Below are 71,436 nucleotides of genomic sequence, written 5' to 3' on the forward strand. Positions count from 1 at the left end.
CAATTCAACTTAAAATGATTCGACATAAGCTAATTATCTCGTATGAACTTCAATGAGAGTTCCAGCTGAAAATACATAGTTTAAGATTTGATCATCGGTTTTCTTTATCTAATGATAGTTTAGCATTGTATTGTTTGCAATTTGTATAGTTGAAACTTTTGTAACCTATTAATTTGAGAATTTTATAAAACAAAATCAAAGAAAATCATCAAAAAAATAATTTAGCGTGCTCATAAAGAAACAAGCTAACTCAATTTACTCGTTAAACGGTATTATCATATATATATATATATATAGAGATAGATTGATTTTTCTTATTGTAGTATAATAATGTTTATACTTGTTTTATCTATCTATCTACTTGTCTCTTTCCGTACACATCAACACACTCACTTTTCTACTTTTCTATTATTAAAAAGAGAATATTTTATATTTGGTATAAGGGTTGGCATTTTGACTTGCCCATGAATAGTTATACTAAAGAACGAATTCAATATTCATTTGACCCGTAAAGTAGTGACCCCAATTTCGAAAGGTGTTCAAAGGTTTTGTTGTTCAAATCTCTCTTTTTAGATACATTCAAACTTGGAAATTTTAAAAACAAATATTTGCAAGGAAACTTGTAAACTTAGTATTTTGTTCAAATCTCTCTTACGAAATACAATTTTCTGATATCCAAGTTTATGAAAAACAAAATAAAAAATAATAATAATAATAAACTTAGTAGGGTGGTTAAGGAAATCACGGTTTCAACCCTACATCTTTTTCATTCTTAATCGTGTTCTTATGGATATTGAACAATATGAGAATGTATATATAATACGCATGTTTGGTGCTTTAGCCTTTAAGCATTTGTGTTTCTAAAGCTAGCCAGGAATGTAATGTATGTACTTAGTTGTTGCATATTATATCAATTATATATTTGCACTACGTACTACAAAAACGAGCACAAGTGAACAAAACCAACGACCGGAATATTTAGTGACCAGATTAGCGAAAAAACGATGCGGTTGTAAATTTGTGACAAAAACAAATGTTTTGGATAGTACTTATCATTGTGTAAAGAACATGATTAGGGGATAATTTACCAATTTAGGTCGATCATATCCTATGGGAAAACTCTTTTATAAAGATTATAGATAGAAACACGTACATTGTAACCTTATGTTGAGTTGATTGACAACACGAGTATATAACATCTTTCAGAATATGAAAATATGTTTGAAACGTTATTACATAATTTAATTCTTACATTGTATTAACTTACAATTTCGTTGAGCTTATAAATTAAAAGAATAAAATTTTATTTATAAAAATTTGAAACATATATGTTAATTTAGTAAACCATAGAAATTTTCTAGTAACTACCCGAAAAAATAAGAAAAATAGCTTTAGATCATGTGTAGTCATAAAGCTCCACTACCAGGGGTTATGCGTCACGTGGCGCACAGTCAGAGTTATGGTTTTGTACAAAAACAGGTTATAGTCATAACTCTCCACATCCAGGGGTTATGCGTCACGTGACACCCAGTCACTTTTACACTTTTTGTTTTTTTTTTAATTTTTAATAAGAATAATCAAATAACAATAATATTTTATTAAATAAATATTACAAGAAAATAAAAAAAAACTATCCGTCGTTGTTGTCGTCGTCGTCTTCGCCCTCTTCGTCGTCTTCGCCCTCTTCGTCGTTGTCCTCGTCGTCCTCATCGTCGTTTTCATCGTCTTCGCCATCGTCGTCGTTGTCTTCATCATCGTCTTCATTGTTGCCCTCGTTTTGATCATCGTTTTCACCAGGCAAAGGCCGATACATCCAAAGATGTTGGACCAAATCCTCCTTTAGTGCGTTATGTATCTCTCTTGACCGCACGGAATCCGAGTTTTCGAGTCGTTGCTCCATACTTGCCGGAGTCCGTGGTGGATCCGGGTCCGGTATGAAAGTTGGACATATTGCTCTTCTCTCGTCCTCGATGATCATGTTATGCATTATGATACACGCATACATAGCACATCTCATTCTTTCTAAAGACCACAGACGACAAGGATTTTTAACATAATGTCATCGTTGTTGAAGAACACCAAAACACCTCTCGATATCCTTTCTCGCAGACTCTTGCACTTTCGTAAAATACTGTCTTTTTTCATCCATCGGGTCTCTGAATGTTTTAACAATTATCGCGAACTCTGGATATATTCCATCACCCAAATAGTACCCATGATCGTAGAAGTTATCGTCAGCCCAAAACGAAGCGACGAGAACGGTCCCAGATATGTAACTCTCCATCACAGGAGACTGCTCTAAGACGGTTATGTCATTGTTGGAACCGGGAACACCAAAGAATGCCGACCAAATCCAAAGGTCGTATGAAGCGATCGTTTGAAGGCTGACCGTTGGTCCCTTTTTGTCACCTCATGTGAATTGACCTCGCCATGCAGTTGGACAATTAGCACATTCCCAATGCATGCAATCTACACTTCCTATCATGCCGGGGAAACCATGAACCCTTGTATGTGCCTCGTAAAGACATTGTAGATCGTTAACGTTGGGCTCTCTCATATAATGTGGTCCATATAGTTTAAATATTCCTATATTTTACAAATTTTTTATAAAATAAATAATCACAGTAAACAAGTGATAAACTATTTAAAAAAAAACAAAACGTACCGTAACAAAAATACTCCAAGGTGTCCCGAGTTGTTTTTTCGACCATCTTTAAATACTCGTCGTTGATGTCGGTCGTGTTTCCGTAGGCGAGCACGCGCACGGCTGACGTAACCTTCTGAATAGCCGTGAATCCTAGCGTCACTCGAGCGTCAGGCTTTTGCTTAAAGTAAACTCACGCTCCAAATCATTGGTGATGCGCATAAATAAATTTTTAGACATCCGAAAACGACGCCTAAAGGTCTTCGGGTTCTTGTATCTCGGCTTGTCGCAGAAGTAATCCGCCATCAACCGGTTGTTGGCTTCGGCACGATCTCGTTCGATATATGCTCTGGTTGAAACGGGGGGTGGAGAGCTAATCGCACCCGTAACGGAACTCATACACTGTGTCGCGAGCATAATCGCACTCGTAACCGCCTGTTCCTCCTCCACGTCCTGGGCTTCTTGGTCAGGCCCGAAAAACTGTTTATATATAGATGGAGGATCCATATATAGTGAATTTGGTGTAAAGGAATTATAGAGTTGTAGAGTTGAAAGAGAATTTTTATAAATATGATAAATTTTGATTAGGAATTAGTTGGTTTAATATATAAAGAAATTAATTTTTTTTTATTAATCACCAACGGTAACATTCAACGGTCCATTTTTTTATTTTTGTGCCATCAACCGCGTTTTGTACACAACGTAGCAAAAAAAAATCTTATAACGCGGGGGGGGGGGGGGGTGTACCCCCCTGCGTTTTGATCCTAAACGCTACACAAAACTCACCCACTATGGGTGGTCTTACCAGTAGAATAAAGAATAAGAAATTTCCTTAAGTAAAAGTCAAACATCACCACATTGAGTTTACAATTTACTTGTTCGAGTCGTCGCTAACGTGGGGACTGGGGACTGAGGAATGAGGATGTATATTCCATTGTATAAATGTCCTTGACTAGTTGTATACTTGTATATGCTTTGTTTACGGTTTTATAGTAGTAAAAGAGAAAGTCACAAAACTAATTACCTTCAATCCACGGATCCACCTACATATATAACCTCATCACAAGGAACAGTTAAAAACTATCAATCCCTATTAAGCTACTAGACGAGTGCCCGCGCGATGCAGCGGGTCTTTGAACGCGGACTCTATTAATCACGTAACAATCATGAGTGTTCATGGTTCAGTTTAAAACCTTGAAACCGTATAAACTGGTCATCGGCTTGGTTTCACAGCTGGGTTTTTTACTTTCAGTCGGTTTTTTTTACTTCATTTATCCTTTCAAGTATCATATTTTGACTTAGTTGGAATTGATTATACGGTTATATTAATAATCATTTTAAGCAAATTTTATTATCAAAGCTTAAACTTTTAAACCAAACCAGAGTCATACTGTTAATAACAGTTTGGTTTCAATTTTTAATGGTTTAGTTTTCGTTTAAAAACAATAAAGACCGGCATTGAACACCCCTACGTAACATATTAATTTTTTTAATTGAAAAAATTATAATAATATTATATACAAATTAAAGAGAATAAAATATTCGTTTTTATGGTGCAATGTTTTTACAAAAATATTAGCGTATGAAAAACTTATTGTCATTTAAAAATCGTAGGTGAGATGTTGGTTTAAAGTTGAAACTAAAAACATGATATGGTTAAAGATGAGGGGCCAAACTTGTAAGTTGAGTTAATTGTATTTAAAAGACAAGTTTACCCTTAATTATACTTGTACCTTATGCTTTAAGTGTTGTAAATTACTTAAAAATTGGTGTCTTAATTTGCCCTTGTTTGATGAAATATATATAGTATAGATATATCTTCTAGTGTTAGGAATAATATTATTATATGTTTTTTTTAATAGATAGGTATAAAAATTACTCATGTATTTTTTAATGAAGTTTATGCACTTTTATTTATTTTTCTAGATTTAAAATATATGAATTTAGATATATATAAAAAATGAAAACTAAAAAATTCCTTCATGATTCTCCTTGAATCTCCATCCACCCTTAAAAAATCTTCACACACTTTCTATTAGAAAATAAATAGATTTTCATATATATTAAAGATATGGTATGTTTTAAAGATATTTAGAGAGACCTTATTATTTTTAATTATCTTATCGAGATCTCTTTGTATTTCTTTCCTTTATAATGAGGTTTAGATTTTCAATAATAATCCTGAAATCATTGTATACCATATACATTGGGAGAAAATACTAAGAGATCTCAATTAAAAATAACTAGCTTTTTACTCGATGCGTTGCGTCGGGCAAGTTGATAAATCCGAACGGTGGTAAACACAAGTATTACAGGTCCTGAGTGTTGAGGCGGTAAGTCGACGTGAATACAGTCGGTTTAGGTTACGTGTGTTATTGTACGGAAACCCAAACAAAAAATTTATAAATATTGAGACTGATCAATGGGGTGATGTCCGTTGGTAAAACTCGAGCGTTGTTGATCCCTAATGTTGATGTGGTGAGTCTATGCAAATTCGGTCAGATTTTTTTCACGTCCATTACGAATTTGAAAACTAAAAAAAATTGGCATTCGGTTGGTTTTCGTTATTCGTTATCATACTGGAACTAAAAAAAATGCGATAAGTCTACGCATTAGGTCAGTTTCTATCACGTTCGTCACGGTATCGAAACTAAAATAAAACAAATAAAAAAACATACGAAACTAATTAGAAATATAATTATCTATCTTAGAAAAAGAAAAGCAAAACAAAAATTATATAAAAAACCTTGGCCTAATGAAACTTTGTCAAGTAGACCAATTATATATCAACAACGCCAAATTTTATATATATATTAGTAATAGTAATAACTAATAAGATATCTATAAATATCTTCTATACATATCATTTATATCAAATTTATCTATATATTTATAGGGTTTGGATCAAATATAAATGAAATTAACGTGCTAAACGTGAGAATCAAGTAGAGTAATTATATATACAAGTAAAGTAGAGCAATTATATAATTACTCTATTTGTATATATAATTACTCTACTTGATTCTCACGTATAGCGCGTTAATTTCATTTGTACGTTAACCTTCCCCTATATTTATAATAGGTAAATGCTAGACTATAGAGAGAAACAAAAGTAAGAAGTGTGAGAAAAATTCAGAAGTGTGTGAAAGACTTGTGGTAAAAAAAACCTAAAAGAAAGTTAAAAAAATAATATACAATCATAACTCAAAATCTAAATAAAAAATAAAAAAAGTAAAAAAAAAAAACTAAAATGTTTCTCACGTCTTTCTCATTCAAAAAGAAACCAGAAAAATACACAATGTTGAGAAAAAATACACAATGAAGAAAATAAACAAAAAACACAGTGATAAAAAAACAATAAACCGTAAAATATAGCACAATGTTGAGAAATAATACACAATATAAAGAAAAAAAACAATGTTAAGAAAAAAAGACACACTTAATGACGAAATAAAAAAACACAATGATAAATAAAATACACTATGATCTTTCTCGCAACATTCTTTTTGTGAACGAAGAAGACGGGAGAAACATCCTTGTTTTTTTTTTTGAGTTATTTAAATTTATTATTATTATTATTATTATTATTATTATTATTATATTTAGGAGCTTTTTTTTACCACACATATTTGATATTTCTTAACATTCTTACTTTTTTCTATTTATAGAATAACTTGACCCATCTATAATATATATGAATATCTTATGATACTCCCAACTTTTAATATAACATTCTTTAATTAGTTGATCATTCTTCATAATTCTCCGTAAATGTTCACACACCCGTATACCCTTGCAATAACAAATGCATAATAAAACCATCATCAATGAATGCAATGCTTTTGGTGACTTAAAGGTGAGATGGTTGATAACTTGTGATTGAGAAATGAGAGAGAAATTTTCAATGTAAGTAAGGAATGTAATGGGAAAATTATCATAAAGAGAGAGAGAAAAAACAGAGGAGGTGGATACTATAATCTGTCCAACATCCTTTTATGAATTTTGACTGATTATTATGTATTGGACTAAGAGCATTCTCAACCGGTTCTCCATCCCTATCTCTATAATTACACTAAAAAACACTACATTTCTCTCTCCTGTTCAATTAAATAATATTTTTTATACCTTTATCATTACAGTTTTCTCTCTCCTCTACTCACAACCAATCCAACAAATATTAAAAAATAAATAGGGGAAACAATATTTCCCCAAATGTTTCTCCAAATTTACAAAAAATCACTACATTTCTCTCTACACCCTATAATTTACACTCACAATCACTTACAACCTCACCCTATAATTTGCAAACTCCCCTCACATAATTATAGAGAATGGAATGAGAATGCTCTTAGGTTATATAAATTGGATGTGACTCAATGATAGAGCACTTATTTTACAAGTGAGATGTATGGGGTTCAAACCTCACCATCACTAATTTATATGGGAAATATGAGAGATGACCCTAGTTTGCCAGGGTTCGAGTCCTGATCTCACCCGGTTTTACCGGCTCCTCGTTGCCGTGCCATTTGGCGGGCGTGAGGGTCGGGTTTTATCCGGTGAATCCCTCAATAGGTGGACCGCTAGGGGCTCCGTTCGTCCGGACTGGTGGCCGGCTCGGGCTACCTTTAACCAATGGGGGCCACGTACGGAGTACCCGACGTTACTTAGTTGGTCGTTCAAAAAAAAAGGTTATAGCCATTCAAAAAAATAAAATAAAATTGGATTTAAGGTATTTTACGTCTTTTACGTACACATTTTTATAAGCACTTGTAAAAGGTATTTTATGTAAACACTCTTCACTTTAAGGTTCAAGGTATTTTATTGTAGTTTTGTAATTTTGACCTCATAAATATAATAATCAATTTAAGACATATACTTGTAAACTAAAAAACTAGCTTTTTTCAAATACGAGTGTCAAGTTAAAAGTATATTTATTTGTTTATAGGCTTATTGAATAATTTAAGGTTATTTTTTTTGTTAATAGCCTACAAAGTGTTTATTAGACAGGCTCATTTTAGCTCATAGCTAGTTGATAAGATCATAAATTGTTAAATTTATGAGGGGAACGTTGTGTTTAGTAGGGTAGGGTTTGCTAAGGGGAACGTTGTGTTTAGTAGGGTAGGGTTTGCTATTCAGAAGGGGGTAGCGGCACAGCTTGTTGCCCGTCTATCTGCCGTTAGTCTGTAATTATCTATGCTATTTATAATTTGTGATGTAACTTTTGATTAAAAGAATTAATATTAATATTAATATTAATAAATTGTTAAAAAGAAACCCACGAGACTTTTAAAATAGTTAAATATTTTGACCAAGTAGCAAATCATAACAATCAAATATTCTTTCCTTTGTTGTAAAACCATGGTTTAAAGGGTTTTGAAGCCATTTCATCAAGAATATATGTATGCGAAGTTCTAATTGTGAATCATGATGATTTTGGGTCGGCTAAACTCGAAATATGCCTATTTGTTTAGCTGACTTGTCATCTCGGGCTCTCCATATAAATTAGAAGATGGCTCCGACTTAATTAGTAGATGTATATTAGTATATTCATTTTTCCTTAACATTCTTCTTCTTTATCTTTATAATCTTGTCCCGTTAATGTTGTTGCTTGGTTTCTTCACGGCCTTATGTTTCTTCACCGCTACTTTGACCATTGTGGTATAGACCAAAGCAAGGATAATGGTAAAATTGAGTGCCCAACTTGTAACACCCCACTTTTTCATTAATGTTTCAGAGTGTAAGAGCATTCCCATCCCATCCCCCATAATTATGTGAGATTGGTAAATTATAGGGATGAGTTTTGAATGATTGTGAGTGTAAATTATAGGGTGGAGAGAGAAATGTGGTGATTTTTTGTAAATTTGGGGAAACATTTAGGGAACATTGTTTGCCCCTATTTATTTTTTAATATTTGTTGGATTGGTTGTGAGTATGGGAGAGAGAAAACTGTAATGATAAAAGTATTATTTAATTAAACAGGAAAGAGAAATGTAGTGTTTTGTAGTGTAATTATAGAGATGAGGATGGAGAACGGAATGTGAATGCTCTAAGGCTACTATTAAAATTCTTTCAAACGTGACATGTCTTAAAGTTTTCAACCGAGATTCATTGTACTTCAAAAATGCACACGATTCTTTTATTTTAAACACAATTCGCTTATACAGATTTACATACCAAGCTTACTAACCCCAAAAATTCTAATTAAAAAATGGAAAATATTTATTTTTAATAATCTATTCCTCAAAAAGATATAAATAAATTAAATAAAAAAAACTTTAAAAACACCCACCAAAAACAAACTTTATATTATTTTAATTTCTTTTTCAACCCCTTCGAAACTTTGTTTAGTAAAGTAAACACACCCCCTGGAAACTGCTTGACCCCTTCTATTTAAGGTGTCTCTCATTGCCTTCAAATTGTGCATTGCATTCAGTTTCACAATTCCACAAAATATCAATAAAAAAGTACTCATCTTCATATCTGCAAAGGTACCCTGTTTAGTATTTATTCTATATCTGCATTATTTGATTTAATGCCTACAAGGTGTTTGCTGAAATGCCTTAATGGGCACCGAGTTTACAAACTTCACTTCCAAGATATGATTGTTAGTCCCATTTTTGCAAACAACAACAACAACAATAATAATAATAATAATAAAATCTTGTTTTCTTGAATTTGTTCATGCTGTGTAAATTAGCCTCATTTACTGCTTTATCTGATCACTTAGTTTAACTTCTGTCACAGCTCATTACAATTCATATTGTTTGCTGTTTGTTTGTATTAGGTGTCACTTCTAGCTAGTTTGAATTGAATAATATCAAATGTGTTATGATCAACAAGATCTTGATCAACTATAGTTATAAACTAATGCATATGATTAGCAGGAAAATCAAGTCTTTTGGAGAACTTGCATGGGGTTGTCGCTTTCGTGCCCGTTTGCTGTATACGCCGATTTAGAATCAGCCCTAAAATCCATCAGTTTAGAGGATGATCATGAAGTTAAACAGTTAGGATTATCTTGTAGTTTTAAGATCCAAGAATATAAACCAGCAGCAATGCAGTTAATGGTATCTCAAGAAATGAAGATGGAAGGATCAAGCTTCAAACTTTCTTCAGATAAACACGTTGAAAAGACCGAAATGCCCTCTGAATCCCCAAGATCTGATAATTTGTTGGAAGATCTTGAGCCACCAGGGAGTCCCAAACATGAGGCAGCCGTAAAGTTGCAGAAAGTTTATAAAAGCTTTCGAACGAGAAGAAAGCTAGCAGATTATGCGGTTATAATCGAACAAAGCTGGTACGCGTTTAAATTGTTTTATTCTAATTTAATAAATGAAATCATGTAGGTTGCAGTGTTTCTGATATGTTTGTATTTTAATGTATTTTTTTAGGTGGAAGTTGCTAGATTTTGCAGAACTTAGAAGAAGTTCTATATCATTTTTCGATCTTGATAAACAAGAAACCGCCATTTCACGATGGTCTAGAGCAAGAACAAGGGCTGCAAAGGTAAATTAATAAACTTTATATCAAATTTTGAAAAGGGTATATCAGGTTGGAAAAGGGTTATCAAAGAATGGTAAAGCTCAAAAACTTGCCTTGCAACACTGGCTTGAGGCAGTAAGTTAACCTATCTTCAATTCTTTTATTTTAGAATGTGACTGATATGATTATTAATTACTAATTAAAAATTTAAAACAGATTGATCCAAGACATCGTTACGGACATAATCTTCACTTTTATTATGGAAAATGGTTGCATTCTCAAAGCAAAGAACCCTTCTTTTACTGGTAATAACCTTAACTCATAGCAATATTATAAATTATAATTATAATGCTTATACATAGTTCCCATATTTAATCTAATATTATATTTTATAAAAACTCAGGTTGGATATAGGAGAAGGGAAAGAAGTGAATCTTGTTGAAAAATGTCCAAGATCAAAACTTCAACAACAATGCATCAAATACCTCGGCCCCGTATGTCACTTCTTATCCACAAAGTTTTGATTTTTTTTAACAAACACGAACAACAAATGCTTACCATATTTTTGTTTTTATTTTTTTTATAGATGGAGAGGAAGGAATACGAGGTTATGATAGAGGATGGAAAACTTTTATATAAACAAACCGGGGAGTATGTCGATACGACTGGATCATCAAAGGGTTCTAAGTGGATTTTTGTTTTAAGCACATCAAGAACTTTATATGTTGGAATGAAAAAGAAAGGTTTATTTCAACATTCAAGTTTTTTAGCTGGTGGTGCCACGTTAGCAGCCGGGAGATTCATGTCTGAAAAAGGCGTCTTAAAAGTAATTAATTTTAGCTTAATTAACATATTAATGCTTTTTTTTAGCTTCGTAAAAGTATGCTAATTTTAAAATTTTGTGATTGTTTTTTAGGCAATCTGGCCTCACAGTGGCCATTATCGTCCCACACAAGAAAATTTTCAAGATTTTGTTTCGTTTCTTCAAGAAAACGGTGTGGATACTACTTATGTCAAGGTAAAAACAAATAATTTAAGGTTATTTACTCTTCTTTATTTGATATTATGATAGAATATATGGATCAAGATCATTTCAGAGCTTCCAAATATTTTACCAACTCTTACAACCAATCATTTTTTTATTTTTTTTATTTTATGTATTTTATATTATGTGGGTAGTTTTGTCATTTATTATATATAAATTGGTTATTACACAATTGTAAACTTGTGATTACATACAATAAATAACAAAAATACCTTCAGAGAATATTAATTATATATAACAAATAAACAATGTTGATTAATTTAATTTTGTTTATTGCAATCAGATGGATTCAGATGAAGATGACAATGAATCATTTGGCAAACAAGCCAGTAGCATTCACATAAGAACTCATTCTTCAGAAGAAGACACAAGTGAAAAGGAACACCTTGAAACAGAATATGTGCACGTAGAGGATCACACCTCGAAAATGAATATTATCATGAACAAAATTACTTATTTACCCCAAGAATCACCAAAGAAATCAAGATTGTCAAGATCATCTAGTAGAAAACTAAGCACTCTCAGAATACCAAACAAAGATGACATTTTTATGACCTTAAACACCAAGAATCAAGACGCTGAAGCAAACGACTCGATTGGGTCGCACAAGATTCACGCCACACCAGCGCCTGACATGTCAGAGTCAGACGATGAAGAAACTATTCCTAGGAAATCGATTCTACAAAGAATCGACTCACGTAAAGGAACAAAATCGTTTCAACTGGGGAGACAGCTCTCGTGCAAATGGAGCACGGGAGCTGGGCCCCGCATCGGGTGCTTGAGGGACTACCCTATTGAGCTGCAATCACATGCATTGCAGCAAGAAAATTTGTCTCCAAGAAGTGATCCTTGTAACATTAAGTACGCAAATAAGAGTTCTTTTTCAAGAAACTGCGGCCCCTACAGAACAAGATCTTCCCCGGTCCAAATAAGTGAATTTACAGAGATTTTTTGATTAATTTTTAATCTTTTTTAGGATGAATATGAAATTGACATAGGCATTTTATTCATTCTTTTTGAAAAGTTCATTTTTTTATATCTTGAAACATTATACAGATGTAAAAGAAAATTAAAGATGTTTATATAGTTGAATAATGAATTGCAGAAAGTTCAATTTTTTGTTTGGTTTGACCTTGTAAAACATATTACTTTCCAAGCTGTACTTTATGCACGGATGATTGTACTTCACAGTCCACACTTTGTCATACACATCACTTTAAAGCCCACCAAGAATAAACGCGTATTGAACTACACTTGCAGGATATTCATAAAAGCAGGGAGTTTGACTTTTTATTAGTCAAAGTTTCAAATATCATTGCATTTCTTTGAGTTTACTTGTATTTTATAAGGAATGGAGGTTTCATTTGCTTGTTGAAACCGTGTAAGAAAAGTATTGTGTTTACTAAATATTTTGGATATAGTTTAATTTTCTTTAAAAAATGGATTAAGTCAATAAGTTAAAAATATTGGAGATTTAATCCAAGTCATGTTTAAAGAGTATTCTACATCTTGCACTAAACTTGTATTTTATAATTAAATCCCTAGAAAAGTTAAAACTTTTTCGTAACATCTGATTCTCATACAATTTTTGCTCAAGTTATTATTTAATATAGAGCATTTCTTATAAACTCAGTATCTTTTGTATTCACGTCCGATGTTAAATTCGTCTACTTCCACCAAAGTTTGGGAGTAAATCCTTAATGGTTATCTACTATTCTAAAAGTAATAATGTAATATAGGTGATGTGTCCCTTGATGAAAGTCAATGTATCTAAATTGAAAATAAAACAAAGGTCCATGATAACCAAATATTCTTGGCCCAATGTTTGGTACAGCAATATTATAAAGTTGTTTAATCATAGATATCTGCAAATGGCAGTTGTACTTGTCTGTAGTACCATCTTCAAGGTCCCAGATTTCGTTTGAACAATGGAACATGGTGACTACATGTGATTTAGATGGACAACTTTCATTTTAATATTTTGAAGGGCTTTGCATTAATTGCAACTCCCTTGAATGGATCCTGATGTTTTCACACTATGGATTCAATCAAGAAATTTGATTACTAGTTGCATATACTTGTTTACATTAAAAGAAAATCTCACTTGTTTTATGTTTATCTAGCTAAATTGTCATAACTTCCGAATTCGAATCTTGTATTCATATAGTTTGGTGAATTCTAGATAATATTTACTACATTTGTTAATATTTTAACACCTATATAAAATGAATATAGTTAAATGTATAAATAACTTCTATGTACTATAAAACAAGTTTTATGTCCAACTAAGCTAGCTCAAGAAGACAAGTATGTTACTATACAATTTAAAAAAAAAGGTTTTATCATTTTATGTATAACCTAAGGCTATGTGTAGTGGATGAGCTACAATTAGGGGCGAATTGTGACATGTCCCAGTCAGCAAGGAGTGAAAATTTGTTTTTGGGGTGTAATAGTGTAGGGGCTACAAGTTGGGCCCACAGTTTCTTTTTTTATTATTTTCTTTTTATAATTAAACTAAACAAATAAAAACCAATTTATTTAAATAATTAGATAAAAATGCATTAAAATTAAAAAGAAATACAAAAAACTTAAAAAAACATAACTAATAATGCATTAAAATTACATAACTAAAAATATTAAAAAACATAACTAAATAAAATACTAATATCCATAATATTCACGCATTTTTTCCATTCGTTGTCGTTGCAATAATGCGGTCTCTTCGTGTAACCCGGCATCTTTGAGGGATTTGTATTCTTCACTCATTTTCCGCAATTCCAACATTTGGGCAATCTTTTCGTGTTGTTTGTCGGTTTCTCTCATGGTATCGTTGAGTTCCTCGACACATTTTTTGTGTTTTTTGATGATTTCTTTCATGGTAGCGGCGAGTTCCACGAGTGTCGGTTGGTTCGGGTTGTTTGTAGGATTCATTTTGTTAGATTTTTTGAAGAAGGTTTATGTTTATATAGATGTGAAATGAAGAAGAATGATATGGAATGGAGAAGAAGGTATATGTTTATATAGATATATAATATATTGATTAATTAATTTTTTTTTTTATTTTGTACCGTTGTCAAACGGTCAAAATAATAAAATATTACTATTTTCTCAAGAGTTTAGGCGATAAAAAGAATCCGCCCCCGCCTCAAATCGCCCAAAAATCACCGGGGGAGGGGGGGGGGGGGTGTTTGGCATAAGAAGCTCATATAGAACTTAAGAAAATAATAATAAAAAAAAAGTCAGCACAAAGAAACAAATTAGGCAAAAAGCCAAAAAAGACTAGAGCATAAATAATAAATTAAATTAAATCCTAACATATGGGTTATGTTTTTGTTGGAGGTTAATTAAAAATCACCGGGGGAGGGGGGGGGGGGGGGGGGGGGGGGGGTGTTTGGCATAAGAAGCTCATATAGAACTTAAGAAAATAATAATAAAAAAAAGGTCAGCACAAAGAAACAAATTAGGCAAAAAGCCAAAAAAGACTAGAGCATAAATAATAAATTAAATTAAATCCTAACATATGGGTTATGTTTTTGTTGGAGGTTAATTCCACCAAGCTTTTAATTTATAATAAACTGTGTTTTTAATATTTTTATTAGAACTACTACTATTAAATTTTATAATGAGATGTGTTTTTATGGAAGGAGTTTTTTAACGGAGCTCAAGGTTGGTTATGGAGGTTAGTTTTTCTAATAAATGATTAGTTTTTGTGTAATGGAAGACCAGAAATACAATGCATGTGGCTTCCAACGCCACATGAGATATACGAGTTTTTTTTTTTTGGAGATGAGTTTCTTAATGGAGCTCAAGGTTGGCTATGAAGGTTAGGTTTTCTATTATATGATTAGTTTTTGTGTAACGGAAGATCGGATAATGCATGTGGCTTTCAACGCCTCTATACAATCATGATGTCTCACCATGGCCAAATATTTAGGGCCTGCTCCACCGTCGATCATTCTTTTTAAAACCAAGATTAATGCACCAAGTTAGATTTAAATGCAAAATCTCATAGTTATTTGAACTAATGTGTACGGTTGATCAACAAATACAATACAATCAAATGGTTACATACTTACATATATGATGGTTGTACCTCATGGTTCAAAGAACAGACAACATAAAAACATTAAGGTACTATGATTATAGATTTACAATTTTGTTGTTTAAGATTGTTGGTTTATGTTGTTGAGTTCATGCATGTAGTACCACAATGGTTGTTCAACGATGGAGTGATTGGTTCTTGTAATGTGTAGGAAGAATCTTATCCACTTTAAACTGACCCGATGTATGATATTATGGGTAGTTGATATTTGGTTAGAGAATCTTGTTGTTAAGGTCAACAATTCATAAACATTTTTGTCGAGTCGATCGAGACTAGTTTAGAGAAATACTTAAAAAGTTTCATTAAGTATACGACAATACAGAAAATTGTTAAATTTCATTAGACAAAAAGAAACTTTTATATTTTATTATGTTATATTCTATATGTGTTATAATGAAACTTATTCTTTGAACTAAGACCAACCGTAGTGATGGAGGGGGAAGCGCCCCCTCCTTTAATTTCATTGGTTATCATCTTAAGTGGTCACATTCTTAAAATTTTAGGGCGTTTTGTATAAAGCGATGAGAGAGATTTTGAAACCTAAAACGCCCTATAGCGTCCTAGGAGGCGGTGTTTCCGGCACTTTGGAGGCTTTTTGCACCCTTATGACGTCTCACTACACTTAGTCTAATAACATATGAGATTGATGATGTCACGTCTCTGTCTTTTCTTGTTCTTTTTATTCATAAACAGTTTTTATCTAAGATTATATTATAAAAGAAAGAGGTCAAAAGTTAGGACATCAACCACCGGGCCACCACTCTTCGGTCGACCGCCAATCACGTCATTCGCTTTGTTGGTTGTTGGTGCACACGTACTTAAGCTATATCATCTATTTTGATTATGTTAAAACTTAAAACTTATATAAACATATGGTTCAAATATTATTTAAACATTTTAGGCACATGTCTCTTTCCCTTGCTTAAGATAAGTACCAAATCAAAATACATGGTTTTGTTGTGAATTAAAAATTGATTAAAGAGTCCAAATCAGTTTTTGGACATTTGTTAACACATCAACATTTGAGAAAAAAACAAGATAGTGTTTGACCTATGGTTTTTTTTTTGTCAGGTGGATGACTGTTTTACTTATACTTCGTCTCATATCTCCGTAAAGAAGCATTGAACGACTAATCTTGGAAAAGGACATGAACTTTCAAAGACAGATAATAACATTGACAAGGCGTTGGTACTCATCGGAATACCCACTAGAGTTTGAATAAGAGTTTTTATCAGGTATGAGATGATCAACTCCGACAATGTCAATAACTTCTTTGTATTTCTTGCCAACATTGGGTGATACTTTTAGCATTCATGGTGATGGTGGAAAATTGTTGTACAAGTTGTAACGTGCAAGGCTCAAGTTTCTTTATTGTTAATTGCTTAACACTTTACAAGTAAAATTCTTTCTAAGTATATTTGTTTTAATTAATACCAACTTTCAAGAGCGTGTTTGGACCGTTCTCCTCTAACAAACATATGGTTATCCAATCGAGAGTTTTGTCAAGGTTATGTTGTAGTCAAATTACAAACAATAAACTGAAGAGGTAGGTCCCAGCAGAGCCCAGTTGGACCCACAAGACTCACCTCAAACAGGGACGTCTGCGCAGAAAACAACTGGATCCGCAGGACCAACCATGCTCAGAGACGTGACGTCCTTACGCGCAGTACGCAAGCTGGTCCCGCAGGAAATGCCTCCCAATGGTGAAGGACTCCGCCTGTCCCCGCAGCCCCGGATACAAGCCATTAGGGAAGGCCACCCGCGCAGCAAGGCTACACGCACAAGGCACTTAGCTCTCAATCGTTCAGTGTCACCTGAAGGAATGAGCGAAGCCGGGAACAATCCCGCACAAGGGCGGGAGAGGGAATACTCCCGCCCAAATAAGCCAGTACGTACGATACTGGAAGATCTTCTGTACTGTACCTGACGAGGTATGGGAAAAAGATCTGACTAAAGATACGACAGCTTATGGACAACAGTATGGCGAGCAGCATGCTCCTACACTGTTGGTCACTATTAGCCGCTGCCTACTCACCAACTCGTCATACCACGTGCGTAGCTGACAGTTGGTGGAAAAGGAATAGTATACAGCAGGCCTGGTCGCTATCAGCCGCTGCCTACCCACCAACTACCAGCAGGGCACGTGCGTAGGCTACTGTTGGTGGAACAGGAACACTGTTGCAGCCGGCCATACCTCCTTGGAAACCTACCTTCGGCTATAAATACCACAAATGGTATGATCATATCTTATCACATTATCATCATATCATCTATTATCATCATATTATACCTGATATCTGCTCTAGCAATCTCTTAATATACTTTTATATTTAAAGAGCAATCTAGTCTGATTCTCACGCCGGAGGGTGGTCACAAGGAGGAACCCCCCCCCCCTTCTCAGTGACGAGCTCACGGTGTCTGTTTTGCAGGTTATCAGAAGAACCATCTTCCAAGGGTCTAACCCCTCGTGGGAAACAGCTATCCAACCCCCAGGTTACCAGTAATCTGCCAGGGGTCCGGTTAGTGTTTCTTCATAAACCATCCGTGCATAAAGCTAGAACTACATTTTTCTCCAGTTTTTTCAAACTTCTACAAAGATGGTTAGAGAAATTCCGGTAACCACAACCCCAGCTACTGGGGGGAATACCGGTAACACAGTTTTTACAAACACTACCCCGGTTACCCAAGCCGGGGCAAGTGAAGTAAATTTTATGAACACTACCCCAGTTACTCATGCTGGGGCAAGTGCAGTAAATGATCGCCTACTGGGATCCACTGATACCCAGGTTGAGAAACGAAGACTCCCCCGCCAAACTCTCGATGAAGTCAAGGCATGGGCGGAGGCACGACAAAAGGAATTCCAGGCTGAGTTGAACGAACGCTTGCGTTCTGTACAACAGGCCGACGAATTCGAATACTGGGAGGATGACTCGGAGGAATCCGACTCCGACGCGAACCCTCGCCATAGGGCAAAAGGGAAGCGTAAGGAAATGGAATCCCAACCGAAAAGGCATTTTGGACAAGCCTTCAAACCAAAAAGCACAGGTGGAAGTCCACGAGACTTCTCCAAAACGTTCAGACCAAACGTTGCAAATGCAGGAACGTCCAAATTTGCAAGGGACATTGCGGAAGCAATCGCCCCAAAGAGTGCCAAACAAATGCCTAACATAGGCACATATGATGGTATATCTGATCCAGACGATCATTTGAACAGGTTCATAGCGGGGGCAACCGTCAGCAATTGGACGGAACCCACGTGGTGTTACATGTTCCAAATGACGCTTGTTGGGGCTGCTAGAGCTTGGTTTGATCGTCTGCCGGTCAACCACATCTACGACTGGGCAGACTTCCAGCAGAAGTTTAGCCAACACTTCAGCCAGCAACGGAAGTATACCGAGGAGCAGTGGACAATCCTCAAATGCATACGAGAAGAAGATGAATCTCTGCCAAACTTCATCACTCGCTTCAACTCAAAGAAGCTAAGTTTGGGCAATATCAGCGAAGATCTTGTTCGCGCTGCCTTCATCCAGGGCGCGCATGACCCAGAGCTCATCCGCACCCTAACGGGTAAAGATGGCATGCCATCCACATGGGATGTCATCATGACAGCAGCAAAACGCTATGCGGAAATGGAGAAGCAACTGGGTAGAGATCTCCCACAGAGCACAAACCTCTACACTCAGAAGACGAGAGAAGACAATGTCCTCACCGCCCGACTAAATAAAAAACGGAAGCTAGGCATTTGGCAGTCAAGGGTAAACTTTGACACCTCATCCGGCTTGCAACATCGATTGGGCGGAAGGGATAATGTACAGCCGCACCGGAACTCCAGATGGACGCCACTCACCAAAAGCGTCACTGAGATATTCGCCACTGAAGAGCTCCCGTGGCCAAAGCCTACAATAATCCGACATCGTCACGATGCTGATCGGAGCAAATACTGTGACTTTCACAAGACAAAGGGCCACAACATTGAAGAATGCATAGATGTCAAAGACATGGTCGAAGCATTTGTCAGAGATGGGACGCTCGCGCACCTCGTGGCGCAATAAAGGCTGAGCAGGCGGGTGCGTGTAGAACCCCAGCAGGGGAAAACACGAATAAAAATTCCAGCTTCAATATCGAGACTACATGCTGCGTAAAGAACGAGATCCCGAACCAGGTGCGTATCGGCTCGATGGCGCTCCCATCCCAACAACACGGAAGGGAGCTCATTTACACAGTTTGCATGTAAATCAATTCCAATTTGTAAAGAAAAGGCCAAGAGCCACTTCTAATGGAAATGATTCTCTTTAGAACATCGAAGCTGATGATTTTACATTTACTTTTCTGAACACTGGTAACGGCATTCACATTACGTGAAGTCGTTGCGTGGGAAGGCGGTCCTACCCGCACAAACCCAATAACGTGACAAAACCTTCACGCAGGTCAGTTGAAGGGGAAAAGTTCAGCACCCAAAAATGAAAGTGCCGGTCTATCCGCACGAATCATAATGAGGAAACTGAACAGTAACCTATCAACAACCGCGCGTCGAACGGTTAGACTATGCAACACTGGTGACGGCATTCACATTGCGTGGGAAGGCGGTCCTACCCGCACGAACCCAATAACGTGGCAAACCTTCACGCAGGTCAGTTGAAGGGAAAGAGTTCAATTATCCCATTAAATGAAAGTGCCGGTTTATCCGCATGAATCATTAAAGGAAACTGAACACTAACCTATTGACAACCGCGCGTCGAACGGTTCAAAACAAAATTCTTAAAAAGGATGAGGAAAACCTACACGCAGGTCAGATAAAGGTAAATTTTTGCCATCCTACTAAGTGCAGGTGACGGTTCTACCCGCACAATCACGAAAGAGGAAGCAAAACTTCACACCTATTATCAACCACGTTCAAAGGTTAACTTATCCTCAAAGGATGAGGAAAACCTACACGCAGGTCATATAAGGGTAAAGTTTTGCCATCCTACTAAGTGCAAGTGACGGTTCTACCCGCACAATCACGAAAGAGGAAGCAAAACTTCACACCTATTATCAACCACGTTTAAAGGTTAACTTATCCTCAAAGGATGAGGAAAACCTACACGCAGGTCAGATAAGGGTAAAGTTTTGCCATCCTACTAAGTGCAAGTGACGGTCCTACCCGCACAATCACGAAAGAGGAAGCAAAACTTTAACCAATTATCAACCACGTTCAACAGGTTAACTTATTCTAAATACTTGGAAAATTGCTAATTTAAACTAAGTATGCAAGTCATAAGTTTATAAAGCAAGGAACCCAAAGAAGGAAATAACAATCTTATACGCAAAAAGATTAATATTTCACAAATGAATTATTACAAGAATGGCCGGGTAACTACCCGCCTACGAAAAGAATAAATACATCTGTACAAGACTATCCTAGCAATGGGAAGGGATCTTCAGGATCAAGCTTCAGGGCCGCTTCCACTTGGACCCGCTCCATCAGAGGAACGGGGCGGTTCGAGGAAGGCTTTAAGGATAGCTAACCCATCATCAGCAGCAGCTACTTGGTTCACCTTCTCCACCACTGGATGCGGGAAGGCGGCGTATTGATTTACTGCTTGGTCGTATATGGCTTCAGTATCGACGTTGTACAAAGGGAAGTTGGAAGGCGGGAAGCCTTTCTCAACGAACCCTAGACCAAGCAGGAAGCCGGCCCGTTCCCCATCCTCGTGAGAAGCGTTGAGGGCTGCGCTCATGGCATCATCGTAAGTAGTCTCTGAAAAGACCCGATGCACAACCTACAAAGAAAATATACAAGTGTCAAACACCTTTTCTATGTACAAAGGAAAGCGTGAAGACGCAAAGCTAAACATACCTGAGGCAACGCTTCTCGAAGAAGCCATTCCTTGGCAACCAGAGCTTCTTGGAGGGCGGCTTGAGCTTGGGTACGGGCGCGTTCGGCTTCGCTTTTGTTAAGGTTGGCAAGTAGGACTTCCTTTGCAGCAGCCTCTTCAACGCCCTTAAGCTTCCGCTCGGTGTGATCAAGCACGCCCCTTTGGTCCAGGATCTCCTGGAGTTTCTTGGCATCTTCCATTGCCAAGGCATCATGAGCACGTTGGAGAGCCTCTAATTTGGCCTTGAGCTCCTCGTTCTCCACGCGTAAAGGCTCAGCAACGGCTTCAGCCTTGGTGGCCCTCTCGGTTGCGTTACTCGCAGTCTCCTTAGCCAGCCGAAGCTGTTCGTTAACAGCTTGGGCAGCCTTGGAGCGGGCCTCGAGTCGCGTTTGAACCTCAACCTCGAGGGCCTTGAAGGCCTTCTCCTTCTCCGCAGCAGCTGCGGCCAACTTTTGGTTCTCCTCCCGAAGAGCCCGCGCTTGAGATACGTCTTTGGCGCGAGCTGCTTTTAACTTGTCGTTTTCACGACAAAGCAGCTCGACGCGTGGCTGCATCCGGGCCTGGAGAACCCGAAGCTCATTGGTTAGCCTACCCTCCTGGTAGCTAGCCATGGCTTCCCCCAACGCACCATGGGGAGCAGCGTGGCGAGCCCATTCCACGCACTCCACAGGGGTACGAAGGGTTGTTCCTCGGCGTATGTTCCATCGCGGAACATACACTTCATTGGAATCCGACACTGCAAAAAACAAAAAAACAGTTAGGAAAAGATGATATAAAATATATATATATATATATATATATATATATAAGGGCCAAATGAACCCTACGCACCTGTAGGGTCTATAACAGGCCGATAGCCGCCGAACCCATCACCTGAACCCAAAGGAAATCCATCCAAAAGATCAGGCAGATGGGAAGGTGGCAAAGATTGGCGAGTACTCCCATGCGTACCTGATGGGCCGGCCGTCGGTGCCGGTGGCGGGGGCATGGTGGCAGCCGCCGCAGTCGCTGCCGCAGAATCCGCAGCAATCGTAACCGCCGGCTCGGTGAAAGATGCTGTAAAAATCGCACTTACCACCGGCGGTGACGTCATCTCGGCTGGAAAAGTCGGCTCAGACTGAGCAACTGAACCAGCGGGAGCAGGCGCAGGCGCCTGGGTCGACGCCTCAGGAAGGCTGACCAAGCCTACCGTCATCGGCGGAGAGGTACTCGAATGCGCTAAACCCGGGAATGCGTCAACATCCACGCCTGCACAAGAAGATAAGTGTTAAAACAATAAATTTATGAAGTATGTTAAATCTACAAAAACAAGGATATTTGTACTTACGGGTTTTCTTGAGCCTGAACGTACGGACAGGCGGGGACAAACCCGATGGAGCCGGTCTCTTGATGCCGGTCACCGTCGTCGTCGTTGGTTCTCCGGAGGTAACAGTCGTAGCCTCCGGAGCAGTGGTCTTCTCACCACCGGGGTGCCCCGCCACCTCTTCACTATCTGACTCGGTGTCAGATAGGAGCACCGGATCAGCTGTGGAGGCCACCTTCTCCTTCCCTTTCCCGCCGGCAGCCTTCCTCTTCCGCACCAGCGGAGGACCATCTGCGGATTCCTCAGAAGAAGACAGGATGTAAGGAATTCCAGCAGCGGGTACAGCATTGAGGGGTTGAGGATAAAATATCGCCTTACCTGGCCGCCGTTGGCTCAGGATCTCGTGGCCCAGCGGATAAACCTCCACGAACCGACCCGCCGTTTGCTCCAGGATGGGCAACTCGTTCTCGTCTAGAGCACGAGTGCCCACCCGCACGGGACCGTCAGCTTCCCGCGGGTACAGGAGCGACTCCAAATCATTCCCCTCTGAAAGAAGAAACAGTTAGAAGACAAACTCAAATCAGCAAGAAAGACAAGACATACCATAAGGAATAGAGTTCAAACCATATTCGAGAATGATGGGAAACCGGGACGCATCCTTCCATACCCGGCTCATCCCCAGCATCACCATCCCGGATTCCGCAAACCGGTAAACCGGAGATTGGACCCGGGATATCTTCGCGAACCATTCCGCCTCCTGGTAGCTGGAAGCGTGAAGGCTCGGAAGCGCTTGTCCCTTCTTAAACTTCATGGCAATGGGGATGGCGCGGGCAGAAATATAGAAGAACTCCCGCTTCCACGATCGGAGACTGCGCTCGGTCACGCAGATCTTCAAACCCTTGATACGGGTCGTCAGGGTGTACCACCCCTGGATACACCTCCAAGTATAGAAGGTCATCAGGCGGTCCACATAGGGCTCAATACCCAGAATCCGGCACACCCACTCGAAGTGCCGGATCTTGGCAATCGCCATCGGATGCCACTCGGTTAGGTGCACACCGTGCCTCTCCAAGACACGGTACATAAACTTTGTCAATGGGAACCTAAGGTTCCCATAAACAAAGAAAGCAGCATATACCCCGATCTTGCCACTGGGGGCATCGTACACAGTCTGGTGGGGTTCAGGAAACTCAGGCTCAAGAGACTCAAGCATGAACTTCCTGACGACATACTGGTACTGATCGACAGGTAGAGCACACTGGCACTCGCCAGCAGTACTCTTGTCGTCGGCTACAGCTTCAGCATCATGGGAAGACATTTTGCAGAAAGAAGAAAGTGATTTCGGGAAAATGCTTGCCTGAAAAGGGGAGTATTTGCCGGAAATCACTAAGAAGAAGAAGAAGAGGTGAAAATGTGGATTACAAAGAGGCTTCTCCCCCTTTATATACTAATCGCAATTAATGCGATGAATTTAATGCGGAGGAGAGAGAAATCAAAGGTGCAATGAAACTATGACACGTGGCAAAAAGCAGGCTGGAAACAGCTGTTGAAAGGACGTGTGCCAGTATTTTCGCGGCCACGCGCCCGAGAAACAGCGCCCACGCGCCTGAAAAAGCGTCTGGAATGACCATGTACTGTCACGTCACCATAACTTCCTGCACGTCCTGACACAGTCAGAAGAAACCGTCGCACGACATTTCAGAGGTTTGGACTGTTCCTATCTTTCCACCAACCTTTCAAATTTCAAAAATTCAAAATTTAAAAATATTAAAAAGTAAGCGGGAAAATACCCCTTACCTTGGCAAACAAGTAACCGTAAGACGGATGCGGGTACAGTGTAAAGGCAAAACCCTTCACATACCTAGCACCCGCAGGGAATTGAAGCCAAGTAAAACCTTGGCAAACAAGTAACCGTAAGACGGATGCGGGTACAGTGTAAAGGCAAAACCCTTCACATACCTAGCACCCGCAGGGAATTGAAGCCAAAATAAACCTTGGCAAACAAAGTAACCGTAAGACGGATGCGGGTACAGTGTAAAGGCAAAACCCTTCACATACCTAGCACCCGCAGGGAATTGAAGCCAAGTAAAACCTTGGCAAAAAGTAACCGTAAGACGGATGCGGGTACAGTGTAAAGGCAAAACCTTCACATACCTAGCACCCGCAGGGAATTGACGCCAGGAATACCTTGGAAGTAAAGTAACCGTAAGACGAGCGCTGGTACAGTGTTAAGGCAAAACCCTTCACATACCTAGCACTCCGCTGGGAATTGAAACCAAGAAGGATCTTCTGGGCAGTGCTTGCGGAAACGGAAATAACATCCCCGCATAGCAGGAACGTCGAGAACTACGTTGTTTGAAGCTCCAGGATGGAATTGGTGGTTTCAACATAATTGATCACTATGTTCAAAACAACCAAAACCTCTTGGGAGAATCCACACAAGTGGGACTCAACGCTCCTGACTTGCGAGGAGGTTACAGACCTACCCGCATCATACCCAAAGACCAAGCAGGAAACTCGGGAATTTCTGCAAGTGACAAGGACTTCTGCGGGAAGAATCCCCATGGAAAACCTTAAAAAACCCTTTTCAAAACCCTTTGCTTTAGTCCAAAAGTTCACCTCACTTTATTAAACACGCATGAGAAGAACATTGGACTGGGGGGACTTGAAGAGGTAGGTCCCAGCAGAGCCCAGTTGGACCCGCAAGACTCACCTCAAACAGGGACGTCTGCGCAGAAAACAACTGGATCCGCAGGACCAACCATGCTCAGAGACGTGACGTCCTTACGCGCAGTACGCAAGCTGGTCCCGCAGGAAATGCCTCCCAATGGTGAAGGACTCCGCTTGTCCCCGCAGCCCCGGATACAAGCCATTAGGGAAGGCCACCCGCGCAGCAAGGCTACACGCACAAGGCACTTAGCTCTCAATCGTTCAGTGTCACCTGAAGGAATGAGCGAAGCCGGGAACAATCCCGCACAAGGGCGGGAGGGGGAATACTCCCGCCCAAATAAGCCAGTACGTACGATACAGGAAGATCTTCTGTACTGTACCTGACGAGGTATGGGAAAAAGATCTGACTAAAGATACGACAGCTTATGGACAACAGTATGGCGAGCAGCATGCTCCTACACTGTTGGTCACTATTAGCCGCTGCCTACTCACCAACTCGTCATACCACGTGCGTAGCTGACAGTTGGTGGAAAAGGAATAGTATACAGCAGGCCTGGTCGCTATCAGCCGCTGCCTACCCACCAACTACCAGCAGGGCACGTGCGTAGGCTACTGTTGGTGGAACAGGAACACTGTTGCAGCCGGCCATACCTCCTTGGAAACCTACCTTCGGCTATAAATACCACAAATGGTATGATCATATCTTATCACATTATCATCATATCATCTATTATCATCATATTATACCTGATATCTGCTCTAGCAATCTCTTAATATACTTTTATATTTAAAGAGCAATTTAGTCTGATTCTCACGCCGGAGGGTGGTCACAAGGAGGAACCCCCCCCCCCTTCTCAGTGACGAGCTCACGGTGTCTGTTTTGCATGTTATCAGAAGAACCATCTTCCAAGGGTCTAACCCCTCGTGGGAAACAGCTATCCAACCCCCAGGTTACCAGTAATCTGCCAGGGGTCCGGTTAGTGTTTCTTCATAAACCAAAAAAATTGCACGAGTAAATTAAGGAGCGAAGTAAACAAGGTTCCATGATTAGTGGAAAAAAAAAAGAAAAAGAAAAAGAAATGAGTAATCATACTCCTCCCTAAAATATAATTTTTTGTTTTCTTCCCACATGCATCATCTATCTCCTCAAGATTCAAATCTAGTGACCATCAAAATATAATAATACATATATACATATTTTTTAAAAAAAAATAACATATTCTTTTTAAAAAAAAATTCTCACATGTAAACTTACAATTTCGTAGTCATATCCAAGATCGACATCTCGACCGGTGTGACATCGTACCCAGAGACGTACCTCCATTTTCCCGTTCAGTAGTGTAAAGTTATTTTTTTCCGGCTGAAATTTTTTATACATAGGTTTTGACCAAAATTTTGAGTCCGCCCCTTTTTTGCTCGGTGGTTTATAATTATTCTTTTTCCCCGAATATTTTCATAGTGTAAATTTACACGTTTCCGACCAAAATTTTGAGCTCGGCTTCCTCCGTTTTTTCGCTCGGCAATGTAAATTTATTCTTTTTCAGCCGAAAATATTTATACATGGTGTAAATTCACCTTTTTCCGACCGAAATTTTGAACCCGCCCCCTATAGTCTGAATTTCTTTATCCATATTGAGTCCGGGCCTCTCGACGTGTATGTCCAAGCTTCGCCACTGATCGTACCTTCTGGTGCGCGAGAACTTGACGGAATCCGTAAACCCTCGTCCTTGTCGGTTTCGAAGACAAGATTAAAACATTGATTCGTTCTTTATTCCAGATGTCATTCGAACCGACTTAAGTGAGAATAAAACCCGCGTCTCCATTCATAAGAATGACAACCCTCTTACCACCACCACCACCACCACCATAACAACAACAACAATAATAATAATAATGGAAAATTCCCTAAATGACCCTAAAGAAAAAAGAGAAAAAAAAGATCCTATTTCACTCAAGATTTCCAAAACAATCTAAAAATATGTACTGAGGCGACATCCTGAAGAAATAAACGAAGGTATTTGTTAACCAAACAAAAGCTGTAAAGATTCTGACACACCAGACGAGATTTTTAAAAATCTCGTCTGTTCCGACCCTTTTATTAACTTAATTAACTTTTTAAAAACCCGTCTCTTCAGACGGTTTTTTTATGTTTCTCGTCTATTCCGTTCATATTAATTTTTTCTTGAGATTTGAGTTTTTTTAATTTTGTCTTGGTAGACGCATCTTGATTGAATTTCGTCTTCCAAGTTCATATTCCAAAGTTTCTTATCTTGTAAGTTCAAATCCTCTTTTATTCTCCTATCTATATCTTCATCTTCTTATATCTATAACCATCTATAATCCATCAATCTCATAACCACATTTAGCGAAATGAAGTATAAGAGAGGAGATCGATTAGAGGTTGCGGATTTGGGTCCCGGGTTTTTGGGATCGTACTATGGCGGTAACATAATTTCCACGTTTGGAGATGAATATTATCAGATTCCATAAAATTAATTGAAAGCTGACTAGAACTTGAAGATAAAAAAGAAGAACATGAAGAGATGAAGATGAATCAAATACTTGAAGAAGTTGATAATTAAAAATGATAGTTTAATTAGGAAAGTGGGGTCTACCTAAAAATAATTAAAAATACCGTCGGATTAGATGAAATAATAAAACACATGGTCGGTCAAGACGGAATACGAAAAATCCTATCGGTCCAGACGATATTTAAACTTTTATAACCACCAAATAAGAAACTTTGGAATATGAACTTGGAAGACGAAATTCAATCCAAATGCGTTTACCAAAACGAAATTAAAAAAGCTCAAATCTCAAGAAAAAATTAATATGTACGGAACAGACGAGAAACATAAAAAAACCGTCTGGAGAGACGGTTTTTTAAAAAGTTAATTAAGTTAAAAAAAGGGTCGGAACAGACGAGATTTTTAAAAATCTCGTATGGTGTGTCAGAAACTTTACACATGTCAGCTTTTGTTTGGTTAACAAATACCGTCGTTTATTTTTCCAAGATATCGCCTCAGTACATATTTTTTGGATTGTTTTGTGAATCTTGAGTTAAATGAGATCTTTTTTTTTTCTCTCTCCCTACTTTAGGGTTATTTAGGGAATTTTTGGGAATTTTCCCTAATAATAATAATAATAAATTTCTCTAGTCTCCACAATACTCAACATGCTTCTTCTACCCCACTTGGCAATGACAGTCACACCACAAACCCTTCAAATTAAGAACCACATCTTCTGCCATCAATCATATTATTATTAACTAACCAACCCAAACAGGCAAACTCAGATTCCTCATTCTTTATGCTTAAACATGTTGGATTCTTTCTTTATTCTCTTCAAAGGTAACACCTTTTCTTGCCCTGCTGTAGCTCTTGTACTCTTCTTAACTCTTGCTCACTCTGTATTTTGCAAACAACACAACATAGATTCAGCTCCATTAGGCTTTGAAATTTCTGGGTTTAGTTCCAATCCCCATAAAGATGATGTTAATACTCATAAAGCTAACAACTTGGTGTCTGAAAATGTGGTTTTTGAATTTGGGTTTCTTGAAAAAGATGGTGGTGAGTTTGTTGTTGTTGTTAGGTATAATTTAGGCTCTAAGTCTGCTAATTTGCCTGTTTGGACTGTTGGTGGTGGAGTTAGGGTTTCAGTTAACTCCACATTTAAGCTTTTAATGGATGGAAGGTTAGTCTTGTTCGAAAACCGAAGCAATTCGATTATTTGGAGCACTGATACATCGAATTTAGGGGTTGAAAAAATTACCCTTTTGAATAATGGGATTTTGGTGTTGATGGGAAGTCGAAACCAGGTGATTTGGCAAAGCTTTGACCGGCCGACCAACACGTTGCTCCCGGGTCAAACCCTTAGTTACCCTCAAAATCTTAGAGCGCCTTCTACGAAATCGGTTACTAGTTACTATACGTTAGTGGTTAATCGGGAAGGGTTGGCTTTAATGTGGGAGAATAATGTCACTTACTGGAAAACACGTTTGGTGTCATCGTCTGCAACGGTTAAGGAAGTTAGGTTTAATGCGGACGGTGTTTTGGAACTTTATGATGATATGAAAAAGATTGTGTGGTCGGTATCAAGTAAAGATTTTGGTGAAAGTTCAGTGAGTTTGAGGCATTTAAGGATGGATCAAGATGGGAATTTAAAGATTTATTCATGGGATGATGATGTGCATATTTGGAGAGTTGGTTGGCAAGCGGTTGAAGACCAATGTAAGGTGTTTGGTTCTTGTGGGTTGTATAGTGTTTGTCGGTATAATTCAACCGGGCCTGTTTGCGATTGTTTGTATTCCGATTCCCTTGATTCGGGGAACGGGTTTCTGTCGCCTGATTTGGGTGGTTCGGGGTGCAAGAAATCGGTTGATTTGGAAAACTGTAAAGCCCATACGAGCATGACGATTATGAAACAAACGGTTTTGTATGGACTTTATCCGCCTAATGATGTTGATATGATGTTAAACGAAGAGGACTGTAAAGATTATTGCGCTAACGACACCTCTTGTTTTGCGTTGACTTCGAAAAACGATGGGTCGGGTTTATGTACCTTAAAAAGAACCGCCTTTATAAGTGGATCTACATCCCCTTCGATTCCTTCCACATCTTTCTTAAAAGTTTGTTTAGTTCCACAAGCGGTTGCTACCAAGGGAGCAAAGCCTAATTCCACCCCGAAAGCCGTATCGTTCCCGTTTAGAGGTAATTTTAGAAAGATTATAAGTGCGCTCGTGTTTATAGTTCTCCTCACGGTATTGATTATTGTAGTGCTGGAAATGTTTATCGTTATGTTCGTTTATCATAAAAGGCGAAAGAGTTCTCTAAAACGAGCTATGAAAGGGGCTAAAACAAATCTTGAAAATAGTGTGTTAATTCGGTTATCTTACAAAGAACTACACGAACTCACATCGGGATTTTCGAACCAACTCGGGTTTTTCGTGTTCAAAGGTTTGCTTTTTGAAGAAACGGTTGTAGCTGTGAAGGTACTCGATGTAAGGGGTTTACCAGAAAGGGAGTTTATAAAGGCGGTCTCGATCTTGGGTGGGACCCACCATCGAAATCTAGTGTCTTTAAAAGGGTTTTGTTATGACCCGAAGCACAAGATTCTAATATACGAGTGTATCCCGAACGGGTCGGTTGATAAATGGTTGTTAGATGATAAAAAGGAAAAAACTTGGCAAAAAAGAGTCGATATTGCAGTTGGCGTTACGCGCGCACTCGCGTATCTACATACCGAGTGTCAGGTATGCATACCTCATGGGAATTTGAAGCTTGAAAATGTACTGATTGATGAAAATTTAGTTCCGAAAGTGACGGATTTCGGTATCAAGAGTTTTTTACAAAGTGAAGGCGTGTGTTCTTCGTCTAAGGAGTCTCCATCCGAGAAAGATATTTACATGCTCGGGAAAATGTTGATTGAAATTGTGGTGTTGAGTAGGGAAACAGTTGGAGACAGTTTGGATCAAGTGATGGAGAAAGTGATGCAAGAACAAAAGTATTTAGATAGTGAAGATTTGAGAGGGGTTGAAAGAGTGGTTAGAATATCATTGTGGTGTATGCAAAATCAACCCTTTTTAAGACCTTCTGTTGGTGAAGTGATGAAGGTTCTAGAAGGTACGCTTTCTGTCGATCGACCTCCGTCTAGCTTTGCATACAGAAATGACGAAGATAGTGAGATAAAAGCTGTAGGTGTCGTCGAGGATGTAAAACTGGGATCGTGAAGGGTAGTTTGGTAATTTCACACGACCTTTGTTGTCTGTCTAACTATAAATGGTAGACTGGTAGTTCACTAGCTTTTCACTGCTGAGGTTCCAAATTTTCACTTCTTTTTTCATAGATGAATATGAAGCTTGGCTGATTTGTATATTTCTTGAAATCCCTTAATCAAGGTTAGTTTCCTATTTCATATGGCCTTTGTAGTCTAACTCTAGATGGTAGTTGACTAGCTTTTGACTGCTGAGGTTCCAAATTTTCATTTTTTTTCATAGATGAATATGAAGCTTGTATCTTTCTTACAATCTCTCAATTAAGGGTAGTTTTGTAATTTCACACTGTTTAAAGAACATAACTTTGAAACACAATGCCAAAGACTCATTTCAGAGAAACAAGAACAGTATAGTGTACAAGTATACAAACAAACACACATGACAACCTTAATCACTGCCTTATACAAACAACCACAACAACAATATTTGGAAGTGTTCAACCAATCATCAACTTAATGATTTGGGCCGAGAAGAGAGAGAAGAAAGGTCCGGTAATGGCCGGATGTTTCAGAGTGAACCGCATCATTCAAACTCTTTTTATACTTTTTATGGTACTCGGCCTTTATATACTGCATATCAATCTCAGTTCTTGTCACAATCACCCTTATAAGTGTTGTGTCATTGGTCCCTAAGCCTGCCATTGACTTATGTAACACCTACAAGCGTTTTCTAACAACATATGAATACAAAACTCATCATATGGTAATGTTAAACTGAATTAAGTGAATATATATTTCACCTTTGCAAAATACTTAGCAGGATTCTCAGCACATTGTAAGATTGTCAGAAGTGCGGTTTTAAATAACCCTGACGTTTCCTTCTTTACAGCCTGCAAAATGTTCAAAAATGCGTGTAAGTCATTGGTTTGCAAAATCTTGGAAACAAAATGAAGGAAAACACAAAAGCTTTCATGTTTTAGTGACAACCTTTTTGAGTGATCCACCATACATGTCATGGTAACACGTGTTTACAGCGACCAAATGCGCTCTACTTCTTTCACTAAAGATTTGCACAAAAACCTTCTCATCGGTTCCAAATTTCTTTTCACCAGCTTTGTACAACTCTTTTGCATCTTTTGTAGCCAATTCCCTATCGACTTCCATGCCTTCATAACGCGGTTTGCTTACACAAGCAATCAAAATCTGCACAAAAAACAAATCTTGATCGTACAATGTCTTCCTACCATCCAAAAGATTTAGAACTCGACACAATATGCAAAACTGAAACTTGTTAAAGATTTGACCTTTTCGTGATCCCCAGAAGTTTGATACTTGATGTCATGTTCAGGATGAGTTCCAAAAGTCGAGTGGTAAATCTGCGTGAGCGTTTGTAACTGGGACGACGTTCGAGAGCATATGATTTCAGTCACCGCTTCAAGATTGATGAAATCTGAAGTCAATCCCTGTTTCAATATTATAGCATCCCTTCCTGCTGGATCATGCATCCAAAGCAGAACTGCAGTCTGTGACATGATTTTGACTAGTCAAACACAACACTTTCCAAATCCAAAATTTACTTTCATGGTTACATGTTTTGAAATCAAATCTTTTTCACAGAATAAGTTTCTTTATAATATACTATTATAGCATAAACCCATCTCTGTAATTGCAACTATTCTCATCAATTTTGAAATTCCAAACTACTATCTTTGACTTAAAAAAGTCAAAATTGGACTCTGTAACTGTACCTCTAACTTGCCACTAAGTTCAGAAGACAAACGTTTAAGGATGTCTGCGGAATACATTGTCTGGTATTCATGTCGGATATACCCGCGTTGCGTTGCATCTCGATGGGCAAGAATATTAATCACAGTCGCAGTATCACACCCGATTCCTGATTGAATTAAAAAAAACAGGGGAATTGATCATATCAAAGCAAGATCGGATCAATTGGAAGATAAAAGTGTATACCTTTAAAAGCTTTGTATAATTGAATAGCGTCGTCTTGGGGAGAAATGGGTACCGGAGGAACAGTCAAAGTCGCCATGATCGATCTACAGACAGAGACAGAAACAGAGCAGTTAAATTACATAGAATATAATTGAAAGAATTAAGTCGTCATAATCGATTGATTGATTGATTAAAAAGAGTCAAAATGAAATACGGTTGCCTGTCAAATACGCGATGCTGACAACGTGTTATTTGTTAGTTAATTTGAGTCATCGAAAAAAGACTAATTAAAAAATATATTTGAAACTAGTTTTTATCCACCGTATTACGGGGGTTATTTTATATTATTTGTTTTTAATATTTATTTAATTTTGAATTTTTTTTATTGTATGAAAGTTAATAATATACTTATGATTTGATAATAAATTGTTTCATAAATAAATGAGATGTTATAACCTGGTTTAAAAGCTATACGAGTTTGATGAGACCCAAGACCTATTTATTTTTTTACTATAAAATCGTTTTTTAATTATAAATTATATATATATATATATATATATATATCTTATTTTAAATAAATCATATATTAATTATTAGTATATTCCTACTTTATAGGATTTTTATATCAAATATTTGGTGAAATTAGTGTTTTAATTTATGAGATGTTATAACCCGTTTAAGAAAATATATGGGCTTGATAAGACCAATACCCGTGAATTCGGGTCAAATGCATGAAAAGCCTCCATTTAAAAATCAAGAAAATCTGGTGACTCCAAAAAAGGAGGAGCGACCCCATCGCGACACCTAGGATTTTTATGTTTTTGTTTATATATATTATAGATAAATAAATCCATAAATTACGCGAGTCATGATCTCATCAAATCCGGATAACATCTAATTTATTTGTGAAATAACCATTTAATCATCAAACAATTATTTTCGCACGTCATGAGTCTCATCAAACTCGAATAGCCCTTAAACGGGTTATAATATCTCAATTATTTTTGGAAATTATTTATCATTAAACCATAATTCAATTTCTCTCATCTGCATATTCCCTGTCGCCGGTCTATCCTTTCAATCACCGGTTAACTTTCAATAGTTACCCACCATCGTCAACCTCACTTATAATGCCTCAACCACCATCGTCACCTACATCGACCGTCCCTTTTTTCTTCATGGTTATTTGTCCCCTTCAATCCTCTCTTCTTGTTTATTCCCTTTTCCTTTTCTTCACGATTCCTTTCCTAGGAAATTCGGCGGGGAGCACTTGGCAAGGAGACCCTTTTTTCATAAGATAAATATTTGTGTTTATGTTCGTTTAAATAACTAATATGTTCGTGTTTGTTTATGTTCGTTCGTTAAAAATCTAAAAACCTTACGCATCACAATTGAAAGAGTCCAAACGTTATAAAATATAATGAACGTAACAAACTAATATATACTAGGGTATAGCCCGTGTTACACACGGGTGAAAAAACATATCAACAAATATAATAAATTTAAACAACAAATTCAAGCAACACAAAACTTTTTTAAACTTTCAGACCAAAAAGTTAACCATTTACATTGTCTAGATATTAAAAGTTACAATAAGTTAATGTATATCGAACAACCAAAAAACATCAACAAAAGACATAAACATGTTCTTTCATATTAAACCACCATCAACTTCTTCAAACATTCTACCAAAAGAAACTCATAATTTGCTTCACACCTGAAAATAACCAATAGCATCCGAATTAAATATACAATTAACAGAATAACATGTTTAATAATGAGTAACATTTTAACATTAATAAAGTTGTTAAATACAAGTAACAAATCTAAAAGTTAGAAAATAAACTAATTAGAAACTCTAAACTATTTGATCATGTACTACTTGTGTTAACCTTAACAAAATAATCAAAAGTCAGTTATATAAAAGAATTTTTTATATAAGATAGACTATAGACTATATTAATTAGCTTGAACATGTATTACTAAATTAACTTTTAAATTACTTTGTTGAATGTTTAATACAGGCCAGTGAATGTTTAACATGTATTATAAAAACTAAATTTACAAAGACTAAGGTTTGGTTGTAAAATAAAATAAATAAAAACAAATTAACTTTTAAAATTAGTTTGTTGAATGTTTAACATAGGTTAGTGAATTGGAGAAACGTTTACCACACGAACAAAAATTACAGAAAAATGCAAATACTAAATGAAAATTTTTACGTGATATCAAAATATCATTTTGTAAAATCTTATGTTTTGTAATGAAATTTGATTATGATTATTTAATTTTGGCATAATTGTAAATTTGAAATGATATCATTTAGCATATAGTATGTAACTGAATATTTGACTAAACAATAAGTTTGAATATAATTAAAACGGTTTATTGTAAATCTTTTTTTTTTCTAAAATAAATGATTGATTATATTCAAAATGTATATTTAGAATGTATTCTAATATAATAAATTTTATATTTCAATATTTAAGGTTAATCAAAATCGTTTAATATTTAATAATAATACGTTGCTTAATTTAGGAATGAAATAATAATAATAATAATAATAATAATAAATTCTTTCAATAATTATCGTTATTATAGTCAAACCTTTAAATATATTTGAATTTCAAATTTTTGTAAAAATGTCAATTGTTATTATTATTGAATTATAAAATTTTTGAATAAAAACGGATTAAATTAATGTAGATTAATATTTTTAGAAACTTACAAAAATAGATTATATTTGGAAAATAAATATTATACTTTGTTGTTTAATTTTAAAAATCACTATTATGATTTAATAAATTTATTAAATTTATAATTCAAATTATTAATAAAAATTTAGAAACTTTATGATTATATACGGTTATATAATTTTATTTAATATTATATAAAAACATAAATTAGTTATTTAATTATAGTTAATTTAGTCAAACCTTTAAATATAGTAAGTAATAATTTGAACTTGAATTTCAAATTATAGTTAAAAGGTCAACTAATAAAATTCAAATTTAAGTAAAAATGTCAAGTATTATTATTATAAAATTATAAAATTCTGAAATAATAACGGATTAAATTAATGTAGATTAATATTTTTAGAAACTTTTAGAATAAATTATATTTGAAAAATCAATATTATACTTTTTGTTTAATTTTAAAAATCAGTATTATGATTTAGTAAATTTACTAAATTTATAATTCAAATTATTAATAAATATTTAGAAACTTTATGATTATATACGGTTATATAATTTTATTTAATATTATATAAAAACATTAATTATTTCCTTATTATAGTTAATTAACTCAAACCTTTAAATATAGTAAATAATAATTTGAATTTGAATTTCGAATTATAGTCAAAAGATCAACTAATAATGGAATCAGTTATGTACATTAATATTTTTATTAAATTCTAGAATAAATTATATTTGGAAGAAATAAATTATATTTGGAAATCTAATCTTTTTAATCAAATCGTTTAACTTACCAACTTAAACGTTTGACCAACAATTAAATAAAAAAATCAACTTTAATTTAAATTTGGAAATTTAAACTTTTTAAATCAAATCGTTTGGAAATTTAAACTTTTTAAATTAAATCGTTTAACTTACCAACTTAAACGTTTGACCAGCAATTAAATAAAAAAATCAACTTTAATTTAAATTTGGAAATTTAAATTTTTTAAATCAAATCGTTTGAAAATTTAAAATTTTTAAATCAAATCGTTTAACTTACCAACTTAAACGTTTGACCAGCAATTAAATAAAAAAAATCAACTTTAATTTAAATTTGTAAATTTAAACTTTTTAAATCAAATCGTTTTAAAAAAAATAGTAGGTGAATGATGGTAAGTTTAGACGTTTGGGAATATTGACTTATCATTTACAAATTTCAAATTTAACTTAAATTTGGAATTTAAAATTCGAAATTGTAATCGTTTTAGAAATAACAATTAAAATAAATATAAAACCATATCGGAAAACCTTACCGGAAAAAGATATTACCTTGCCGGACAACTCAATATTCACCTACAACAAAGCCAAACCAAACACCATCAACAATGAACAACAGTGGATGGACTCTTAATCTTGGATTTATCATTAATTATAAAAGCAAAATTGTAACCATACATTTGGTTTATTCTTCACTGCCAGAAAACAACGCCGAAAAACACCGCCGGACCACCACTGGCACCCAGGGTTTCCAAATAGAACTCGGCACAGTAGGTTAGCCGGAAAACACAACCAGACAACCACCGCAACCTAGGATTTCTAAGTAGAACCCGAAAACTGTAGGGCGATTGCGTACACTCGCCGGAAAACACCACTGGATCACCACCGCCACTTACGGTTACCAAATAGAACCCGGCAGCAGTAGGTTAGCCGGAAAACACAACCGGACGACCACCGCCACCTAGGGTTTCCATAAAGACCCCGGTAGCAACATGTGGGATACCAAAGATGGAGTCGGCAGTGGAATGAATAAGAGAGGACATGGTAAATAGTAAATGGTGTATGTGGTTTATTTTGAGAGAGAGAGAAAGAAATTAAAATGATTAAAATGATGGTGTAAAATTCTAAGGTTTAAATAGTGTGTGAGATGACACATGGCACAATATTGGAGAGTCTTAGAATGGAAATGAGATGACATGGAGGCCTAGGTGGACACCCTAGTCGAAGGACATGTGGCAAAATTGTTTTGCTTTAATAGATTAGTAAGATGTATTAAATCAAAACAAAAATTACGTTAATAAATAAACAAATCTTTATAATCATGACAATGTCTATAAAAACTTTAATATGCTAGATCTAACAATTATACCGTTTCTCTTGCATGCACGCATCTCCTATTAGTTTTACTTGCCATTTAATCGGGTTTATGCGATTATAGTCGATTAATAAACTCATTTCAATATCAAATATTCAATTTTAAAGCCCAAACACCTTTTTAAAATATCACATATAACATAATAATCAAACAAGAACAATTTAGTGTGCAAATTCAGAGAAACACACATCTCAACCTCAAGCAGCACATTACACAAACAAACATAATAATAATTCAAAAAAAGTGCAACCGGTCACCAACTTAGATTTGGGCCGAGAAGCGAGAGAAGAAAGGTTTGGTAAGGCCCAGACGTGTCAGAGTGAACCGCATCCTTCAAACTCTTGTGGTACTTTTTATGATACTCAGCCTTTATATATTGCATATCAATCTCGGCTCTTGTCACAATAATCCTTATAAGTCTTGTGTCAAAGGTCCCTATGCCCTTCATTGCCTTATATAACATCTACATACATTTTCAAACTCTATATAAGTACGAGACTATCACATTGTATGGTTAGGCAAAACTAACTGAATAAAGATTCCACCTTTGCAAAATACTTTGCGGGATTTTCAGCACATTGTAAGATAGTCAAAAGTGCGGTTTCAAATGACCCTGAAGTTTCCTTCTTTATAGCCTGCAAAATGGTCAAAAACGCGTGTAAGTCCTTCACTAGCAAAATTTTGGAAGCAACAAATAAAAATGTTTTCATGTTTCTTGTGATAACCTTTTTGAGTGATCCACCATACATGTCATGGTAACATGTGTTTATAGCAACCAAATGTGCTCGACTTCTTTCACTAAAGAGTTGCACGAAAACCTTCTCATCGGTTCCTAATCTCTTTTCTCCGGCCTTGTACAATGCTTTTGCATCTTTCGCAGCCATTTCCCTATCGACTTCCATACCTTCATATCGTTGCTTACTTATAAAGGCGAGCAAAATCTACACAATAACCCGAAGTTTAGTCAAATTATGTTCCTACCGTCTAAAAGATCAAGAACACGACATTATAATAATATATGCAAAAATGGAAGACGGATAAAGATTCGACCTTTTGGTGATCCCCGAAAATTTGCAGTCTGATGTCGTTTTCAAGATGAGTTCCAAAAGTCGAGTGGTATATTTGTGTGACGGCTTGTAATTGGGAAGACGTTCGAGAGCATATGATTTCGGTTACGCTTTCAACATCGAGGAAGTTTTTAGTCAACCCATTTTTCAATATAGTGGGTTGATGATTCTCTTTAGAACATCGAAGCTGATGATTTTACATTTATACTTTTCTAAACACTGGTAACGGCATTCACATTACGTGAAGTCGTTGCGTGGGAAGGCGGTCCTACCCGCACGAACCCAATAACGTGACAAACCTTCACGCAAGTCAGTTGAAGGGGAAGAGTTCAATTATCCCATTAAATGAAAGTGCCGGTCTATCCGCATGAATCATGAAAGGAAACTGAACAATAACCTATTGACAACCGCGCGTCGAACGGTTCAAAACAAAATTCTTAAAAGGATGAGGAAAACCTACACGCAGGTCAGATAAGGGTAAAGTTTTGCCATCCTACTAAGTGCAAGTGACGGTTCTACCCGCACAATCACGAAAGAGGAAGCAAAACTTCGCACCTATTATCAACCACGTTCAAAGGTTAACTTATCCTCAAAAGATGAGGAAAACCTACACGCAGGTCAGATAAGGGTAAAGTTTTGCCATCCTACTAAGTGCAAGTGACGGTTCTACCCGCACAATCACGAAAGAGGAAGCAAAACTTCACACCTATTATCAACCACGTTCAAAGGTTAACTTATCCTCAAAGGATGAGGAAAACCTACACGCAGGTCAGATAAGGGTAAAGTTTTGCCATCCTACTAAGTGCAAGTGACGGTTCTACCCGCACAATCACGAAAGAGGAAGCAAAACTTCGCACATATTATCAACCACGTTCAAAGGTTAACTTATCCTCAAAAGATGAGGAAAACCTACACGCAGGTCAGATAAGGGTAAAGTTTTGCCATCCTACTAAGTGCAAGTGACGGTTCTACCCGCACAATCACGAAAGAGGAAGCAAAACTTCACACCTATTATCAACCACGTTCAAAGGTTAACTTATCCTCAAAAGATGAGGAAAACCTACACGCAGGTCAGATGAAGGTTAAAGTTTAGCCATCCTACTAAGTGCAAGTGACGGTTATACCCGCACAATCACGAAAGAGGAAGCAAAACTTTAACCCATTATCAACCACGTTCAACAGGTTAACTTATTCTAAACACTTGGAAAATTGCTAATTTAAACTAAGTATGCAAGTCATAAGTTTATAAAGCAAGGAACCCAAAGAAGGAAATAACAATCTTATACGCAAAAAGATTTATATTTCACAAATGAATTATTACAAGAATGGCCGGGTAACTACCCGCCTACGAAAAGAAAAAATAAATACATCTGTACAAGACTATCCTAACAGTGGGAAGGGATCTTCAGGATCAAGCTTCAGGGCCGCTTCCACTTGGACCCGCTCCATCAGAAGAACGGGGCGGTTCGAGGAAAGCTTTAAGGATAGCTAACCCATCATCAGCAGCAGCTACTTGGTTCACCTTCTCCACCACTGTATGCGGGAAGGCAGCGTATTGATTTACTGCTTGGTCATATATGGCTTCAGTATCAACATTGTACAAAGGGAAGTTGGAAGGCGGGAAGCCTTTCTCAACGAACCCTAGACCAAGCAGGAAGCCAGCCCGTTCCCCATCCTCGTGAGAAGCGTTGAGGGCTGCGCTCATAGCATCGTCGTAGGATGTCTCTGAAAAGACCCGATGCACAACCTACAAAGAGAATGTACAAGTGTAAGACTTCTGTCGCAAAGGAAAGCGTGAAGACAAAGCTAAAATACCTGAGGCAACGCTTCTCGAAGAAGCCATTCCTTGGCAACCAGAGCTTCTTGAAGGGCGGCTTGAACTTGAGTGCAGGCGCGTTCAGCTTCGCTTTTGTTGAGGTTGGCAAGTAGCACTTCCTTTGCAGCAGCCTCTTCAACGCCCTTAAGCTTCCGCTCGGTGTGGTCAAGCACGCCCCTCTGGTCCAGGATCTCTTGGAGCTTCTTGGCATCTTCCATCGCCAAGGCATCATGAGCACGTTGGAGAGCCTCTAATTTGGCCTTGAGCTCCTCGTTCTCCACGCGTAAAGGCTCAGCAACGGCTTCAGCCTTGGTGGCCCTCTCAGTTGCGTTCCTCGCAGTCTCCTTAGCCAGCCGAAGCTGTTCGTTAACAGCTTGGGCAGCCTTGGAGTAGAGGTGTTCAAAAAAACCGGTTACGGAACCGGTTTGGCCGGTTCAACCGGAAACCGGTTTTTTAAAAACCGGTTTTTTTAAAAACCGGTTTGACCGGTTTACGTAACCGGTTTACGTATCGGTTATACGTTTTGGAGCCAAAACCGGTTTTATAACCGGTTATAAAAAAAACCGGTTTTTTTAAATAACCGGTTATTAAAAAACCGGTTAACCGGTTTTTAAAATAACCGGTTTATTACCGTTATAAAAAAAAACCGGTTAACCGGTTTTTTAATAACCGGTTAACCGGTTAAACCGGTTTTCGAACGTTACCAAACGGCTTTATAGCCGTTTTTTTTTTTTTTTTGACCGTTTTTTAGCCGTTTTTTTTTTGTTTTTTTACCATTTTACCCCCACAAACATCTATATATAGTTTAGGTTGGGTATTGGTTAGATCACACTTGATTATACAACTCCAAACGCTCTAAACGTTTATTTCATACGCGATTATACAACTCCAAACGCTCTTCTTTCGTAGTCGTTTATTTCATACTCGAGTATACCACTCTTAATTCGTAGTCGATTATCATGGCCTCCCAAAGTGCTGCTTCATCGGTCAACATGGGTGCCTCGAACACGGGAGAAACCGTCGTTCTGGTCATCCCCACGAAACGAAACCAAGATATTTGGCAACATTTCGACCTATGCGAAATGTCTAACGGAACCCAAAAAGCTAGATGCAAACATTGTTTGAAGTTTTATAACAAAGAAGCAAACTCCAGTTTAAGAGCTCATGTAGAAAAGCCCTCTTGCAAGGTCTTGAAGGACGAATCCGGAAGTAGTTCGCAGCCGGAGATGACGAATCAAGGAACGGTGTTTACGTACGACCTTGAAGCGGTACGTCAACAGTTTGGCAACTTTGTGATTCAACAATCACTTCCTTTCAACCACTTCGACAACCCTCAATTCACGGAGATGATGCAAAAGTATGTTCAACCACGCTACCAACACGTAAGTCGTTCGACCCTTAGAAGAGATTGTCTTAAAGCATGGAAAAACGCTAAGTCCGAACTAATTTCATACTTTTCAAACTTACAAACTGGTGTGAACTTAACAACGGATGTGTGGTCGGTACCTAATGGTTCGCCCGACTCATACATTTGTGTGACGGCTCATTGGGTTGACCCCCGGTCGTGGCAAATGATGAAACGAACCGTTGCGTTTCAATTGTTTGATTACCCGCACACGGGTAGAAATATTTTTAAACTCTTGGATAAAGTCATTCGACAATACAAGATTGAAGATAAAATCTTTTCAATATCGTTTGATAACGCGTCCAACAATACGGCCGCGGTTGGCCATTTAAAATTAAAGTATAAACCTATCTGTGATGGAGCGTTTTTTCATAGCCGATGCATTGCACATATTATCAACTTGGCCGTGCAAGATGGGTTAAACGTGATCGAAACGCAAAGAAACAATTTTAAAAGAATGTTACGAGATGTTTTTAGCAACAATTCAACATTTTCAAGATACAAAAAATTTTGTGAAGAAGCTAACTGTCAATGGTTGGGGCCTAATTGGGATTGTCCAACAAGATGGAACTCGACTTGTGAAATGTTTGAGAAAGCCATCCAACAAAAACAATCGTTAATTGCGTTTCATCAAATTTTGTCAAATAGGGGTAAATGTGCACCGTACGATCCTAGAAACTGGTTATTGATTGAGATCGTTACGGAGGTTCTTCAAATTTTTAAATCTTGCACAACTAGTTTATCCGGGGTTTACTATCCAACAAGCCCCATTGCTTTACCAAAAATTGCTGTCATGTGCACAAAGTTGACTGAAATTCATTGTAGGGGTGCACCTTATTTTGATATGGGTGCAAAAATGAAAGAAAAATTTAGAAAATATTTTCAACAACTACCCGCTGTTTTGACCTGTGCGGCTGCGTTAAACCCTTGCATCAATGTTGGTGGTGTTGAAGCTTTAATAGAAAAAATTTGTGATGAGCTAGAGTTAAACGACGATCAAAACCCCCATTATAACCAAACTTTAAAGAATGCTTTCAACACCACCTTGGCAAACATGTATGATGTTTACCTTACAAAACACGGGTCGTCTTCCCAAATTCATGACTCGTTAAGAGCTGTTGCCCAATCCCAATCCCAAACCGACCTTGAAATGGGGATGTACTACATGATTTGGGAAGACGCCGGTAAACGTCAAAGGGTAAACACCCCAAGCAGTGAACTTGGAAGGTATGGTGGTACCAACTTTGTGAAACACATGACTCCGGATGAATTTAGAAGTCTTGATTTGCTGGCTTGGTGGAGAGGTAAGGAGGATGAGTTTCCGATCCTCGCCGCCATGGCCAAAGATTTACTAACGGTCCAAGCTTCCACGGTAGCTTCGGAGTCTGCTTTTTCTGTTTCTGGCAGGGTTATATCGATTAGGAGGACTCGACTCACTCCACCAGCTGTAGAGATGTCGATTTGCTACAAGGATTACTTGGACTCTTTAGATAGGGCACAACATCAACGCTCACTCGAGGGGGAAATGGAGTATGAGGCGGCCTTGTATGAAGACGAGGTCAATCAAGGACACACTCAACCAATGACCGATGAAGAAGCCGCGTACGACGATTACCTAAGGAATAGCTCGGGATCGGGTAGCGAAGAAAATGAGTAACAAACATCAACTTGTTAATGTAATCGTGTCTAAGCATTCTTTAATGTTTGTATTTTTGAGTTACGAATATGCGATAACGATTTAATGTTTGTATTTTTAATGTAAAAGCTATAAATGAAAGTTATGTGTTTTTAATCTTCCAAGCAAAGAATGCTAACAACGAAACCCTAAACCCTAAACCCTAAAGCAAAAAAAAAAAAAAAAAAAAAAAAAAAAAAAAAAAAAACCGGTTAACCGGTTAGACCGGTTATTAAAAACCGGTTATAAAAAAACCGGTTTAATAACCGGTTCTAACCGGTTTCTAAACCGGTCCAAACCGGTTTGGCCGGTTTGAGTTTTCATTGATAAAAACCGGTTAATAACCGGTCCGGTTATTAACCGGACCGGTTTTTTTCTGGATAAAAAAAACCGGTCCGGTTAATAACCGAACCGGTTTTTTCAAAAAAACCGATTTGTGCACCTCTACCTTGGAGCGGGCCTCGAGTCGCGCTTGAACTTCAACCTCGAGGGCCTTGAAGGCCTTCTCCTTCTCCGCAGCAGCTGCGGCCAACCGTTGGTTCTCCTCCCGAAGAGCCCGCGCCTGAGATACGTTCTTGGCGCGAGCTGCTTTCACCTTGTCGTTTTCACGACAAAGCAGCTCGACGCGCGGCTGCATCCGGGCCTGGAGAACCCGAAGCTCATTGGTTAGCCTACCCTCCTGGTAGCTAGCCATGGCTTCCCCCAACGCACCATGAGGAGCAGCGTGGCGAGCCCAGTCCACGCACTCCACAGGGGTACGAAGGGTTGTTCCTCGGCGTATGTTCCATCGCGGAACATACACTTCATTGGAATCCGACACTGCAAAAAACAAAAAACCAGTTAGGAAAAAGATGATAAAAAATAAAAGTGAAAAAGGGCCAAAGGAACCCTACGCACCTGTAGGGTCTATAACAGGCCGATAGCCGCCGAACCCATCACCTGAACCCAAAGGAAACCCATCCAAAAGGTCAGGCAGATGGGAAGGTGGCAAGGATTGGCGAGTACTCCCATGCGTACCTGATGAGCCGGCCGTCGGTGCCGGTGGCGGGGGCATGGTGGCAGCCGCCGCAGAATCCGCAGCAATCGTAACCGCCGGCTCGGTGAAGGATGCCGTAAAAATCGCACTCACGGCCGGCGGTGGCGTAAACTCGGCTGGAACAGTCGGCTCAGAGTGAGCAACTGAACCAGCGAGAGCAGGCGCAGGCGCCTGGGTCGACGCCTCAGGTAGGCTGACCAAGCCTACCGTCATCGGCGGAGAGGTACTACTCGGCACTCCACCCTGGAATGCGTCAACATCCACGCCTGCACAAGAAGATAAGTGTTAACAATAAATTTATGAAGTATGATAAATCTACAAAAACAATGATGTTTGTACTTACGGGTTTTCTTGAGCCTGAACGTACGGACGGGCGGGGATGAACCCGATGGAGCCGGTCTCTTGATGCCGGTCACCGTCGTCGTCGTTGGTTCTCCGGAGGTAACAGTCGTAGCCTCCGGAGCAGTGGTCTTCTCACCACCGGGGTGCCCCGCCACCTCTTCACTATCTGACTCGGTATCAGATAGAAGCACCGGATCAGCTGTGGAGGCCACATTTTTCTTCCCTTTCCCGCCGGCAGCCTTCTTCTTCCGCACCAGCGGAGGACCATCTGCGGATTCCTCAGAAGAAGACAGGATGTAAGGAATTCCAGCAGCGGGTACAGCATTGAGGGGTTGAGGATAGAATATCGCCTTACCTGGCCGCCGGTGGCTCAGGATCTCGTGGCCCAGCGGATAGACCTCCACAAACCGATCCGCCGTTTGCTCCAGGATGGGCAACTCATTCTCGTCTAAAGCACGAGTGCCCACCCGCACGGGACCGTCAGCTTCCCGCGGGTACAGGAGCGACTCCAAATCATTCCCCTCTAAAGAAAAGAAACAGTTAGAAGACAAACTAATATAAGCAAGAAAGACAAGACATACCATAAGGAATAGAGTTCAAACCGTATTCGAGAAGGATGGGAAACCGAGACGCCTCCTTCCATACCCGGCTCATCCCCAGCATCACCATCCCGGACTCCGCAAACCGGTAAACCGGAGATTGGACCCGGGATATCTTCGCGAACCATTCCGCCTCCTGGTAGCTGGAAGCGTGAAGGCTCGGAAGCGCTTGCCCCTTCTTAAACTTCATGGCAATGGGAATGGCGCGGGCAGAGATGTAGAAGAACTCCCGCTTCCACGATCGGAGACTGCGCTCGGTCACGCAGATCTTCAAACCCTTAATACGGGTTGTCAGGGTGTACCACCCCTGGATGCACCTCCAAGTATAGAAGGTCATCAGGCGGTCCACATAGGGCTCAATACCCAGAATCCGGCACACCCACTCGAAGTGCCGGATCTTGGCAATCGCCATCGGATGCAACTCGGTTAGGTGCACACCGTGCCTCTCCAGGACACGGTACACAAACTTTGTCAATGGGAACCTAAGGTTCCCATAAACAAAGAATGCAGCATATACCCCGATCTTGCCACTGGGGGCATCGTACACAGTCTGGTGGGGTTCAGGAAACTCAGGCTCAAGAGACTCAAGCATGAATTTCCTGACGACATACTGGTACTGATCGACAGGTAGAGCACACTGGCACTCGCCAGCAGTACTCCTATCGTCGGCTACAGCTTCAGCATCATGGGAAGACATATTGCAGAGGAAGAAGAAAACGATTTCGGGAAAATGCTTGCCTGAAAAGGGGAGTATTTGCCGGAAATCGCTAAGAAGAAGAAGAGAAGGGTGAAAGTGTGGATTACAAAGAACCCTCTCCCCCTTTATATAGTAATCGCAATTAATGCGATGAATTTAATGCGGAGGAGAGAGAAATCTAAGGTGCAATGAAACTATGACACGTGGCAAAACGCAGGCTGGCAACAGCTGTTGACAGGACGTGTGCCAGTAATTTTGCGGCCACGCGCCCGAAAAACCGCGCCCACGCGCCGTAAAAAGCGTCTGGAATGACCATATAATGTCACGTCACCATAACTTCCTGCACGTCCTGACACAGTCAGAAGAAACCGTCGCACGACGTTTCAGAGGTTTGGACTGTTCCTATCTTTCCACCAACCTTTCGAATTTCAAAATTCAAAATTTAAAAATATTAAAAAGCAAGCGGGAAAATACCCCTTACCTTGGCAAACAAGTAACCGTAAGACGGATGCGGGTACAGTGTAAAGGCAAAACCCTTCACGCACCTAGCACCCGCAGGGAATTGAAGCCAAGTAAAACCTTGGCAAACAAGTAACCGTAAGACGGATGCGGGTACAGTGTAAAGGCAAAACCCTTCACGCACCTAGCACCCGCAGGGAATTGAAGCCAAGTAAAACTTTGGCGAACAAGTAACCGTAAGACGGAAGCGGGTACAGTGTAAAGGCAAAAACCCTTCACATACCTAGCACCCGCAGGGAATTGAAGCCAAATATTCCTCGGCAACCAAGTAACTATAAGACGGCTGCGGGTACAGTATAAAAGCAATACCCTTCACATACCTAGCACCCGCAGGGAATTGACGCCAGGAATACCTTGGAAGTAAAGTAACCGTAAGACGAGCGCTGGTACAGTGTTAAGGCAAAACCCTTCACATACCTAGCGCTCCGCTGGAAATTGAAACCAAGAAGGATCTACTGGGCAATGCTTGCGGAAACGGAAATAACATCCCCGCATAGCGGGAACATCGAGAACTACGTTGTTGGAAGCTCCAGGATGGAATTGGTGGTTTTAACATAATTGATCATTATGTTCAAAACTACCAAAACCTCATGGAAAGACCACACAAGTGGGACTCAACGCTCCTGACTTGCGAGGAGGTTACAGCCTACCCGCATCATACCCAAAGACCAAGCAGGAAACTCGGGCATTTCTGCAAGTGACAAGGACTTCCGCGGGAAGAATCCCCATGGAAAACCTTAAAAGACCCTTTTCAAAACCCTTTGCTTAAAGTCTAAAAGTTCACCTCACTTTATTAAACACGCATGAGAAGAACATTGGACTGGGGGGGACTTGAAGAGGTAGGTCCCAGCAGAGCCCAGTTGGACCCGCAAGACTCACCTCAAACAGGGACGTCTGCGCAGAAACCAACTGGATCCGCAGGACCAACCATGCTCAGAGACGTGACGTCCTTACGCGCAGTACGCAAGCTGGTCCCGCAGGAAATGCCTCCCAATGGTGAAGGACTCCGCCTGTCCCCGCAGCCTCGGATACAAGCCATTAGGGAAGGCCACCCGCGCAGCAAGGCTACACGCACAAGGCACTTAGCTCTCAATCGTTCAGTGTCACCTGAAGGAATGAGCGAAGCCGGGAACAATCCCGCACAAGGGCGGGAGGGGGAATACTCCCGCCCAAAAAAGCCAGTCCGTACGATACGGGAAGATCTTCTGTACTGTACCTGACGAGGTATGGGAAAAAGATCTGACTAAAGATACGACAGCTTATAGACAACAGTATGGCGAGCAGCATGCTCCTACACTGTATGTCACTGTTAGCCACTGCCTACTCACCAACTCTTGTCATACCACGTGCGTAGCTGGCAGTTGGTGGAAAAGGAATAGTATACAGCAGGCATGGTCGCTATCAGCCGCTACCTACCCACCAACTACCAGCAGGGCACGTGCGTAGGCTACTGTTGGTGGAACAGGAACACTGTTGCAGCCGGCCATACCTCCTTGGAAACCTACCTTCGGCTATAAATACCACAAATGGTATGACCATCTCATCTTATCATATCTTATCACATTATCATCATATTATACATGATATCTGCTCTAGCAATCTCTTAATATATATTTAAAGAGCAATCTAGTCTGATTCTCATGCCGGAGGGTGGTCACAAGGAGGAACCCCCCCCTTCTCAGTGACGAGCTCACGGTGTCTGTTTTGCAGGTTATCAGAAGAACCATCTTCCAAGGGTCTAACCCCTCGTGGGAAACATCTATCTAACCCCCAGGTTACCAGTAATCTGTCCGGGGTCCGGTTAGTGTTTCTTCACATCCCTTGTTGCTGATATGCATCCAAAGCTGAACTGCAATCTGTAACATGATTTTTCAAGAGTCAAACATTACAATATCCAAATATAAATTTCACTTTCATGGTTTCGTATTTTCCTGTCAATATTTTCTTCAAGGGATAACTATCTTTCTATCACATCATTATAGTATGAATACATATCTGAAGTTACATTTATTCTCATAGATTTTGAAATCCAAAAGTTGTATGCTTGACTCACAAAAGTCAAAGTTGAACTCGGTTTCTGTACCTCTAATTTACCACTAAGTTCGGAAGCCAAACGTTTGTAGATGTCCTTGGAATACATTGTCCTGTATTCTTGTCGGATATGCGCGCGTTGAGTTGCATCACGATGAGCGAGAATACCAATAACCGTTGCAGTGTCACACCCAAGTCCTGTTTGCATTAAAAAAAAGTCAAATGTTAATCAAGACTTTAAAAAGTCATTATTTTGATAAATTAATCATTAATATCAAAGTATTTACCTTTGAAAGCTTTATATAACTGGATTGCGTCATCACGAGGATTAACGAGTACCGGAGGAACAGTTAGAGTCGCCATTATCGATTAATCTTGATTGAGAATTCGAAATAAAAATAAAGAGAGTGAGTTCAGAGATGGTAACTGAGGAATTAAGTAGAAAGTATTAAGGGCTGTTTCAAAGGGTCAAAATCAAACACAACAAATTGGTCAATTATTTTGAATAATCTGGAGAACACTAATTAAAACATATATATCAAAGTGGGTAAGAATATGTGTGTACAAGAAAAGGATTGGTTCAAATTTGGAACATGTTTTCTTGACTTATTCACGTTTATAGTCTATTGTTGACAAGACTTGTAAATTATCTGAAGTGTTTATTTTGTCAGAGAATCAGTCTTAAATCAAAAGGACAAATCTTTATTCATGCAAGTTTTATTGTACGGATACGTACATTTAAATGAAAGGATTTCTTATTTATGTTATACATATATTTGTATGTGTTACGTTCATACATAAAAATACTATATAAAAAATCTATTCATATGTATAACATATTTAGTAAAATGTATTAAGATATGTATTATTTGACCTATACATGACCGAAAAGCGTACCGAATGTTCACAATATAAATGAACCAGTAAAAAGGTTGTTCATATTCGTTCTTTCAACTAAGCGAAAACCTTGCTCATGCTTGTATATTTAATAAATAAATAAACATAAATAAACTTTTCTTCCCATTTGTGATTGAGATGAGAGTATTAAGCGTAGGGCTGGTATACAACATGTTAGTTATACACACATGATGATGGTTATGAGTGTTATCTGTTGTATATACTTAACCGAACAAGTATGAACTCATAAACGATAAATCTAATAAATTTTCTTTATTTGTTAAGAAAACTTTGTATTTTTTTTCATTTAATAGACAGTGGAAAGTTAGCATATATATTAAATTAACGTGTTAATTAATTGTGCGAATCAAGTAGTATAATTATATACATAAGTAGTGTAATGATGTAATTACATCGTAGTGTAATTAAACTATGTCGTAATTAGTGTAATCACACTACAGTATAATATCATTATAATGCATATATAATTACACTACTTTGTTCGTACAGTTAGTATGTTAATTTAATTTATATTTAATTCACACACTTAATAGATAATCATACATGTAAAAATATATGTTGAATGGGGTGAAAGGAAAAAAGTAATGTAAAAAACATACATCATTCATAATAACTTTTTAATGGTATAATGGGTCGTACCCATATCCTAAAGACCTAATCCCGCCCTGCCCCAGATACTGCAGGCTTGAGTCTGCTTTAGCCCACTGAATTAACCCTCATGTGACCATGCTTTATTCTAGTCCGGCCCAATTACTTCGAAACAGTCCGTTTAGCCCTTTATAGTAATAATAATAATAATAATAATAATAATAATAAAAAATTAATTCACAGAAATGAAAATTGAAACCAACTAAATATTAATAAACCATATCAAATAAGATCAAAGATAATTTATGATTTATCTTTTAAATATCTTGGAATATAAAAATAAAGAAATTGAATGTGGTCCATTTGTAGGACACCAACATTTAGATTCTCTTACAATATTGTCGTCTTAGTTTATTATATATATTAAACTATAACCTTATTTTCCTAATTTTAGTATTTTACACTACATTTTAATTCTATTACTGTTACACAAACAAAAAGTGTTATGAAGACAAACATTGTAAATGATATAAATTTTTATGTAGAGTAAAATCAGTAAAATAGTTTCTAGTTATCTAACAAAATGGTAGGTATAGTTAGTTTTGATGTACATTAACCATGATAATTTAATTTAAGAGGTTTATCTAAGTGTGGACATGGGATACCAGTCATACCACTGCCCAATAAAAACATTAGTTTAACTAAATTATTAAAAAATACTAAAGATACTGCGGTTGAAGCTGTATATTGTATAGTTTGATTTTTGCTTGATTTTCAAGTATTCAACAACATTCGGTACAACATCTCCATCATCCATCCTTGAATGTTACTCCACATATTTAATTACATTTGTTAATCAACACAACACAACACAACACAACACAACACAACAGATACATCCTATGTTTCATTGTTAACATGAAAGATAACTCACCAGATCTAATCGGCCAACACGCCATCAAACTCATTAGCAATGTAGGATTCTCAGTATTCATATTCTCAGTACTCACATTCACCATAATAGCCATCACATACCAACCTCCAGACCCATGGGAATCATCTAGAGCTTTAACTAGAGTGTTCACAGAAGTCTCAAATGCCACATTCCAAATGGACACTTCAGTCATCAAAACCGGAGAAGATATAGACCCCATTTCCATTAACCCGTCTGCGTCCCCTGCGTACCCACCCGTGGCCCAGCCCGACCCGTTAAGCCCGATCCCAAGCTTGGTCTCCACTGGCTGTGATGATACTAGTTTGATCAACTGTTCTGCACCGGGAGTCTTGACCGCGGTCAAGAAGTTTAATGCGAAACATTTTAAGTCGATCGTGTTTGTTGAGTATCAAAAGCCCGTTAACGGGTCGGGCCCGAATGAGTGTGATGTGTCATGGAGATTTAGGAACAAGAAGGATAGATCTTGGAGGAAGTATAGAGATTTTAGAAGGTTTAAATTCGGGTATGACGATAATTGTAGTTACAAAATCGTGCGTGCGAAGGGGTGGCATTCGGGTGTCAACGCGAAACACAAACAAAGTCAAAGTCAACCGAAGTCAAAGAATGTGATACTATCTCGTGACGATGAAATAAACGACACGATCCCAGTTATGGGATCGGGTTTAAGAAACGGGAAGTATCTTTATTATTCGAGAGGCGGGGATTATTGTAAAAACATGAATCAGTACATATGGAGCTTGTTGTGTGCACTCGGTGAAGCCCGATACTTAAATCGTACGTTTGTGATGGATTTAAGAATATGTTTATCGTCGAAGCATGCTTCAAGCAACCGAGACGAAGAAGGAAAAGACTTTCGGTACTATTTCGACTACGAGCATTTAAAGGAAACGGCTTCGGTTGTGGAAGAACGCGAGTTTGTTAAAAGCTGGAGGAAATTCGAGAAACAATATAAGAAAAAGGTCGCGGTTCGGAAAGTTGCATCTTACAAAGTTACGCCAGTTGAGTTAAAGAACGATACGAGCACGATTATATGGAGACAGTTTGATAAACCCAAGCCTGGAAACTATTGGTATCGGGTTTGTGAGAATCAAGCGGCTAATTATATAAACCGGCCTTGGCGATCTTTATGGAAATCAAAGAGGATTATGAACATAGTTTCTGAAATTAGTGGGAAAATGGATTGGGATTTTGATGCTGTTCATGTGATTAGAGGTGAAAAGGCGAAAAATAAAGTAATGTGGCCTCATCTTAATGAAGATACATCACCTGAATCTTTGGTTACAAAGCTTCAAGGGGTTGTTAAACCATGGAGAAATCTTTATATCGCGACGAATGAACCGTTCTATAACTATTTTGATCGGTTAAGGTCATATTATAAGGTTCATTTGCTTGATGATTATAAGGAGTTGTGGGGGAATAAGAGTGAGTGGTATAATGAGAGTATGGTTTTGAATGGTGGTCGGCCTGTCGAGTTTGATGGTTACATGCGTGCTGAGGTGGACACCGAGGTGCTTTATAGAGCGAAGAAACGGGTAGAGACGTTTTATGATTTGACTAAAGATTGCAAGGATGGTGTTAATTCATGTTGATTTGAGATAGATTTTGATTGTTTATTTGTTTTTGTTGATTCATGTTTTGATCTAAATTGTTTGTAAAATACTAAACCATGAGATATCCTAGTTATACATCTAGATAACTATAATATGGTATTTGGGTGTTCAATGACTGTTACCGCTAAATGACTTATTCAGGTAATATAAGCCGAAGTAAACCGTCACTAAGACGATTGTTGTATTACAAGTACCTAATATAATGTGATAGTTAATTGGCTTGATAATACTTCATAGGATTACCATCATCATTGAAGTTCTTGTAACCATAGTTAAGCAACCGGCACGTGCCGATTGCACATTTCTTGATTGATCGATGAATCCAAGAACAAAAAGAAAAGATCATCGGGCGAGTGGCTAACATCATCGAGATTGCAACCATTGTTAGGGTTGTATGGGGTAGTAGGATACAGTTTGATGTGTACCAGGTTTTGATGGTGATGATGATAATGGTTTTGTGTTTTGGGGTCAATCCCTTGACAGATCAACTTCTTGGTGAGATGAGTGTTCCAATAGTTTTTGATCTCGTTATCTGCACGCCATAGAATTCTTCCCGTGATCAACGACCATCAAATTGGTGTAAAACACGATTAAGAAACATAATAATGAAACAATCATTTCAAAGAGCAATCAAGTTTACACTACCGGTTGCCAAGGAGGCATATGATGAGATCTTCCTCATCAGCAGAGATTTGGCTCGCTTGACTGAAGGGCGGAGGTAATTCATCCAACAAAGGCGGCTGCTCTTCCCGCGCGGAGGAGCCCCGTTTTCTTAGGCTGATATAACCAGACAACAGCTCGTCTTCTTCATGTGTCCACGGTCCTTTCTTCATCATTTCCACTTTCGAGATGTTGACTATTGAAGAGATTTAAACATAGAATTGTCGATAAAACAATTTTGCACTGGGAAGTGAGAACTGAAGAAAGTTGCAGTCATCAAGTGTTACCATCAGACACCATTTCATCACTCAACCCCAAAAGTACATAAACTTCTGAGTATAATCATATGTACTATACAACATATTGAAGCATGGCCGAATAATTAATCAACTAATCAAATCGACTTAACATCGTATCGGCATTATCTGTAACTTTAATGTGTTTGTATTTCTGCTCTGCGTTGAATCTCCCAACCCATTCATCCATACCCTTTGCCACAAGTTCTTTCAATGCCACAACTTCCTCTTTCAAACCAACATTAATCTTGCACATACAAAAAAAATATGTACAAAAAATGAAAATTTATCTAAAATAGAAAATTTGAGATAAATGGATTTTATCTTACTCGTTCTTGAGCGGTTGCATTGAACTTTTGAAGCAAGAAGGCTTTAGGATCCATCTGACCAGGCGGTTTACCAATGCCTACACGCAAATTGTAAAACGCAATCAATTATAAAAATTAAAAATCTAAAATCAAAAATATAAATAAATAAACTGATTAATGAAATATGTTTATGCATACCGATTCTTAATCGTACAAATTCCCGATTCCCACGGAAATGATGGATCACACTCTTCATCCTGATAAAATAAATAAATCATCTTACAAGTAAAACCTTATGTCCGCTAATGACATTAAATTGAAACTTCACAATATTATTCATACCCGTTATGGCTCCCATGACCTCCCCGGGGCTGAATCCGAAGCACCCCACATGGCAGATCCATATCATCATGAAACTAAAGCCACAACAAGCAAAAGAATTAGGATAATACACAAAAGCTGGCAACTTCTTAACAGAAGTTTAAACTATTGCTGAAAGAATATAACTTTCATAATCAAATTTAAGTTCATACCACCACCACTCGGTTTAAAGGGAGTTTGTAATAGGCAGCAAGTGGACCACTCTGCAGTCGATGTACAAGTTAATACCTTAAATCATTAAACCAACAATCAAAGTGTAACTTTTTAGCAAAAAAAAAAATAACAAGATAATTAAAACCTTACCGATTCGCCGCTTAGATTCATGTATGTTTGAGGCTTTGCTAATAAAACCGGAACACCATCTACCATGCCTAATACACATCAAACAAAATCCTCATTAATCAAAATTACGTTAAAAATCATGAAAGCAAATTAGAAACTGAGAGAAGATTACAAGCCTTTTCCGAAAATGGCTTTACAGAAAACAGTGTCCACAGCAATCCCTTGTGATTCAGCAAAAGCATCGATCATATTAAACCCGACCTAATTTCCGAACACACACAACGAATTAGAATAATATATATCACAATCTGTGTCAATAAACAAACAACAAAAACATACATTGTGTCTTGTTCCTTTGAATTTTTCGCCCGGATTGCCCAAACCGACGAACAGCCACGGCTTCGGTGATTGAACCGATGTGTAGAAACCACGGTTTGGATTCAAAACCCTCCTTAGCATTTCTTAATAAATGTTTCGCTATGGCTGCATATAATTCAAAATTGAAGTTTATATATTATATATTAGTATAAGTGTATAACACAGCCTTTAAGCATCCTATATTCCATTATCAATAAAATAAACTAAATCAAACTATTAAATTCAAATTGGTGGCTGGATGGAATTTAGGTTTCTTTCGAGTTCAATTGAAAATTAAAAACCCTAATTTATACAGAGACAAATGTAATTGCTAAATTGTAGTAACAGAGGCGTTGTTTAACGAGGTTAGTTTAGGAAAACGGAGAGTTGGAGACTTGCCGTTCAGGATTCGAAATGCACGGCGGAGATGCGATGGTGGTCGCCGGCGGCGAGGCAGTGTGGAAGAGAAAGGAAGCAAAATCAGGTCGGAGACATATTATGCGTGCTCGTAACTTGTTCAAATAAACTAGCTAAAAAACTTCCATTTTTTTCGTAAACAAATATAAATTAATTTACGCAAAAATAAACAGTCAACATACTTAAACAAAATAAATAAAATTATAATATATAACTCTATAAGTGTATAAGAGAAATTAGGTTAGAACTCGAAAATCAATGTTTGTTAGCTTTTTAGGGCATGCGGTTGCTAAAATTGAACAAGGTTAAGGAAAAACTAACTTTTATTATCGTCATCGTTTTCAAATTCGTTGATGTCAACGTCCTCTCTTCAATCAATGCGTTGATTTGCAGTTTGTTCTTCATGTATGGTTCATCTTGCCGATGTTTTCGGGATGAGACAGATTAGTCATGGGTCGTTCAAAAAAATCCGTAGGGCACTTGGTCTAAAGCCCGCTAACTAACCCTAGTAATATGGAATGTACGACGGGCATGTGCACACTACCTTTATTCTTCTTTAAACGTGGATCTGATAAGGGGCAAAATGAGAGTCGTACATAACGACCTTAATGGAAAGGGACCCACGAGATCTCAACTAAATTTTCCAATATAGTGATAAAAGCTAGAGATCACGATTTAGATAGTACAAATATAGATGTGATAAGATGTATATAGATACACAGTAGCTTACAACATTACATCTATCTAATTTGAATGTTAGCTTACAAAATTACACATATCTAGTTTGAATTAGTTTATATAACACGTGAGATTTCACAATAGCTAATACAAACTTCTAAATGGGTGGATTAGTTAAAAAATATTCATTTTCTTTTCCACATCTAGCTTCTAGCTAGGAGTGTGGTTTTATCATATGGGTTTCTTAGAATAGCCTCCAACATAAATTTTCACTGCAAACCTTTGATCTCTTTTGAACCATCTTCCAATAATATATCCAATATTTTGATTGTTCGTATAATCGGTTAATTGGAACTACTAGTAAAAAAGTATTGACGACTATTTTGTTTTAAATTCTAGACGTTTACTCCAATTATCTCAAAAGAGGGTCATGTTTGAAAATAATGGCCCAAGTCAACATTTTGGTTCTAACTCATTCAAACACAAACCACATCCCAAACATGCAAACATTGTAAATATATTCTTCAAACACATGCCAACTCACATTAAACTGATAAGAACATATAACACATTTGATCTTAGGCAAAAGACCGAGGAAAGTATTACAAAAATTATTAAGTATATTATCTATTTTATTATTATTGAATTGTATTTTTAATACTTCATGAAGATTTAAGTATATTATTAAGTATTAACGTAACATCCTATATCAGTTGTTATTTTGTAAAACTAGTAAACTCCAAAAGCAGTGTAAGTAAATAAACTTGTAAGCAGGCATGACTTTTAAATCAAAAGATGTTCAAATTGGCACTGGTTATCCACACAACCTTTGACTTATCCACATACCATTGGATTTCATACGATCGTATGGTTCTTATACGATCGAATATGACTGTAAAATTTGTCAGCTTTTCCCAGGAACATTCCATGCGATAGTATGACAACTATACGATCATATGAGGGTTTTTTTTACAACCAGCAACTTTGAAGAACATATGAACTTTGGGGTTGTGAGGTTTATATATATAAAAACCGGAAGAATATTATATCACATCCGGATTATTGTGTCGTGTGAAAAATATACACTGAATATTATATCACGTCCCGAATATTGTAACGTGTTGTTACGTAAAAAGAGGGTAAGTATGTACGGAATATTATATCATATTTCATATAGCAACTATATCCGTATACTATCACATTTTTTAACACACACTACTCAACTCAATCAATTATGTTTTTGGTTTTTTTTCCATACGATCGTATGGAAGTCATGCTATCATATGACTCCCAGTCAAACTCCGTGCACCTGCACGCTCAGTGTACTTCTGTTGTACTTTTATCACGTGAGATTTCATATGATCATATAACTCCTATACGATCGTATTTAGGGTGTGTGAGTTTTTGGAGATGGTGTACCAATATCATATTTTCTTTCTATTTCATTGTACTTGTTTTAAATTTGGTTGCAATTGTTGATTGAAAACAACAGAAAAATATGACAGCCATTCAACTTATATACGACAATTTTCAGTGTCATAATTCTATAAATGTCATTTTCGAGACTTTTGAACTTTGAAAACATATCAAGACTCACGTATATTTATTTGATTTAACCTTTGACATTTATTATCAACTAGGTTAGAACCCGTGTACGACACAGGTGGAAATATTGAAATTTTCGAACAAACATATGTCTTTTGAAAAGACAACATAAGTTGTTATATGTTATTCGGGACGACAACATACTTTAAGTTGTAAATAATATTGGTACGAAAACCAATGATTGTGAAATACAAAGATAAACCCAAACAACATTCAAATTACAATATTTGAAAACATAATCAAAAGTTAAAAATGTAAAACTCATAAGCTACTAAAAAGATTTCCTTATAAACCAGATTTATTCTTTATTTGTAACTTTGTCTTCCTTGTTTAATATAAGAATTTTAACACCACTCTTCTCTCTTGATAAAGCTACATAGAGCTGTCTATGTGTAAACACCGGGTCTTTGAGATATATATGTCAACTCTTGCTAGAGATTGACCTTGATTTTTGTTAATGGTCATTGCAAAATAGACTACAACTGGAAAAAAACTACCTTATTTTCAATTTAAACGAAAGTTTCTTAACTGAAAATGTTAGACCACAACGAATTATATAAGTGCGATAACCAGTATTAGTACCTGAAATAACTTTTAGTACAACAAAATGTCTACCCAAATTAATTACTCGCAATCTAATTCCATCACACAAACCGTTCTTCTAATCCATATTCCTTAGTAACATTATTGACACATCGACTTTTCAAACCAATTTTATGAGTCAAAATAATTTTGGTCTTTTTGATTTTATTTAGCATAATGTGTTTATGAAAATTTTAGTTCAAATTAAAATATAAAAAAATAATTTGTTTAATCTTACTTAAAAACCAAAAAACAGATTTTTTATATGGACGACGACTAAATTTGTGAATTTTGTTGCAAAGTATGGAAACAATATAAGTTGAGTTGACCAAATATTAGTAAAAAAATCATGGAGAAATATCTTTGCGTCTCTAATTAACATAAATTGATTCGTATACACATTTTAATTAAAACATATATTTTAATTTGTTTTAAGAAAATAAAATAGGATTGGATGTACATTCAATGTTATTAAAAAGTTGTTTATCAAAAAGGTATAATGTAGTTAATAATAAATATAATAAAAATCGTTTATAATATTCTGTTACAAGTGCATAATTTTTAGTTAATAAAATATTAATTTTTATTTACTATATTTTAATTAATAAAAATTATATTTTAATACAATATATTGTATTAGCGCGTTTAAAATAAAATGTTACCGTTCAAAATGCTAGTAGGTATTTCTCTTGGCGTTGAAGCTGCACGTTTACAAAAAAGTGCATTATTAAAAAACATTTAAAGGGTAACTAAAAAGTTGTTAGGTCTAGGTACTTTTCTTTTAGTATTCAAGGCTCTTTATTTTGGGGGTGTATATGATACTTGGGCTCAGGGAGGAGGAGGAGATGTAAGAAAAATCACCAACTTGACGCTTAGCCCAAGTATCATATTTGGTTATTTACTAAAATCACCCTTTGGGGGGGAGGGATAGATTGTTAGTGTAGACGATTTGGAAGATATAATCGGAGGCCATGAATGGTTAGGTTCCATTTGTATACTTGGTGGAATTTGGCATATCTTAACGAAACCCTTCGCATGGGCTTGACGTGCACTTGTATGGTTTGGAGAGGCTTACTTATCTTATAGTTTAGCGGCTATATCTGTCTTTGGTTTCATTGCTTGTTGTTTTGTCTAGTTCAATAATACGGCTTATCATAGTGAGTTTTATGGACCCACTGGACCAGAAGCTTCTCAAGCTCAAACATTTACTTTTCTAGTTAGAGACCAACGTCTTGGAGCTAACGTGGGATCCGCTCAAGGGCCTACCAGTTTAGGTAAATATTTAATGCGTTCCCCGACGGGAGAAGTCATTTTTGGAGGAGAAACTATGCGATTTTGGGATTTGCGTGCTTCTTGGTTAGAACCTCTAAGGGGTCCAAATGGGTTGGACTTGAGTCGGCTGAAAAAAGACATACAACCTTGGCAAGAACGTTGTTCCGCAGAATATATGACTCATGCTCCTTTAGGTTCTTTAAATTCCGTAGGTGGAGTAAGTACTGAGATCAATGCAGTCAATTATGTGTCTCCTAGAAGTTGGTTAGCCACTTCTCATTTTGTTCTAGGATTCTAATATTAAAATGACTAACCGTTTGAATTACTCCTCTTATTGAAAGACGTTGACTGACCAAAAATTACGTTTCTTTAATTTGAAGACATCTATAATAGGACATAATATGGTTAGTATATTGAAAAGATGAATAACATAAATATAAAAACAGAATTTTATATAGCTTGATGTTTCAATTTTGCTGACTTAATGAAGGATTTTAATCCACAAAACAGAAAAATTAGAATACCGGGAAACCAAATACTATTAACTTTAGTGACAATTGTAGGTTATTTATATTTGGTGTTCATATAGATATTAAAGACATGAAAATTAGAAAGATTACACAAGAAACAACAATCACACAACTTACTCAACTGGATATGAAGACTATCGGCTAACTTGAATCGACATAGATGATCAGAAATTCATTTATGTAAAAGTATTTAACCCACCAATATATTTTTATAATAGTCACCCATGTTACACATGGGTTAAAAACATAGAAACAACCATATACATATAGACAACCATAAAATTTCATAAATAACATATTAAACCAACACAAATATTTAGCATAACTTTGTAACAAAAATATTAAACATTTAGATTGTATACATAAAAAGTTAATACTTACACAAACTTACTATACCTAAATTAAAAAACCAAACGAAGACATGAACATGTTATCATCATATTAGTCCACCATCAACTTCTTCGACATTTTATTAAAAAAAAGTCATTTTGCTTCACAATATAAAAAACAAAATAAAGCATAGCCACCTGAGTAAATATACAACTAAAGTCTTAAGGTATTATGAGTTTCATTTCAACATTAATAAATAAATAAATGTATATTTTATTATAAATTATTTTGTAATTAAAGTCTTTTTTTTATTTCGATTCAAAGACATTTTAGTTAAATGTATTAAGTTAAATCGAACCAACAAATTTTTATTCTACTAATTTCAATAATTAAGTATAACTAAAATAATATAGAGATAATTAAAATTAAACCAGTTAATTTTAATTTTATTACATAAAAGTCGTTCCCAAATTAAATTTTTATTAAAGTGATTGCAATATGCAGTAAATTATGTTTCAAACTATTTAACATCATTACTTTATTTAAAATTAATTTCATTATATAATTCTTTTTTCAATTGTATACAATAATCTTGACATTTATGCGTAATTAAAAATTGTTCAAATATAACAGATACAAACTTTGTTGAAATTGGAGACTATTAAAAACTACAAAAGAGTTGTCAAATTCGATTCTTAAAAACAGAAATAAATAAATGTATAAATGATTGGAATTTATAATTAAAATTAAAGATGATGATTATTTAGCATAAATAATCATTTATAGTGAATATCTAAGATTATATGTGTGAATACCAAGACAATTACAAGTAAACTAATAACCTACAACATTCGTTTCATTTATCAAAACAGTATAAACTTTGAAATGAATGATAAACTTTGTATTGCGAATCTCTTGGACTTGGTTGCTACAAATTCGAATTATTTTCTAATAAATGTCAAACTGGAAAAACAATATAGTTAGTAACTTACCATCAAGAAAAAAAATCAATTTTTTTAAATTAAAATGTCTAACTAATAACTTTAAAATGTCATATTTGTTTCGGTGAATTATATAAATTCCGTACACTTTCTTTTGAGTTAGTTTTTCGTTAAATATTGTTCATGACTGGCTTGTATTTGAATTTTGTTAGTTTCAAGAGACAATGAGCTATGATTATAAAATGGTTATCAAAAATATGTGTGGTTTATTTTAAACATGCATCTTGACATTTAAACATAATTATAAATTGGTTAAATAAAAAAATTGAACCCCTAGCAAACTAAAACACGTAAAATTCATTAATAATAATAATGAATCTATAGAATAATAAAATAATCCTAAAATAAATTAAAATATTATACAATCAATTCTATTAAATGATTAATAATTTCTATTAATTAATTTATATTATTCTACATTTATTATTACATAAGTATTTTAGTTTAATTGACATTAAACATTATTTTAATATATAGGCTTAATTATCAGAATTGTCTATTAAATCAAATATTCAGAGATTCAAAATATGGTACAATATAATAAAATATATTGTATATCTTAAACTAAAAATCTTATATTTCTGTTTGTCTATTATTATCTTATATTATAAATGAATATTATATTATCCCTTCTTTAGTAAACATCATTTTAATAAAGAAATATAGTATATACATAGGCTTAATTAATTGTATAATATCCCGTATAATAAACATCCTTTAAAGTTAGTTTATACATTTATTTTTAATTAGTTGACTCAATTAAAATTTTCAATTTCATATCCTGTCTATAGTAAAAATTATTTTAATATATAGGCTTAATTAGCATACAATATTTTTTTATAAAGCTAAACAAAGTTATATTCTAGGCTTAATTATTTATGTTATTGTTAATTGGGTCTAATTTTAGATGTATGGGAATTAACAATTCATACCAGTTACCAAAATTCATTTAATTGATATGATTAATTATATTAATTGTAATAAATATCAATTACTAACTTATTCTTGTACATTACTAATTTTATTTTCTATCTTGAAATATGGTGTAGATTAAAACATATCATTTTTAATTATATTGTAATTAATCGTGTTTAAAACATTATATCACCTAACCTAACTAAAACACGTATTATAAGAATCTTTATAAAAACTTGAATACATTAATTAATTAACAATAATAATTTTTTGGTTATCTTAATTATAACACGATAATTAAAAAATTATAATAAAGACATATTAAATTGGTAAAATATATTAAAGATTCTATAATGTACGTGAGCACCGGATTATTAGCTGTATAACATATTTTTGTAAACTTTATATAAGTGGTCAATAATTCGAATTTCAAAATGGTTCAAATAAATAATTTTTATTATTCACTTAAGGAATTTAGTTGAAATTGACATCAAATTCACAATAACTTGAAATATTTTAAAGAAACTAATAACTTTTTTATTTAATGCATGAATATTGAATAATTATGAAATGAGTTTATATATATGGATGGTATTCAAAAAAATAAAAACTTTTGAAAAAAATTAGTCAAATTAGGAATGCAAATTATGTTTAAATATGTAAATTTTATTTAAACATATTCAATATAAATGATCAAATTGAGTCAAATCTTTAATTTATTTAAATTGTTGTTATCAAAACATATTCAATATAATCAAATATGTAAATGTTAGTTAAACATATTCAATGTAATTGGACTTTGACCAACAACAATATAAGATTGATTATCTTACTATAGATAATTGGACTTTGACCAACAACAATATAAGATTGATTATCTTACTATAGATAATTTAATGTATTATAGAATAATCAACTAAATTTCATTTCGGGATTATACAATAATCAATTGAATTACATAAATTGTGAAAAATAAATAAAAACATTAATACTAACATAAATATAAATCAATATTAAACAAAAATAAAAGACATCTTATCAAACAATTCTCAATCCATGAAATTAGCTATACCAGGTTGGGGACAATAACCTGAGATGATAAAATTAAGTATTAATATTAATATCACATAATAAATTTATTACAAATTATGGAAGATTTGAATAATGTGAAAAAATGTAAAATTGATATTATAACTTACAACCGGAAAATTTAAATCGCGCTACCGGAAAAACTAAATAGTGAAGATCTCCATCGAATCTTCGATTTTGATATATAACCTAAAAAGATTACAAGAAAAAATCATATAATTATTAATATAAATACAAAAAAAAACGGAAAATTATCAGTTTAATCTTGGACATAGCCTGCTTCACAAACTGATTAGTTTGTTGTGACATAGCCTGCTTCACAGCCTAATTTTACAAACACTATTGACAAGGTCGTCTTCGAGAACCGTGAATTATTTTTTGGGTCGAAACCGGAAAAAAATTTGGGTCTTAAATTTGTTAAGTAATTAAATTTAAACATTTATAATGCATTATATATAACTTAAAAACAAAATTTGGCTCTATCAGGTATCAGGGTGTCAAGCCGGGATCCAAAGACCACATGGCTCTACCTAATAGCCGACTTTGACTATTGACAAACACATAACAAATTAACATGGATTCATTTTAATTATAATAGCTTTTCTTTAAAGAATTATTAAGTATTACAATCAAAATTATAATTAATTGACCAATAAAATCTACATACAGAATGTCAACACTCAACAATGACCCCTTACTTTCACTTGGGTTGTTTAACAAAAAAGTAACTATATTAGCCATTAATTATGCTATTTCAAAACAATTTGTAACAATTTGATTGAGATAGAAACTAGTAAAGTGTTAACCATAAGAAGTTGATTTTGACGCTTCAAATTTGACTTACTGACTCACTCAATAACACAGTCAAGGAGAAAAGAAAACCCATCACTATAAGAAAACCCTTAATTCAGGTTTCGAAAACCACTCTCATGAAACTAAACAAGAAGACCAATTTTCCTTTGGCATCAAAGCTAACAATTAGAAGTGCCACCAAGTATATTATCATATAAGCTACTATCGATCAACAAGTTATCGAGTGTGATCAAACAACCAAAAATCAGCCAATGACAGTACGACATGTGATTCAAGATTGATCGATGCCCGTGGAACGCTCTACCAAAGGAAGCAAGTCTTTAGATTACCAGATCCTGAACACAAATCTTCCTAGAGATGGAGAGCCCCTACCTTTTCTATCATCTCCTTCTTTCTTGCTTACCTAGCTCAGGTCTGGCGAGCGATCCCAGTTCGCGGTAAAGAACAAGATATTAAGCGAGCGTACCTTTGTTCACTTCTTCTCCACCAAGCACACAACTTTAAGGATAACTGTATGTTAGTGGCTACTGACTACCTAAGGAAACTCCAATTCGATCCGCCCTCGGTTAGGAGGCATCTACCTTATCCCGATCAGAAGGCTATTCACTATGACAGAGAATTTTTTTATTTATAATTAGAATATAGACTAGAAGACAAAGGAGTAGAATAAGCCATTGGACAATACCCAAAGGACCATTATTGCAACAACCTCCCGCAATATATTTCCCTCTAATATTCGAGCATCAAATCAAACATTCAACATTTGCTGTTTACCCTTTTTACTACCCCTACGACCTTTTGCCCTAATTAGTCTCCAGCCCTAATCTCCAATCCCATTCCATCGTAACCGCCACCGTCAATCCCACCATCACCGGCAATCATCAACTTCTCCGGCGATGGATCCTCAGGTTCAGCAAGCACAACTGGCGGCCATACTCGGTGCCGATCCAGCGCCGTTCGAAACCCTAATTTCGCATCTGATGTCATCATCCAACGACCAGCGTTCGCAAGCCGAGCTTCTATTCAATCTCTGCAAACAAACCGATCCGAATTCGTTGTTTCTGAAGCTAGGTCAGATGCTCCAGATGTCTCCTCACATGGAGGCTCGTGCCATGTCAGCAATTCTGTTACGGAAGCAGTTAACTCAGGATGACTCGTTGATTTGGAACAGGTTGTCTCCCGCTACTCAGTCTTCGCTTAAATCTATATTATTGACTTGTGTACAGCAGGAGGAAGCCAAAACTATTATGAAGAAGTTGTGTGATACGGTTTCGGAACTAGCTTCGGTTATTTTGCCTGATAACGGTTGGCCCGAGCTTTTACCGTTTATGTTTCAGTGTGTTTCGTCGGATTCGGTGAAGCTGCAGGAGTCGGCTTTTTTGATATTTGCTCAGTTGTCGCAGTACATTGGGGAGACGTTGATTCCGCATATTAAGCATTTACATGGAGTGTTTTTGCAGTGTTTGACCACGTCCGGGAGCGCGGACGTGAGGATTGCGGCGTTGAGTGCTGTGATTAATTTTATTCAGTGTTTGAGTTCCGGTGATAGAGATAGGTTTCAGGATCTGCTTCCTGCGATGATGAGGACTTTGACTGAGGCTTTGAATGGCGGGCAAGAGGCTACGGCCCAGGAAGCGTTGGAGTTGTTGATTGAGTTGGCTGGGACGGAACCGAGGTTTTTGAGGAGGCAGTTGGTTGAGGTGGTTGGGTCTATGTTGCAGATTGCTGAGGCCGAGACGTTGGAAGAGGGGACTAGACATTTGGCTATTGAGTTTGTGATTACGCTAGCGGAAGCCAGGGAGAGAGCGCCGGGTATGATGAGAAAGCTGCCACAGTTTATCAGCAGGTTGTTTGGGATTTTGTTGCAGATGTTGTTGGATATTGAGGATGAACCTGCTTGGCATACTGCGGAGAATGAGGATGAGGACACAGGGGAGTCTAGTAATTATAGTGTTGGTCAAGAGTGTTTGGATCGGTTGGCTATTGCTCTAGGTGGGAATACGATTGTCCCTGTTGCATCCGAGCAGTTGCCGGCTTACTTGGCGGCTCCTGAATGGCAGAAACATCATGCTGCCCTTATTGCTCTTGCACAGATAGCTGAGGGATGCTCAAAGGTAAAAATGTTATTGGAATTTATATGTTATAGTTTGGATTATATTAAATTGTAAGTATGATGTATAAATAGATGGTATGCTTGTTTTTGTTGTTTTCATGTTGCTTTGGAAAACAATATTGTCTTCACTGCTGTTTCTGATATTTTGAAACTTGAATAACTTGTGATGTAGGTGATGATCAAGAATTTGGAGCAAGTGGTGACTATGGTGTTGAATTCATTCCAAGATCCTCATCCACGTGTGAGATGGGCTGCAATTAATGCAATTGGACAATTGGCTACAGATTTGGGCCCAGATTTGCAATTTCAGTACCACCAAAGAGTGCTACCAGCTCTTGCTGCTGCAATGGATGACTTTAATAATCCGCGTGTTCAGGTATGTTTCCATTATTAATGCGTATATGTTGGTCTCTCTGAGTTATTGAGGCATGTATGGACTTATGTAGACATAGAAGTTACATATAGATGCTGATTTAGCATTGTATTCTCATATCCACGGAGTTATGGAGATAGAACTTGCATATAGCTCTAGCTACTGCAATTGTTGCTTTAAATTATTTGTTGTATTGCTTTTATAATTTAATCAAATTGGTATGGAACTTGCTTCCTGCTATTTGGTATACTAAGTTTTTGATTGAGTTTGCTACAAAGCCGTGTGTGAATAGAGCGAGTTTAGTTTATATTAATACTCATGATTCTTAATGCACAACAACGGAGGATTTTAGGTTTCCATTAAATATCTTTTATACCTAACGCAATTTCTAGCTGTAGCCTGATATGCTAAGTAAACAAGACTAGTTTGAATAAATAATGCTCGTCGAACAACAAAAATCATTTTCACTTTGTAATGCATCGTAAACAGGGAATGATCTCATTTGTATTTTTAAGAGTTTATTAAAAAGTCAAAGTTGAGTTACACCTGACTTGAGAAGCAAGCGACACTAGTTTTGAATAAATGTTTCTTTGCTCAATTACGAAGTCTTCATTTTCGATCGATTATCTTTCTGTCTTTATTTTGCACCGTCACACTTTTCGTTTTCTTTTTGTTTGTATATTTTATGGTGAGCGAGCATGGTATATTCTCAACTAATAAATATAGCTTACCAGATATCTGAATGACATCTTACATCTTGAGTACACTTCCATTCTCTTGTTTGTTATTATTTATATGTTATTTTTGTTTCGCAGGCGCATGCTGCTTCAGCAGTGCTAAATTTCAGTGAGAACTGCACCCCTGATATCTTGACTCCTTACTTGGATGGAATAGTGAGCAAGTTGCTTGTATTGTTACAGGTAAATTAGTGAAGGGTGGATGCTGCAATTTATATGCGCAAAAATGCAAATACGTCATTAAGTTTATTTTAAGTTGAACTAATGATGTTTTTTTTATGTAGAACGGTAAGCAAATGGTACAAGAAGGGGCCTTGACTGCTCTAGCATCTGTTGCTGATTCCTCACAGGTAACTTACGCATCATCATTTTTAGTTTCTACTTTCTAGACTTAGACCTTTACGCTTATCGTTTCACTCTTATTTTGTGAAATAATAGGAACACTTCCAAAAGTACTATGATGCGGTTATGCCTTATTTAAAAACTATATTAGTTAATGCAAATGATAAAGCCAATCGTATGCTTCGAGCTAAAGCAATGGAATGCATTAGTTTGGTTGGAATGGCTGTTGGGAAGGAAAAGTTTAGAGACGATGCTAAACAGGTACGATACTGTTGGGAAGGAATAGTATGCTACTATTTTTGCATTATTATCTTGCTTCTTATTTCATGAATATTTATGTTTATCTTTCTGATTGTGTGTGAAGGTGATGGAAGTGCTGATGTCATTGCAAGGATCTCAAATGGAGACTGATGACCCCACTACCAGTTACATGCTTCAAGTAGGTGTTACTTTTTTGTCAAAAAAGAAAATAGAAAATACTATAAGAAACCTTTTGGAATTTTGCTGAGTGTGTACATGATAATGTTATTTTGAATGAATAAAATTTCCCACTTGTAATTTTTTTTGATAAAGTTATTTGATATAATTGTTTTAAAAAGTTTGTTTTTGTGCATGTTCGAATATCTGAACTTTGTAAAAAATAACAAAGTCTGGAGAATTTTGTTGTTAAATAATAACGTAATGTTTTTGAACCTTATAAAAAGGATAATTTATTAATCTTTAAAATTTTAGAGAATTAGTTCTACAAGCTAAAGTCTAAGGACTTGTGAGCAAATCAGCAAAAATCTATAGGGGTTTTCAACAATTTCTCATTCGTTGTCACCCTTTGTTACTGTAGGCGTGGGCTCGGCTATGCAAATGTTTAGGGCAAGACTTTCTTCCTTACATGAGTGTTGTCATGCCTCCTTTGCTTCAATCTGCTCAACTGAAACCTGATGTTGTCATTACATCAGCAGATTCAGATAATGAGATTGATGAATCAGATGACGAAAGGTATTGTATTTTTTTGTATTACTATATATATATATATTAATTTGAATAATACTGAGAGTTGTATGTCTTGCAGTATGGAGACAATTACACTTGGTGATAAAAGGATAGGGATCAAAACTAGTGTTTTAGAGGAGAAAGCAACCGCCTGCAACATGTTGTGTTGTTATGCTGACGAGTTAAAGGAGGGGTTTTACCCATGGATTGATCAGGTTTATAACATTTAAATTTTTTTACACACTTTATTGTTTATTATAAATAAATGCTAATGTATTTACTTAATAGGTTGCACCAACCTTGGTGCCACTTCTCAAGTTTTATTTCCATGAAGAAGTTAGGAAAGCAGCCGTTTCAGGTATTTTTTATATGATTTTTTCTATGGTTGTAAATAAACCGAATGAAACGTGAATTGGCTTGTTTTTTAGCACAACAAATGAGCTAACATGGACAGATATAATAATAAGCTTGTTCATGTTCATTAATGTTCACTTGTTAAATGCTAAACGAAATTAAGAAGTGGACTTAATCAAACTAAATTATCGAGAAACCAGAGAAAAAAAATCAATTTAACCATTTTTAGCATTAATGTACAGATGCAATCTTTGTTCTTTTTAACTAAACACACCAAAATTCTTGTTCATTTGTTTAGTAAATGAACAACGGACAGCCTTAATCTTCTCATACTTATACGATTTCCCATATGTATAAATTGCATTTAATGGAATTTATATTTTTTTAGCCATGCCGGAGTTGTTGCGATCTGCAAAGTTAGCCATCGAGAAAGGACTTGCTCAGGGTCGTAATGAATCTTATATAAAACAGCTGTCTGATTACATAGTTACCTCTTTGGTTGAAGCTTTGCATAAGGTAATGTTATTTTCTCACAGAATTTTGGGATTTGGCAATCCCGATTCATTTACTTTTGAATGGGTTGATTGGGTCATGCTTTACCTTTAACATGACACAGGCAAATTTTAAAAATGTTAAGTAGAAAGGGAACAGGCCAAATGAGTCACTAGTCAATAATTAAACGTTTATTTCTGATGCATACACCTCCTAGATCTTTCTATTTATAAAATCAGATTGTTCAAATAGCATTATTCTATAATCATATTTGTTTCACTAGTTTTTTATGAGAAAATTTAAAAATTATAAACAAAAAACATTCTGGTTTAATCGTTGCAGGAACCTGATACAGAAATCTGCGCAAGTATGCTGGATGCTTTAAATGAATGTATACAGGTTAGTTATAATCTATATATAAACTCGTAAAATTAAAATTATATAATCTTTATAGCTTTAGATTGCACATAGCTGCATATAGATCATAGAATGTTGAATCCATTTATCTGAGTGTGTTTCAACATGGTATTAGGTATCTGGACCACTTTTAGATGAAAACCAGGTGAGAAGCATTGTGGATGAAATAAAGCAAGTAATCACAGCAAGTTCAAGTAGAAAAACCGAAAGAGCCGAAAGGACAAAAGCTGAAGATTTTGATGCTGAAGAAGGAGAATTGCTTAAAGAGGAAAATGAGCAAGAGGAAGAAGTTTTTGACCAGGTTCTTGTTCAACAACTCTTTTCCCCTTATTGACCTTAATTAAATTAAGACCTTTACCAAACATAAATGGCACTTGAATCACCAACAAGGCTGCACTTAAGAGTATAACAACGTTATTAGTTATAATAAGATTATGGGATGGTATCCGTATATCTTTTGTTTCTTCCTAAATTATGGTTAACCGTTTTTTTTTAATTTAAACATGATCCTCAATTTTAGGTATTTGTATTTAAACTAATTTGCTGTTTCAGATTGGTGAGATCTTGGGAACATTGATAAAAACGTTCAAAGCCTCGTTCTTGCCTTTCTTTGATGAGATGTCATCATATTTGATGCCGATGTGGGTAAGTATGCCAATTTTGTTTTTGACGCGATACATATGATACTATGAAGCTGGAAGGGTAAAATAAGAAATTTGGTAACAATGAGCGCACTTAATCACTTTTAGGGCAAGGATAAAACAGCTGAAGAAAGGAGGATTGCAATTTGCATCTTTGATGACGTGGCAGAGCAGTGTCGTGAAGCAGCTCTAAAATATTATGACACATATCTTCCTTTCCTTCTTGAAGCTTGCAATGATGAGAATTCAGATGTCCGCCAGGTCAGCATCATCACTGTCTGATTGCTTTCTGCTTTCTTGTGAACTCAACTATATCTATTCTTTAAAAATTCAGGCTGCTGTATATGGACTTGGAGTTTGTGCGGAGTATGGTGGTTCTGTCATAAAACCACTTATTGGAGGTAAACATATCTGATATAACATTATGACAACTGGAATTATAAATATGAAAAAGTTGAACTTTTGCAAGGGTGCATGAGATAATTAATATTTATTTGTGCACTTATTTTTACAGAGGCTCTTTCAAGGCTAAATGCTGTAATTAGACACCCTAATGCGCTCCAGTCTGAAAATGTGATGGCTTATGATAATGCTGTTTCTGCTTTGGGGA

At 36.6% G+C, this 71,436-nt stretch overlaps 7 protein-coding genes across 7 annotated transcripts in view; 4 read left to right on the forward strand and 3 right to left on the reverse strand.

Annotated features, from left to right (window-relative positions):
• The first annotated feature begins 8,942 nt into the window (after positions 1–8,942).
• Positions 8,943–12,203, forward strand: LOC143620161 (IQ domain-containing protein IQM2-like). Its single transcript, XM_077091905.1, has 9 exons — positions 8,943–9,139; positions 9,539–9,941; positions 10,036–10,150; positions 10,196–10,261; positions 10,343–10,431; positions 10,530–10,620; positions 10,713–10,952; positions 11,043–11,144; positions 11,455–12,203. Exons 2-9 carry the CDS (start codon positions 9,556–9,558, stop codon positions 12,124–12,126), a joined length of 1,761 nt encoding a protein of 586 aa, XP_076948020.1. The 5' UTR covers positions 8,943–9,139; positions 9,539–9,555; the 3' UTR covers positions 12,127–12,203.
• Positions 12,204–28,285: 16,082 nt separating this feature from the next.
• LOC143620318 (G-type lectin S-receptor-like serine/threonine-protein kinase SD3-1) lies at positions 28,286–31,158 on the forward strand. The gene has a single exon (XM_077092020.1). It carries the CDS (start codon positions 28,424–28,426, stop codon positions 30,830–30,832), a length of 2,409 nt encoding a protein of 802 aa, XP_076948135.1. The 5' UTR covers positions 28,286–28,423; the 3' UTR covers positions 30,833–31,158.
• An 84-nt stretch (positions 31,159–31,242) lies between these two features.
• LOC143620320 (annexin D5-like) lies at positions 31,243–32,923 on the reverse strand. Its single transcript, XM_077092021.1, has 6 exons — positions 32,788–32,923; positions 32,565–32,710; positions 32,121–32,339; positions 31,804–32,019; positions 31,617–31,706; positions 31,243–31,533 (listed from the first exon to the last, which is right to left on the reverse strand). The coding sequence occupies exons 1-6, from the start codon at positions 32,861–32,863 to the stop codon at positions 31,330–31,332; spliced, it is 951 nt and encodes a 316-aa protein (XP_076948136.1). The 5' UTR covers positions 32,864–32,923; the 3' UTR covers positions 31,243–31,329.
• A 4,740-nt stretch (positions 32,924–37,663) lies between these two features.
• LOC143620321 (annexin D5-like) lies at positions 37,664–38,810 on the reverse strand. The gene is made up of 4 exons (XM_077092022.1): positions 38,647–38,810; positions 38,322–38,537; positions 38,142–38,231; positions 37,664–38,059 (listed from the first exon to the last, which is right to left on the reverse strand). Exons 2-4 carry the CDS (start codon positions 38,496–38,498, stop codon positions 37,850–37,852), a joined length of 477 nt encoding a protein of 158 aa, XP_076948137.1. The 5' UTR covers positions 38,499–38,537; positions 38,647–38,810; the 3' UTR covers positions 37,664–37,849.
• Positions 38,811–50,946: 12,136 nt separating this feature from the next.
• On the forward strand, positions 50,947–52,897 carry LOC143620322 (uncharacterized). The gene has a single exon (XM_077092023.1). The coding sequence runs from the start codon at positions 51,208–51,210 to the stop codon at positions 52,831–52,833; it is 1,626 nt and encodes a 541-aa protein (XP_076948138.1). The 5' UTR covers positions 50,947–51,207; the 3' UTR covers positions 52,834–52,897.
• On the reverse strand, positions 52,774–55,265 carry LOC143620323 (peptidyl-tRNA hydrolase, mitochondrial-like). Its single transcript, XM_077092024.1, has 9 exons — positions 55,121–55,265; positions 54,958–55,042; positions 54,803–54,870; positions 54,652–54,702; positions 54,461–54,534; positions 54,317–54,375; positions 54,140–54,216; positions 53,845–54,057; positions 52,774–52,903 (listed from the first exon to the last, which is right to left on the reverse strand). The coding sequence occupies exons 1-8, from the start codon at positions 55,238–55,240 to the stop codon at positions 53,905–53,907; spliced, it is 687 nt and encodes a 228-aa protein (XP_076948139.1). The 5' UTR covers positions 55,241–55,265; the 3' UTR covers positions 52,774–52,903; positions 53,845–53,904.
• Positions 55,266–64,923: 9,658 nt separating this feature from the next.
• Positions 64,924–71,436, forward strand: part of LOC143620324 (uncharacterized) — an 8,190-nt gene continuing 1,677 nt past the window's right edge. Inside the window, exons 1-16 of the mRNA XM_077092025.1 lie at positions 64,924–66,484; positions 66,656–66,859; positions 67,672–67,776; positions 67,878–67,943; positions 68,032–68,196; positions 68,300–68,374; positions 68,774–68,928; positions 69,002–69,137; positions 69,211–69,280; positions 69,665–69,792; positions 70,111–70,167; positions 70,301–70,486; positions 70,738–70,830; positions 70,935–71,087; positions 71,161–71,227; positions 71,341–71,436. The exon at positions 71,341–71,436 is cut by the window's right edge and continues 41 nt beyond it. Coding sequence (XP_076948140.1) covers positions 65,267–66,484; positions 66,656–66,859; positions 67,672–67,776; positions 67,878–67,943; positions 68,032–68,196; positions 68,300–68,374; positions 68,774–68,928; positions 69,002–69,137; positions 69,211–69,280; positions 69,665–69,792; positions 70,111–70,167; positions 70,301–70,486; positions 70,738–70,830; positions 70,935–71,087; positions 71,161–71,227; positions 71,341–71,436 — 2,974 coding nt within the window. The 5' untranslated portion in view covers positions 64,924–65,266. The remainder of the gene's footprint in view (positions 66,485–66,655; positions 66,860–67,671; positions 67,777–67,877; positions 67,944–68,031; positions 68,197–68,299; positions 68,375–68,773; positions 68,929–69,001; positions 69,138–69,210; positions 69,281–69,664; positions 69,793–70,110; positions 70,168–70,300; positions 70,487–70,737; positions 70,831–70,934; positions 71,088–71,160; positions 71,228–71,340) is intronic.

This window comes from Bidens hawaiensis, unplaced genomic scaffold, assembly GCF_021521415.1.
Source record: "Bidens hawaiensis isolate Kalapana, Puna unplaced genomic scaffold, B.hawaiensis_p1.1 tig00002553_1, whole genome shotgun sequence".
Taxonomy (NCBI): domain Eukaryota; kingdom Viridiplantae; phylum Streptophyta; class Magnoliopsida; order Asterales; family Asteraceae; genus Bidens; species Bidens hawaiensis.

Excerpts from the sequence above, each read along its gene's own strand:
- LOC143620321 (XM_077092022.1), bottom strand. The coding sequence starts at position 38,498 with ATGGAAGTCGATAGGGAAATGGCTGCGAAAGATGCAAAAGCATTGTAC. Across the intron at positions 38,232-38,321 it reads ATGGTGGATCACTCAAAAAG|GCTATAAAGAAGGAAACTTC; the intron begins GTTATCACAAGA and ends ACCATTTTGCAG. Across the intron at positions 38,060-38,141 it reads CCGCAAAGTATTTTGCAAAG|ATGTTATATAAGGCAATGAA; the intron begins GTGGAATCTTTA and ends AAATGTATGTAG.
- LOC143620161 (XM_077091905.1), top strand. The coding sequence starts at position 9,556 with ATGGGGTTGTCGCTTTCGTGCCCGTTTGCTGTATACGCCGATTTAGAA. Across the intron at positions 10,262-10,342 it reads TGCAACACTGGCTTGAGGCA|ATTGATCCAAGACATCGTTA; the intron begins GTAAGTTAACCT and ends AATTTAAAACAG. Across the intron at positions 11,145-11,454 it reads TGGATACTACTTATGTCAAG|ATGGATTCAGATGAAGATGA; the intron begins GTAAAAACAAAT and ends TATTGCAATCAG.
- LOC143620318 (XM_077092020.1), top strand. The coding sequence starts at position 28,424 with ATGTTGGATTCTTTCTTTATTCTCTTCAAAGGTAACACCTTTTCTTGC.
- LOC143620323 (XM_077092024.1), bottom strand. The coding sequence starts at position 55,240 with ATGCTAAGGAGGGTTTTGAATCCAAACCGTGGTTTCTACACATCGGTT. Across the intron at positions 54,535-54,651 it reads CTTTAAACCGAGTGGTGGTG|TTTCATGATGATATGGATCT; the intron begins GTATGAACTTAA and ends TTGTGGCTTTAG. Across the intron at positions 54,376-54,460 it reads GGTCATGGGAGCCATAACGG|GATGAAGAGTGTGATCCATC; the intron begins GTATGAATAATA and ends TTATTTTATCAG.
- LOC143620322 (XM_077092023.1), top strand. The coding sequence starts at position 51,208 with ATGAAAGATAACTCACCAGATCTAATCGGCCAACACGCCATCAAACTC.
- LOC143620320 (XM_077092021.1), bottom strand. The coding sequence starts at position 32,863 with ATGGCGACTTTGACTGTTCCTCCGGTACCCATTTCTCCCCAAGACGAC. Across the intron at positions 32,020-32,120 it reads CTTCTGGGGATCACGAAAAG|ATTTTGATTGCTTGTGTAAG; the intron begins GTCAAATCTTTA and ends TTTTTTGTGCAG. Across the intron at positions 31,534-31,616 it reads CTGCTAAGTATTTTGCAAAG|GTGTTACATAAGTCAATGGC; the intron begins GTGAAATATATA and ends AAACGCTTGTAG.